General features: G+C 40.6%; 1 protein-coding gene and 1 long non-coding RNA gene across 3 annotated transcripts; one reads left to right on the top strand and one right to left on the bottom strand.

Moving 5' to 3' along the window:
• Window positions 1-25,216: 25,216 nt before the first annotated feature.
• PIM3 (Pim-3 proto-oncogene, serine/threonine kinase) lies at window positions 25,217-30,282 on the bottom strand. The gene is made up of 6 exons (XM_075081262.1): window positions 29,702-30,282; window positions 29,280-29,389; window positions 29,104-29,154; window positions 28,425-28,788; window positions 26,989-27,165; window positions 25,217-26,817 (listed from the first exon to the last, which is right to left on the bottom strand). Exons 1-6 carry the CDS (start codon window positions 29,784-29,786, stop codon window positions 26,633-26,635), a joined length of 972 nt encoding a protein of 323 aa, XP_074937363.1. The 5' UTR covers window positions 29,787-30,282; the 3' UTR covers window positions 25,217-26,632.
• A 1,081-nt stretch (window positions 30,283-31,363) lies between these two features.
• Window positions 31,364-51,967, top strand: LOC142051770 (uncharacterized). Of its 2 annotated transcripts, none has more exons than XR_012658626.1 (4): window positions 31,364-31,616; window positions 47,004-47,151; window positions 47,299-47,394; window positions 50,959-51,967. It is a non-coding gene; the product is annotated as an uncharacterized LOC142051770 (long non-coding RNA). The 2 variants fall into 2 exon arrangements; XR_012658627.1 differs by lacking the exon at window positions 31,364-31,616 and adding an exon at window positions 46,390-46,829 and having other exon boundaries at window positions 50,959-51,965.
• The last annotated feature ends 20,122 nt before the right edge of the window (window positions 51,968-72,089 follow it).

The following is a 72,089-nucleotide window of genomic DNA, read 5'->3' as shown; positions in this document are numbered from 1 at the left end:
TAGCAATCTGTTGAACAGATTAGGTAAAATGCCTGTGCAAAATACACTGCAGAGACTGAAGCTGTAAATTCTTGCTTGAGTTCTCTTAAATAGCTCTATATAAGTCTGTTATACCTCTGTAAGAATGGCCATAGCAAAAGATACACGGTGGCAGACAGCTGCCTTTCACCCTCACATCTAGACTTTCTGTTATTGACAGGTTAGCGTGTTTTGTTTGTTTGTGTGTTGAAAGTTTTATCTTTTTTAAGGAAACTGATCTCTTTCCTTTCCAGAATCAGAACACACACTCTCTCACGCACATCTGCACACTCACGTGTACACATATTCCTTGGGAACAGAGACTGCATTGACTGCATATGCCACAGAATATAAAACTTGGATGATAAGCTAGGAAAAGTCATATTCTGGATGTGTTTTACAGGTGTAAATGTTACTACAGTAAGATTTGGGTTATTTTTCATGTTCACATAATAAAAGCGTTAATTTCAAAGTTTCTGTAGAAAAGAATCGCTTTAACGCTAGGCTAGAACATGCAAAATTTCAGGCTCCAAACCATTTGCCTGAAGCATGTGTAGTTTACGACAGGCAAGGGCAGATGCAGAAGGATAATAGCAGGAAGCACAACTCTGCCTCAGTGCACTACTTTCTCTTTGGGAATGGCACGATGGCCACTCTGAAATGTCAACGTGCTTGGAGATCTCTCAAGAGATCTCTGTCCAGTTTCAACAGACCTATATATAAACACATATTAGGACCCTAATGTTGTTTGGGAGATCTTTGTGTATTACCTTGTAGTTACTGGTTTTTCTTTTACTTAATAAAACCAAAGTAGGCCAACTGCATGTGATGCTTAAAGTAGAAGTATGGTATTCAATACTGTAAAAAGGAAAAGTTGCACAGACTGGAAAATGTGGGAATGAGGCAAAAGGAAGCCTTTTACAATTTCATTGCATTTGTAACTTGACAGCTGTATTATCAGAGATAGTAAATATCTCTTCGATGGCAGTAGGACAAGTTAATGTTAGAGTTCAACAGAATTCAAGCTCTTTTTCCAACACACACTCAAGTTAGAGTAACTTAAAACATGCACCTAAATGTTACAGCTAAACCAATGTAAAATAGAGAATCCGTAAGTTGAAAACAAAAAATAGAACTTCAGGACTTGTACTGCGAAACTGAAACCATGTTAGCCAAATGACACAGAATGCTGGTGTGGAATAAATTTGTCCTGGCTGTTTGAATTTGTCTTAAAGTGTTGACAGATTATTGTTTTTCTAACAAGCTTTGTGCTGGATCAGGTATCATCTGTCCATGGCACTTCAGCTCTGTCCTGGCTGACTGGCTCACTGTTTTGTGAGCATGAAATGTAAAGCCTACACAAACTACAGTGGTTTTGCTAGTTCTAATTCATATTGTTGAGCAATCCTACACCTAAACTGGCTGTGAGTTTTAATTAAACTGAAAGCTACTCTGTTTAAGACATTTTTCCATTTAATGATTAGCATTGGTGTAATGAAAGCTCTTTAACAAAACTGGTATCTTTATAGAAACAGAGTTTATGTATAGTTCAGTCTAAATAGACAGGGTGTCTCCTTCTGTAGACTCTTCTAGATAGCAGTGTAGTGTCTCTTTCATCTGACCGATCCTAACACAGCTGATCTTCATCTGCCACACCTGGGTAAATCTCAGAAGCAGTTGCTGTGTTCAGTGAGACAAAGATGTCAACTGGAAAGTAATCTTATGGTCTGTGACTGGAGTGGAAAAAATAATAAAATTTTGCATTGAAAAATGCTTTTTATTTTTGCTTTTTCAATATATTCATAAGGAGGTTGAGAAACTTTAATTTTATGGTTTTTAATTATTTGAAAAGTATTCCAAAACTAATCCATCAACATTCTGTTGTGAATATCAATACTCCTGTTTCACAGTTTCTATGTTGTCTGTTATTTACAGAACACACATGCTAATGCTTCTTTCCTGATGTATTGATCTGTATAATCAAGCATCAGAAATCAAGGTGTAGACATGAATAGAAATAATAAATATGTTTCAGCAAACATTTTAGCTTAAATTTATCTTTTTTCCCTCAAATATGTTGTCTTAGAAAGCTTAATCCCTTGAATTTTTTTTTTAATTAACATGAAAGTATGTGAACAGAGCTGAAGTGATATTTTCCTGACTCAGTACTCACAGGACACAGAGGAGAACACTCACAGAAGAACTGATGATGCTGTGGATGACTCTGCCAGCAAAAGACATTTCATTGTCTTCTCAAAAGCTATATGCTCATTTTGACAAGACAGTCCCCTTTACAGTGGGCTAAATTCACAGTACGGAAATGTGCCTTATGAATTCACATTAGCTAGGGAAGAATGTTATTATTTCAACAACGTGAAAAAAAAAACATATTAAAACACCTTGGCTTATAGGCCAGGCTGGGTTAGACATGAAGGTATGCTTAGAATTTATAAAACACCCCTAAAAATCATAGCACACTGAGGTGAAAGCAAAACCATGCCATAAGCCAGAGAACAGTCCACTAGCTTCATTGCCGCTATGGGGTGTGCAATACTCCTGTACTGCAGTTTCTTTCAACATGAGAACAGGTACCATCTCACTAATTGCTCCCACCTGGAAGTCTAATATACCTAGAGTCTTGCAGCTTTGTACATTACTCAGTGGATATGCCCCAGGTGAGGCAGGCTTAAGGAAGACTAAGTGCTGACTTAGACTCTGCTTGTTCTGAGTTGTGTATCTCTTGAAGATGCCACTCAGAAACTTGCTCCCTCACTTTTTGTCACCTCTTTCAAAAAATTTACAACTTGGATGCTTTATTAATGATTCTATGATTCTATGATTTCTTGAATTATGTTCTGAATGTTTTTATATTATATTATTTCAGAAAGAAATTGTAGGGGGTATGTTGATACACTACTATGTACTGCTTGATTAAATTCTGGAGCTGAATCTAATTTGCAGCTCTGTATCACCATTGAAAATATTTTCTGTTCATTCTCATTTGTGCTCTGAGTATGTGGTTACACAGGTTTCCTGTGCTTTTGATGAATACTGTACAAGTGTCAGAGCTGCTTCATTTCCTGCTCAACTGTAGGACTGGGAACTACAGACACAAAATATAAGTCTTATTCTGTAGTGGCACCAAGAATCTTGAGCTTGAAAACTCTGTTCTTCACTCTTTCTAAAAGATAATATGCATTTTTCTGCAAAGAACGTACAGAAAATTTCAAAAGTAAGTAGGACCAGAACTTAACTAAACTGTGTTTATTTTACTTCAACATTATAGCCCACTGACATGACTAAATTTTTACTGGACACTCAAGACTATAAAGAACACAGAATTTCATGCGTCACTGGCTTTAGCTTGGAGTGAAGCTCGGTATTAACTGGAGACTCTTGTCATGATCCTCCACACAGGGAGAAAAAATATTTTGTGGTAATTCAGTCAGAGACAGATGGATCAAAACAGCAATAAATATAGAAACTAAAGAAAGTCTAGAAAAAATTACTCTGCTGCCTCAATAAGGAAATGTATTTGCTTCCTTCTGTTCTTGTTGGGGGGAAAAAAAAAGCATTTGATTTACAAATATTTTTGTTGTTTGAAGCCACGGGTGGTTTGTAAGGTATACAGAATTTGTGATGTCTGAGATACTGACACAGGTTCTTCCAAGTATTAATTTCTGGGATTAGAAATAAGCCTCATTATGTACCATTTATGCTGTTTTACATAATGAGCAGCATAGACTGTTGTTACCAGATATATCGTGGAATACACACTCTGAGTTTAAAGGGCTGATCACTAGTTAGTAACCTTTTTCATCGTGGCATGAGAGTTATTTGGGGTGATACGGTTTGCTAGATGCACTTAGGGAAAATCCAGGAAGCACGAGTCCAGATGTCAGTAAGATATCAAACAGTAGATATTGAAGCTATATGAATCCTTTTGGTTTCCTCAGGTGACTTCTAGATGTCTGAGCTGATCTTGCATGGTGTCCAGCTGCTCATTATGAACAAAAATATAAATGCTGGCTAGACACAATTTTGTCATCGTCTCCCAAAGGAGGATGATTATGAAGATGTCAAGAAAGCCTTGACGATGCAGTTAAAATTCCCTACCAGTTCTTGGTCCAAGACAAGAGGCAGCTTCCAGAACTATAGGAAAAAGATTATGCATCAGACCGGTTATATTCATCAGTGGGTCAAGAATCTAAGATAAGCAGGTGACCATCATGAAGCTAATGCTGAGTTCCCTCCATATCTAACAAAGCAAGCAACAACTTGCCACCTGCCATTGACCGTAGAAAAGAGGATGGTGACTAAACCCCCTCTGTCATCAATTTGTAGCCAGTCTATTTGGATTTGGAAGATCTATAGCTGGATCTGTTTTTTGAGAGTTCAGTGTTGTAAGAAATTTTTCACACCATGCTACCCATAGGCTACACAATTCATAAGTCATTGCTGGCTTTGTACAAATAGGTTGGCTTGGCACTTATGGGACTCTCCACTTATATCAGGGCTTCTCAGACCATACATATCCCCATATGTATGGAGACATGTTGAGGTGATACATCAGTAAGAAAAGATTTTTCTCTGCAATTCTGTACACATTGCATACCACAAGGACCACTTACCCTCCCTCAGCTGTACCTCACCAGGTCAAACGTACAACTCGCGGATTTTCTACAGCTCCTCTGTAGATGCAGAAAGGGAAGTATACACATTTCTAGCTTTTTCCTATGCAGATAAATAGCTTGCTGTTCTTATCAAGATCTGGTGAACTGTTCTTTCCCTTAAGGCGCATGAAGCCAACTGAGAGAAGTTATCCATATGCCAGCTGAACAGCTGCAGCAGTATCGTGATGGAATGTGTATCTGGGTGGCAGTAATCTAACTAGCAACTTGTGTGTCACATCCAAAAAACACACTTTTTCAACCTTATCATATTGTTCTTGTTATATAGTGTCTGCAAGAGCCCATTGCTTCTGTGTATGAGTATCAGGTGATAAAAAGATGATACTAAGGCTGTAAGCCTCATTTGGATAGCAAGGTTATCAGGGGCACTGTGAAAAGCTAACTTGAATCTCAGGTGGAGAAATCTCACCTGCATGTTCTCCATCTCCCTTCTCTGCCTGAACACAGTCCAGAGCACCTATCCTCTCCCCAGAAATGTACACATGGATCCAGCTCAAAGTGTTGCACTCCTGAGATTTGTGTTTCCTAAAATCCTAAAAGGACAGAAATAAAGAACACCTTCCAAACTCAATGCTCTTGAAATCTACACCTAAAGTTCATCAACTGCTTTGGATAGTGGTTCGTATTTTCAGAAGTGGTAGAAAAGAAGGATGCTTGTGAGACTGCAGCCTTGGATTTTGGCCCAGTGACAATTAGGTTGCTAACAAAAGCTGATTACTGAATCTGCTGAAGCTATTACATTAGATAAAACGATATGGATGAACATAAGTGGCCAAGAAGTTGCATGGCTCACAGAAGCCTGAGACCTGGACCAAAAAGGAACAGAAACAAGTTAATAGCAAATGGGGTAGGTAATAAAAATAGAGGTATCACCGTATGGCAGGAATCGACTGACTTAATCTTTGAGCAGTTACATATAAGCAAGTAAAAACACACAACCATTAAAAAAGCATCACTTGTTATCTATTTCCTTCTAGCCTATTAATTCACCCAGACCCAGCAGAAGTGGACAAACCTTTCACAATGGTAGAACCCTAAACTTCAGGGCTTAGAAGGCTGAGCAGACCCTGACCTCAATGAGGATGTGAAATAGAGTTTCTGACAGTAATAGATCTGAATTGCTTTCCTCTGGCAAAAGTCTGGGAAAAGAGCTAGAAGTCTGTGTCCATATGGATAATGGCATTCAACTCATCAACGTAATGTTAGAATGGCCATATTATGTTTTACACAGTTGTAAGAATCTTCATCTTATCCCTTAAACAATCCAGTTTCTGAATATGGCTACCTACCTTCATTCAATACAAGGTTATTTTCACCTGAAAATAACAAAAAAAAAAAGCTCCAGTTAAGTTCACAGTGGATTTACAACATGTTCCATCTTCTGATTTATGGCCTGTTCCTAGCTTTGATTGTTTAATTTTTTGTTATACTGGAGTCACAAAATGGTCACAAAAATGGTTGTAAGGCCAAATAATGACTGGAGAGCTGGGAGTGAGTGTTCAAGAACCTGGTATTCCTAAGAAAATCAGGGAGTAACACCTTAGGCGTTTGTTAATGAGGTCAGTCATTGTCCACTGACAGGTCAAACTCCCAGCACCCACACATAGAGGTAGCTGTGGGATAAAAAAGAACAGTAGCATTCTTCTCCAGTTCCTGGAAAACCCTAACTATTCAGCAGAACTACATGCAAGCCTCCTGAGAACACTGATAGAAGGGAATATGAAAATTAGCACAAAGGTAATAATGAGTCTAAATTATATGGTACAAGTAGACAGAAGCAAATATACCAAAAACTAACAGTCACTCTGATTTCACCTTGCTGTTACATTGGGTCAAGGAGCCAAATTTATGGTGGCTGCATAGTCTATGTCAAGTCCCAGTGACCATTTTTGGATGATTTTATTTGGAAAAATAGTAATTCTTGCAAACCAAGTAACAGACTACATTTAGAACTATTGATCACATTTTGGAAGAAGAGATGCAATTAAATCTTTTGTTGCTATATATAATGAAAAGGCAGGTAAGCAGTAATATTAAGCTGTGGGCATTGTTCCTTGACAACATCTAAAAGAAAAGGAACATTAGTGGCTTGGGCTGAAGCTAAATGTGACTAATAGACCAAGTTCTGCTTTTAATAGACCAAGTTCTGCTTTTAGAGATGACAATCATCTCATAAGGAGGATTTTATTGTAATTATAGACTGAATAACCCAAACCAAAGATTTTTAGAGGTTTTGACATTTTTTTACTCAGAGGTGTCCGTGCAAATGGATCAAGGAGCAAAATCAACAACATTCTGTAATTCTCTAATACCCAAAGATTAGTCTGTGATTTGGACAATTTTTCTGCTCTATCTACTGTCTATATCAGGTCTGAAACTTCAGCTCTTTTGTTGACAAAGGCTTTGCTTTGCACATACTAGCACTTGCACATACATTTTGAAATACTTTAATCTATAGTTCTGAGTGAAAGATTATTCTAGTTATTAAGTCTGGGTATGAAATTCTAGTTATTAAGTCTGGGTATGAAATTCTAGTACAAACAAGTCTGCATATGTTATTTTGGATGCAGGAGCAAAAACATAAAAAATTGGGTAAACATTTTATTTCTACATATGACTGAGAGTTAAGCAAGTAAGCTTTTCCATTTGTGAAGAAATTTAAGCTTCATGTCAATCACAGAAAAATTTATCTTTGAGTACTATAATCACATGTATTGGCTAGATGATTGACCTGTAAGGGTAATGCTAATCAGTGCACACCTCTTACATTTTTAATTTCAACTTTCTTTTCCTGAACAGTCCCTAGTTACCCAGGGAAGCTATTCAGGCTACATACAAGTAGTTGCCTTCTCCCTTCGTGCAGAAATATCAGGGAGGGAGCAGAGGAGTGCTCTGCATCATAATGCTCCCTCACTAGATGGTGTTTCATTCAGGCTTGAAAATGCAGTAAAAACATGAGCACCATGACTGCTGAGACTCTCACAAGTAGCTCATTTTTTGAAAGTAGATATTTATGATTATACCTTGAGAATCAGCATAACATCAGTTTCTTCTTACAGAAGACAATAATCTGTGTTTTCCATCAAACATTGTGCTTTGGGAAAAAAGAAGGTTAAGGTGGTTCAGTGGAAGGTGTGGAAGATAGAAGATGTCCAGCCTTTGGGTATCATCAGGTTTGGAAAGATCACACAATGAACTATGATGATGGTATGGGGAAAGTGAAAGAAAAGTAACAGTATTTTTTTCACAGAATCACAGAATCCCAGGTTGGAGGGGACCTCAGGGATCGTCTAGTCCAACCTTTCTAGGAAGAGCACAGTCTTAATTAGTCAAAGAGTTACCTCTATATTACCTTGGAGACACATTTCAAAGCAGTATGCTTTCTCTGCCCACTGAGCTTCAAAACATTAGAATAAAAAATGTTTGTTTTCCTGGTGGGTATGTCAAAGAAATTCGTGCACAAAATGTGGAGGTTTGCTGTGGCAACTGCTTTCAGTGCTGGAGTACCATAGACCATTAGTCATCATAACCCTCTGAGTACGTGGTACTTGGCAGCTTTACCCAAGAATGAGGTTTATACCTAGGAATTGCAAGGAAGAAATTATCTTTGTCTTGGAGTCTGTCTTGAACCAAATGTGGCATAAAATAGTTAAACTATTTTCCACTTTCTGTATTGATGAAAACATTTAGATATATCATATTTTGTAGTATATTATATTTTTATTCTGGTTTTTAAATTACTTTCTTTTGATTTATATTATTTTTTTATTCTGAACCTGCTAAAAAAGGGAATAAAAACCTTTAAGAATCCTACCATGCACTCTTTGTACCTATTAAATAAGAGGCAAACACAAGCTTATTTTTAACAATCTCTTGCAAATCACCTTTAACAGTATTTGACTTCCTTATTTTATACTCTTTCCTTTCAGTTACTCTTATGATAGCCATTTTTATATGTGCATCTAGCAAAATATGTGCTAACAGAAGCCATAAATGCCTACCTTAACGCAGACATGTGGCAAAGCAAAAAAACCACTGTCTTTACTCCTGCCTGATAAATGCCACCATAATGTTGTTATTTATTCTCAAAGAAGATTGTCTCCTGCATGATTTTTCTTTTCCACTCATGAGCCACTTGTAGGTTTCATGGAACATCACAATTTTGGTCTTCCAAGGACTTTGACAACAACTTTAATCAAGGAAAAAAAAAAAGAGGAACTGATATTTCTCACATAAAAAAATAGAATAAGCTTTCTTCAGCCATTTTAATGTGCCTTATGAAGGAACAGTTGATAATACAAAAATGTATTTTATTTGTGCTTTATATAATTCACTGTTATATTACATCTCTTGCTAAGGTGAAGGGTAATTAAACTGGGCTCAAACAAAATCTTTACTAAAGGTCAGACTATCCGGGCTGTCACTGCTGGTCACTGGTGTCTACATCACAAAATCATGGGGCCAACTGAGGAAACATGCAAGGATGAGGAAATGTTTATCATGCACAAGCCTTTTTAATATATAGAGGTTAAAAAGACACTGTTTTAGAAAGGTCATCTGTGTTCCTCTGAAATATTTGCCTTACACATATAAAAGGTGGTCTAGTATCAGGTTTGTTGGGAGTGGAAGTAATAAGTAGGTTAGATGGCTAACCTAATTAATGGGTTTTTAAAATGTCTTTTCTTCTAAAAAGTCTCATTTTGATTCTGCTTCCATCTCTCTGTAGTAATTCTACTATTACATAAATAAAAATAAAGTGTTTGGACTTAATTATTTCTCATATTCACTGTTTAAATGAGCAGGATGTGTTTTAAATAAAGAGTTTTAAACAAGAAGAGCAGCATGTGATTTAATTTACCCATAAAATATTATTTGTTGTTTCTGGTATAAATCTCAGTTTGCTTTAGGGCAGAATCATGGATTATTCAAAGTGCATCTTGACTTGGAGAAAAACCTAAATTAACACAAGGAAAAGCAATTCTGTATAAAGATACTAACAGAAAAATAATTTTTTTTCTTTTATTGTGACACTTCTCTTCAGCAAAAAAAAAACCCTCACACACCTAAGATTCTGGGAATTCATATATTTTTAATTGTCTTGCAGATCAAAAACATGGCTAGACTTAGCTATTGAAGTCTCATTTAGTGCCGGGTGCTTACGCACTGTCACTGTCTAGACAAAGCTCTTGCGGGGAGATGGGAGTCACCTCCCTAAAGAGAGCTGCGTGTGGCAATGCTGCTGCCACTCAGGAGCCACGACCTTGCTTCCTTTCTAAACGCTCTGCGATCTCTCAGCCTAATTGTACTTGAAGCAGTGAAACTGATGTGTTCCATGTGACATGTGCAGGGAACTAATTGAATTTTTAAAATGAAATTTCTATAAGTACTGAACAGATATACAGGGATTTATTTTCTTCCTTTCTTTCTTTTTAACATTTAATAGCATGTAATCATAGGTCATTTTTCCTGGCTTTGAGTATCTAATGATCAAATTCCACTGCGGCTATTTGGCTAACAGTTAAAAAGTCTAAAATAAATGTGTGACCTTGACATTCAGAAATCTACTGCAAATGCAGGTGAAAGGGCTGGAAGGCTATAACCCCAACCTTTTTTTTTTTTTTTTTTAAATAATACAGAGAAGATTTCTATTGACTGGGAGTCAGAAAGAGATGACATTTTTCCTTTCCAGGTTTCTACAATAACTTTAAGTATGTAAAGGCAGCAACGGTATCAAGTGCTATAGTATTAAGAGGAGGCCAAAGGACATTGTTTTTCCACTACGTTTTTGCTAAAAATGTGGCCGGTGGCTTTTGAAATGAGGAAGAAAAGTAGGCTGACACATGTTATACATATGACTGAGCAAGACAAAACCTCAAGCTTTGAATGAATGCTTTTACAATAGAAATGGGGAAAATAACCTGTATAAAACCATTAATATAAATTTAGGGTCTTAAATTAGTGACAACTAATATAATTTGGAAACACTACTATTAGGATTGCCACAAGCAGCGTGGAACCAATGGTAGGCACTGATGTTATTGCTCTTATTCCAATGACACAACAGTCCCAAGATACATAGATAATATTCCAGTAAATGAGCTTTCAGACTTTCCAGACACATAGTTTCTTGGTGCTTGATCTTTGCCAGCAGCAGGGGGCACATCCTGAGATACAGTTAGCTGCAAACACGCATCAGATTAAAACACTAAACATTTAAAAATCATCACTTCTTGATGGTGTTAGCTGTGGTCTGAATAATTTTGCAGACAAGCTAGCAGCCACCGATGGCACTTCAACTACTCTGTAATTTCAGGTAGCCACAGTGATAAAAATACTAATTTGCGTGACTTTAGCATTGAAACTGCCTGGTGGTGGCCCACAGGCAATCCCAGGACAGACAAAGCATAGTTTGGTCATGGATTATATTCTCTGCCTAGGAGAAAGGAAAAGCACATCTTCCCCTGGCCCTCTTCAGTGGCAAGGAGCAGATATAATTTTTTTTGTTCTCACTGACTGGAGCATTCATCCTTTAAGCTGTTCCTGAGCCAATTGAGCCATCAGCTACCATAGACAGTGGAATTACTACTAAAAGAAGATAGCCTAATGACAGTAGCTTAATGAGAGCCTAAATAATGAACCCAGTATCACAGATTCATTGAGTGACTGGGGAAAACATGACTTTCTTGCTATTTTAACAGTAAAGTAGGATGGTAGGCTATGAAGTTGCCAGTGACTGAGACCACTCAAGTCATGCCAATGTGATGAGAAGGGCAGAAATTGTGAGTATCTTGTTGAAATCAGCCCCCCCCCCGCTAGTACTATGCTTTTTGGCAAACACCATAACTGCTTGCCAACTGTTTCAACACAGTCAAAAAATACAGCTCAAATAGTACTCAAACTATTTTGAAAAATTAAAAAAGAACTAGGTGTGGATGTATTTGCTGGGGGCAAGCAGTAGAGGACAACAGACAGAGACTGAGAGAGAATAGATATCTGGGTAGGGTTGTCCCAGATTTTCCCAAGCAGGGTAGACGAGTTCAGGAGGGAAAGGGATGCAACAGGATGAGGGGAGGATGGCATGGAAAAGGGACATACCTTCAAGGCCAAATGCATGCTAGAAATGAAATGGGGTGGGGAGGATGGGAGGACAAGATTGGGACACAGGACAGATGACAACAGATGACAGATGTACCCCCTCATGAAAACAAGGGTGATAAAGGTCCCTGTCTCTCCAACCATCTCCTGGATTCTCTGCATACTTCCCCAAGGAAACTGGATCAGACTTCTTGGATCCCTTTCCTCTTTTGGAAACAAGATCTAATGGATCCCTCTGCCACTGAGGGCATCCAAAGTCCTTGCCCGTTTCCCTGCCTGACCTCAGAGGGTTCAGTGGCTTTTACTCTCTCTTCAGGCAGAGGCAGGTGGGGAAGGGGAGGATGAGGGAATGGGAGGACTGTACCTTTCCACTGCCCCTTGCATGTTCTCTGGGGCTGGGAGCTGAGGCTGTAGTGACTGGGGTCTCTGGTACACTAGAATTGCCTAAGTCCTTCTCTCTGTCACCATGGTAATCACATCTATGAACTAGGTATATGATGTAAACAACCACCAAGCCTTGCTGTGCTAGTTGCTAACAACAGACCTGATGGGATCACAGATCGTAAGCCCCTGGCCCCAGGCAGGGAGGATGAGGACCCACCAAGGTGAATGGAGCCGTTTACACCTCTCAGAGATGCATTGTTTCCTCCCACTACTCATCACCAAGGGGTGTTTTCATTTATGAGAAACTCCTGCTGAGAAGATTGGAGCACTTAACACCTACTGGAGAAGTTTTCTTTAAGCCTTGATTTCTTCCAGTCTTGCTGGATGCTCTGCAGTAGTACATAAGTACTTTGATTGCCTTAAAATTGGTATGACTTCTTGCGGTGCTAGAGGGAAGAGTGCGTTACTGAAACTTCCTCCCTGTCATTTTCACGCGTTGGAGCCTTGTTTATCTTAACGGTCTGGAAAGGCTCAAGATCCAACGATGTAAATGAAATCTATGTTAACAAAATCTTTTGCCATTGAGCACTCAAGATAAAAAGAGACCTTGTACTAATCTTTGGCTTTAACAGTTTAACAGGTAGTGAATCCTTTTGAGGAAAAAATACAGCTTTGTTGTTGGTGTTGTTAAGGACCAAGCACTTCTTTTCATGTGTCTTCACATTTTTACCTGAACAGTTTACTGAATTAATGATATGCTAATGAACCCTATTTCATTAATATCACAAGAAAAAAAAATCGAGACACTTTATTTAATCTCCCTGAAACCTGTCTAATCTAGGACAAACTGTCCTCGGTCTCCAAGTCTGGACAGAACTTTAGATAGTGACATTATGTACTGTTAGTGTTTAAAATCTTTGCAATGCTGATCCCTAAACTTGTGATGAAAGGACTTTTTCCAAGGCATCATCTTTGCGCATTGTCACTCCATCAATATTCCTCACCCTGTGTTTACTACTTGATCGCCTGTAGCATGAGATCATGTGATTCTCACTAACCTTCTGGGCTTTTCTGCTGCTGGTCAGTCTTTCCTTTCCTTAAGAGAACAATGGGAGTCAGATATATAATCTTTCTTTCTAAATATCACAGGGCAGAAAGGTTCCAGTCAAATCTCAGGTCTCACCCCAGCCCAAACGGCTCATGAAGCTAACACAGTTAAGGCAGTTCTATACTTGTGTCTTTGCTTCTGCATCTATCCACTTAGTATTTTTCTAACAGTACATCCCATAGGCTGTCCCAAGACCTCTGGAGATATTCCAAGGTAGGTCTGTGAAGCCTCTTGCTCTGATGCGCTTGTGATGTATACAATACTCATTCTCACATTCCCTGGACTTAATTGATTCCAGGCTAAAGGGATGTAACTACCTGCCTCCAGCTCACTGATTTTTCTGAAAGCCATGTTTGCTTTCAATATGTTAACACTTCCCTTGATTAACTTCTAATTAATTTCTAAAGTCAAGACGAGATCCTCTCTGTCTCTTCAGCTTGGCAACCCAACTGCTGGCAAAGTGAAGACATATTGGCAACAGGGACAACAGCAATGGGTAAGGAGTTGGAGGGGGAACTTGACAGTGTGGTATGGCTCAATTTTCTTTTTGAAAAGTGCAGATATAGAGAAAAAGAACCCAGAATTCATGTGCCTGAAAAGTAGTAGTTTTTAGAAGACATTTGCATCAATAATTAACTCTTAGTTCCAACAAGAACATGTAGGTTTTGTAGGCACCTATATATGTGGTAGACTAGAGATTTTGCTGCATATGATACTAATGTAACAAAGCTAGGAGCATTAAGTTAGGCAGTGAAAGATCTCCTCCAGCAGCTCCATTCTGCCAGGGCAGTCGTTATACAGCTTGAAACAAAGGCCAAACTTATACACCTACTTTTATCACTGTTTTCTGTTTCTGTGTCTTCCGTTTTAGCAGACCAACAGTGACTTGTACAGTTTCCTGTTAGAAATTATACGGTTGCTCTGACTAGATTTCTTTTGGTTGATGAAGAGGAGATGAGATCAGCTACCATCTATGACCAGGTCTCGTAGCTGTCAAGGGATAAAAATAATGTGTGCATGGCTAACACGTAGAAATAAGGTGCCTTTGTACATGGCAAAGATGGGCTGGTTCCATTGGCTGCTCTCATCCAAGGTTATCCTATCTTATAAACTGATGTAGATGGTTATTGAACAGATTAGGGCCACCTAGCAACACCAATCCCTCTGTTCACCTAACAATGTCAGAACAAGGAGGCAGTTGCCTCTAAAAGCCACTTACATATTAATCCACTCAACAGTTTTCTGCTTGTACATCTGGGGATGAGGCAGGATCAGACTCTAGCCATGACCTCACATCATCCTCCTTCTGTAGTGACACCCTTGCATAACACAGAAGAATATTTGTGGCATAAGGGTCATATGTCACAGCAGCACAGGGAGTCACAAGTGCCATGACTGTGTCAAGGAGTTTTTAAACAAGTGTGACTGGCATGGAGCCTTACACGGCTGTCATATGGCCTCATAAGAGACAGATTTGGGAAGTCCTAAGCAAGGCTGTTCCAGATGTAAGGTCACCATCACACAACAATGATGTCCCTGTGAGGTGCTCCAACAGACAATCATCACATTTGACCATTAGTGGATGTTATAACAACATAGTGTTGAGTTTGAAAGGAAATTATTTTCATATCTGAGCCAAGAAAAATTTTCGAGTAACAGCAGGAAGATTCAACTTGGATGCCTACAAACTATTGCGAGTTAATAATGGCTAGGCAGAGGGCCAGTAGAAATAGATGGTATTTGTTTTAAAAAATATATTAATCCCTTTCCCTTTAGACTTTGCCTGCTGTTTCTCTTCCTGGACTGCAAGTGCTTAAGAGCAAAGCTGTGTTTATTGCTTGGGATCAGTCATATTACTTACTTAATCAATGGTTGCTGATGATAAATAGTAATAATATAAAACATTAACACCTTTTTACCCACATCTGCATCTGTCTCTTGGTGAAGTACTGCACTTGTTACTGCTGCATCTGATCATATGTTCACGCTGGAATCCCTTTAATGTCATCACAGCAGCAATGCACCTGGGACATGAAAGCTGTAGCAAATCCCTGGGGTCAGGGCCAGAGGCAAGAGACAGAAACTGAGACAGACAAGAGATACACCAAGCTAAAGAGCATGGTGCAAAAATTGCAAAGGGACTGGTGAAAAGCCAAGAAATCCACATAGCCAAAGGTGAACCCTTGGCCAAGGAACAGGCAGGGACAGAGCAAAACCTAGATAACAGAGAGATCTAGGTGAGAGCCTAGATAATGGCAAGCTAGATAATGACAAGATCCTACAACACACAACAAGCAACAGACATAACGATGAGATTCTCTTATCGCCGATTGGTCTAACAAGCCAACTCTTAATCTCAGCTTTGGCCAAATGGCTGACTGCAGCTCAGTCCTCTTGATGGATACAGCAGCCGCCTATTGCACTCTGGCAAGAACTTGGGGCCCATATGACATTCTGCCCAGGAGAAAGTAATGAGATAAAGCCCTCTCACATGTTCCTACATAATGATGATGCAGCAGGACATTGATATATGTAAGGACCCACTGAAAAGAGGCGATGTTTTGCAAGTCTTTGCACCTCACTGTAATAATAAACAGTAATCAGTCATTGTCATTTTTCTGCATTTTTCTTTCTGACTCTTTAGAGGAATGTTACACCAGAGCAATCTGGTTTCATTAGCTTTGAATAAGCTGCTGTAGTCTCTTCCCTAGAAACGGCAAATATACATGAAATCACTTTTTTTTTTACGAGTATTGTAATAAAGATTCAAGGAGGAATGATTGTACAAAATTCTAGTGCCCGTATCATTCACAAGACCAGACTACCACAATGAATCCCAAAATCTGCAAAGCAATCTTTTTCCCCTCACTACTCTTCACTTCCTAGTTTTAAGCCCATTCAATTTCATTAGTATTCCTTCACTGTGTTGTCAGTCTGTATTATGGTGGGGTTTTGGAAGGCCTTCAATAAAAGAATACTTGACTGTGCTACAGCCCTCACCCTTTGTACCTTCGTTTAGAGCCCAACAGAATGAATTTCTAAATGCATGCATGTTGCAGGAAACATGAATTCCTAATGAATCTTAGGATACAAGTCTAAACAGATGACAGTACTTTCCAATCTGCTACGGAAACAATATGTTTTAATTAAGTATAAGGTTTAATAAAATTTTCACTCCTTGTACAAAAATGAATGGTGATTAACAGACGGCTCACAAGCCAACTCTAATAATTTCTGATTAAATGCTTTTGTTTAGTGTTTTCAGTCACTCTCTACAGGGAATTAATTACTGGAAACGAAAAAAAAAAGGTTCATGCCAGTTAATATCCTTGAAAAAGTGGAAGGTAATCAACTGTGTAAATTACAGTGGCATATGCAGGCCAGCTTGTGGTCAAAATTTGTACAACATATCCCACCCAGTTTTTAAGTTGGTTAGATTGAAAAGTGTGTGTGTGTGTGTGTGTAAAATCTGTCTCAGGTAGCTACTCCATAGTTTTAAGTAAGCAGTGAGCAGCTGAATTCAGAACAAGATGCCATTGTGACTTTTCTTCAGTCTATGATTTTTTTTAATGACATTTACTGTGGCCACTACTAATGTAGGTTCAAAGCATCCGTTTACATGATGCTTTCAAGCTGCAAATTCCTCTTTAAATATGCATATCAGTTTCTAAGGACAAATCGACATGGAAATATGCATGAGGAGAACCATCCATCAGTGATTTAATGTGAAGGATGTGAGTAGACGGGCAGGGAGTGCTGTCACCCTGCTCCAAGGAGCTGCTTGCTGCAGTAGGCAGTCACCTACCCACCCAGACCAAGGCTTCATCCAGCCCTGCTGAGGCCATTCCAGATGAATTGGTATAACAGGTACTCCCATAAACGTCCCCAAACAGGTTTTGTATAAAACTAATTAAAAAGAAGAAAAGGAACCATTTTTTTGTTATCCATTGTTCTCAAAGAGGTGTTAGTTTGAAAATTTACCTGGGAAAGTTTACTTGGCAATAATTTTGAGTAGGCAATCCCTTAGCTGAAGTCTGTGAATCTGGACTTTTTGCTCCTCTGGGTTGATCGCCAATTAACTTCAGTTAGTTAACAACTTTGTAAACGTTAATCTAGATATTTCATGACCAATTGAACATAAACGTTTGTGTTTTTCTCCAGGTCTAAGCCAATTGGCAATCAATTAACTTGAAATTTAGCAGCCCGCAAGTGCAGTACTCACACACCCTCTGTGCAAATCAAAGGCTGATCTTTCCCTGCAGAAAACTAGTACTGAGTCATTTGATGTCTTATCACTCTGCTATTAGAAGTATCTTCCATTCCATTTTTTCTCCAGTGCCACATAAGCGTTGTACTGGCCATCTGCAAGACCTGAGAGAGAAGTCTAAGGATAAGAACTATGTGCACCTCTCATAATCTTGTATTTGTCCAGGGGTTCTTTAAGACTTTCTAATATTGCCCTGATAATCACCATTTACGGTGTTTAGTTGTCAGTGACCTTCAGCTGAACTAACTTGTTCGCTGTAGAATACTTACTATAGCATCCTGAAATATTAGTAAATTACATAGTCATATATACAAACTTGTATCATTAAAAATTTCCATTAAATAAATCCAAAGGTTTCCAGAGGAACTGAAAAACCAATCAGAAAGGGCAAATTACTTCAGGTACTTTGGGGTCACTACTGATATTTTTACGGCATCACTACCTACAGCCAGAGGTAAGAAAATGTAATTAAATAATGAAGTCATCCATGCTGGAGATTCTAATCTAAATAGAATAGAATCTAAATTTCTATTCACTTTTTTAACCCTTCTCCAGTAGAATTCACTGGGAACTGGAATAGCAGAGGCCTAAGAAATATGGATTAGAATAAAGTGCAGAGACTTATTTCTTAGAGTTCTCTATTTATTTTGTATTTTATATTATACAACATATAATAATTAATAATTATATTTTTAATTAATTATATAATAAATATAATAAACATATTTATTCCCTTTTAGAGGTCTGGAAGATAAAAGGAACTTTCTTAATAACTTGGCTAAATGCTCAGTGCTGTCAACTATATTACTTTGCTCTGGAATTGAGAAAGGTTTCCTGTAAGGTGGCAGTAAGGTGCACGCAAAAGGTTGTTCTCATATATATATTCACAATAAGCCCATTAAGTTTCTAAAGTGCTATGAAAGCTATGTGGGTGAAAAACACCATTGGCATCGGTACAGTTTTTGCCACTGTGGTTGTTAGTTTTTAAAATAATATTAATTAATAAGAACATAACTTAGTAAATAATATGAAAGCGTCTATTATCTGTTCTGCAAGTGTGACTCACATGTTTGCCTCATCACCTATGTAAGTAGGAGTTTGTCACATCATAAAAGGAGTCAGATCGTGCCCTTTGTGGCATGAAAAGTCTGTTCAGCAGAGGAAGAGGAAAAGAGGTATCAATTATTATCAACATTGTTATGAACACTTTCTCACACTAACAGGCAGTTACATGGGAAAAAAGACTTCTAGTGAGTAACTGCTCTTTGTGGTATCAACAAAAATACCACCGAGGCCTCAGGTTTTGAGACACTTTTTATATTCTACTTTTCTTTCAAGTTACCTTGCCCCTACTTTCCAAATAACTCATTTGTTATCTTACAGAGACATGCACCTCTGACGTCCGAAAGACAGAAGGGCTCCCTTTCTCCTCTCTACTGCTTTTCAGCATTGCAGTAGAGGCTTTTCTTTGCAACGTCAGGCTCTCTTACTTGTTTTCTCTCTAGGGCAGCCCTTCTTTTGTCACAAGTTAAGAGATAATCCTGGAGTCATTACGCAGGCAACATTCCCCTTGAAATGATGGGAATTTTTCGAGAAGAACTGCAGAACTGGGTCCCATGCCACCAAGAGCAATTTGGTTAGGAGTTGTCAGGGAAACGATGATACTCAGCTATTAAAGCTACTTGAATGGATCCCCACCACAAGCACTAGACTGGGGAACAGTGTGTCTTTAAAATGCACTAAAAATTCATGCTTTACATAGGGACTGACCAAGATTTCCAAGAGCAATTGCTGAAGTTTTCCTTTTAGTATATTGGAATACTGTATATTAAATTATGAGTATCAGTAGAAAAATCCTAGAGATGGCGATGGAGCTCATGCCTGCTATGGAGACTCAAAATGACAGAGAAATAGGGAAGTCATAGACTGAGATAAAACAATAAATGTAGTTATGATCTCTCAACTCATTTGTGTTACCTCTTCCCACTGCAACTTTTTTTTCTCCATGTGTAGCTGTAAAGTGTCATTATTTATTAGCTATTCTGAAATGTTTCACGTATTTTCTTATTTGCAAATGTACCTGTAAAGCTGGTTAAAAAGTAGGGCATACTGTTGAGATGTGTAAAAATATTCATTAATTAAGTTCTAATCTTTGTAAGATTCCCAGCGATCTGAGTTCTTCCACTTCATCAGGAGCTGAGGTACTGTCTACCTTTCAAGCAAGTACTCAGCACCTGATTTGAAAAAAAGCCACCTGAATTAATTTGCATGCAAGGTTAAAAATAGCAGGATTTGTCAACATTCCTTGGAAATTCTTTGTTGAGAAGGTATAAAATAGAAACTAGTGGGTCTGTTTGATGTTACAGACTAGAGAAAATTGTTTGTTATTACACATATTCTTTCTTCAGCAGAAATGTCTCTGTTCCCCCACACGCCAGTCCCAAGTGGTTGTGCATATTCCCTCACTTATGCTGGGTCGTTATCAGAGAGATCAGTCTATTGATTGGAGTATCAGTGCACCAGCAAAAGGAAGGGATAGTGTGAAGGAGGACCCGTTTAGCTGATGCTGGCTTTGAGAAAAGGTCAGTAGCCCCATAGCCTCACCATCATGAGGAAGTCTGTCACTATTTCTATTTATTAGATTCTATTGATTAATCTGCATTAAAAACTGTTTTGCCAGTAGCAAAAGGGGCACTGTCAATAAATTTTATATTGGTTCAACAAGCAGAATGAATGTTGTGGGCTGAAATCTCTTTTTGTGAAGTCATGAGCATTAGGCTGATAAAATCCAAAGCATTTTTAAATCAGCTGTAATTTCTAGATGATTTGTGAAAAATGCTTCTTTCTAAAAATGGTGATTTGATATACTCTAGAATCAGTTTACTCTAGTGTTCAGCTATCCTTACAGATATAAAGCTCTTCCTTACCACATCTTAATCTGCCTTCCTGGGGATTAAGTTTGTTATCTATATACCTCTGCTTGGACAATAGGCAAGTCACCTCTGGAAAGCTGAGCTTTGTTACACTTTTCTATGCTGATGCAAATCTGTATGTTGTAAGAATTTTGCTATTACATAGGCATTTAAAAAAACCCTTGCATGGAGCTTGAACATGGGAGCATTTTCCCCCCAATTAATGGACATCTTCCTGTAGGATGATCTTGAAAGAGACTGTTCCCTTTCATGACACTATTAGGTTTGGAAGCTTTTGGCAAAAATAAAACCACCTAGGGGATCCCCACTCCAACCTTTTATAGCGTATGCTTGTTAACATATTCATATATTTTAACTGTAATGGACAGATGCTTGATGCTTACGTTTTCCTGCCCTGAAACAAGGGAAGCAGGAAAGTGGAAAGACAAACTTCAACCCTGAAACCAGACCATTCATAATTACCAAAATAGGTGTTGCAAGCAAAACTCTTTTACTTCAACAAAACAGCATTTTTTCAGTAGAACATACATTAAAAAAAAATTCCAACCAGCTATTACACAGAAAATGGTTCACAGAATGATAAAGCATTTTTTCAGAATCCTGCACAGAATGGAGCACAATACCCTTCAGTTTTTAGTATGATTTTCTGTAATCTGTCATTACTCCTGATTGGAGAGTTAAAGTGACTGCTGAGTCATTAATAGTAAACAAAGCAGCATATTGATCCACAAGACGCTCTGTTGCCTATGACTGAATTGTAATTTCAAGGTTTAACACAGACTTACCTGAGAAAGAATGCAAGTTAAAGTAGGTGTCTCACTAATTCTCTTACTGGACTGGTATAAGCAGCTTTTTACATAATGGCTTGTGTAGTCAATTAGCAGAGTGTTATCTATAACAGATAACATTCTTACTGAGACCATATTAATTAAGGCTTAAACACTGCTAATGTGAGACCTATATTGAATTTATATTATTATGTAAGCATAATGCCTCCGTAGGCAGGTAATTTCCTTCATGGCATTTTTAAGGAAAAGGAAACCCTAGCATCTGAGATATAAATATGCAAATTTTAACACCTATTTGGAAACCACAGAACGTTTCTTAAAACTTGACTGTGTCAGACCATGTTACAAATAATAGTAAGATTATGAACCACAAAGGACACAGAAGATTGAATACCTTTTAAATTTGTTGGAACAGATGGGGTGGGACTGCTAGCTAAGAAAATCTCCACAAGAATTTCATGGATTTTTGTTACTGCTCCTCATCTTACCTTGTGTTAGACCCCAGTTCTGGGGTTCTCCTGTGTAAACTCTCTTCAGCAAAAATAAAGCCTGGCCTCCCCCTATACCCACATTTTTTATTCATCCACATGAATCCATCAGTTTTAAGACAAAGATTCTCTGAAATTAATTAGGAATCCTGCCTAAGTACAGTTTTAAATTTATTTTTAGTTGCATGGGTCTGTGGCCTCCTTGTCACTTTGTTCAGCAGTTCTGCAATATAACCAAAGCTTAATATGTCTCTGGTAATACCTGAAGGAGCCCTTTAGGCAAAAACATATTAAATGTTTAAATCACAGATAACCATGAAACTAAGCAACTGCAAATTTACAAGCATAGCAAACTTCAGTACAATATCAGAAAAACTGTGGATTGCAATGAAATAAAATGCCACCATCTTGACTTCTGCCACCAACAGTAGCATCACTGCTGTTAGTAGAAAAAATCCACTAATAATAAACTGATAGGGCCACAATGTTCTGTTACGTTATCTAGTTACGCTGCTGAGAATTATTGCCCACCTTTATGCCAGAAGACAAGTGCTTCTCATCGTGACTGAAATGAAGTGGAAGAATGCGAGCTAGAAAGCTCGTAAATGCTCATGCCAAGAGTCATGTAAGTGACTGGGGGCTCGCTAGGCAGGTTACATTTGTAACTTCAGGTGCAGAGCTGACAACCGTTTGAACTCATACTCCCCTCTCCCATTTTTATTGAAAAGCTATTTTCATATTTGCAGTACCTTAATTTTTCTTCTTCTTTTTGTAATGGTAGCCTTTTAAACATTGTGAGGCATTTAAGTATTAGCCATACTCTTCCATGTCTAAAAATATCAGCCAGCAGTGTTTTAAAATCTCTCTTCCCAATTTATGCACCATTATTTTCGGAACACATACTTTAATTTCACCAACAGAGGTCAGTAAACCACTGAAAGAGAACTGTAAGTGTTTGGCGAGAACACACCCTCGTCAATCTTTCTAACATCCATCTGGTAGTTTTGTTCAAAGGGCTCTTGTTCAGTTGCTTCAGTAAATACAAGCTTAGTTAGCCAAAAAAAAAAAGCAGCAAATGTATGCTTATGCACACAGGAGAAGGAGTTTTATTAAGGAGATGAATTACATAAAATACTATATCGTTAGAGACCTTTCGGCACTATAATATATTTGAAATACCTGTTTTGAAGCCAGTAGCATACATACATGCGTAGGTATGATCGTTGCTGAATCAATTTGTCAAGGTTAAAACAGGTTGTGATTTAAATGGTAGTACTTTGAATGATCTGCAGAATTCTTCTTTTCAAGCTTTGTGCTGTTGAAAACCAACCTGGTGTGGAGAGGGGACAAAGAGGAGGAGCCCAGAGAAGTAACATTTAATGATATTAAAATAACAGAAGCACAGAAGAAACGAAGAGCTGTCACCGACTTGCTCATTTTGACAGTAACAGCTAATGGAACTGTATTAACACATCATTTTCCAACTTTCAACTGTAATGAAAAGCTATTTTTACAAATCATTACTTTTGGTATATGGTGTTTCAGCCACGTGGCTTCTATTAGCGTGCAGGGGAGTTTCACAACTAAAGCTGCCTGTGCAGTACTGAAAGTGTACCTTTTATGTTGAGCTAATCCCAGAGGGGAGTCAGCACTCGCGCCCGTGTCCTTTTGACCTTCATCCTTTTAATGCATTTTGCCTCAGTAGCAAAAGGTGAAAACCTAGTTTTTATGTTGCAAAACAGATCGCTTCAACAGCATTTCTCTATGAAGCTAAGGAAAGTAACATACGCTCCTATGGAAATGTTGAAAGTCCCTAGCTCAGCAGTCAACAATAGCTTTACAAATGTATTTTTAGAATTGCTTTTCTGGTAGCTCTTTGAAGCTCACCCATACGGCCTCACTACCACCCCTCTCAACAGCCGCGAGCATGCGAAGCCGCTGGAGTGGAAGATGTTAATTATCATCAGCTACTGGAATTCCTCCAGGGACTACTTGTGGTTAGAAACGTGCTTCCCTAAAGAACTGCACTAGGTGCTGGGATCATCTCTCCTGTAGCTTATCCGAGTCTCTCCTCTTCAGCAAAAGAGATAATCAATCAAAACTCCCAATCTTCACTTTTAAGTGTTCTCTTAGGATGTGATTGTGTGATTTTCCTAAGCAAGCTGAACCATAAAATCCTTTATTTCTGTGAATAGAGTTCCAACAATAGGCATTTTCATGTGAGTTTCCCACGGACTAGGTTTAGTATACGTACAGATTTTGATTAAAAACTGGCAAAACAAGTTTAAAATGAAAAAGGAACAAAACCAGAAAACAGACAAATTGATGGACACAATCCTGTTTGTTGTTCCTCCCCCCCCCAGTCATTTGAACTTCCTTTTTATGGCCAAGAGAGAGCTACGAACCATGTGATCAAAAACCCACATGCACCAAAATGGTCTTTTCCCCTTCTGCTCTACCTCCTGCTATTCAGTGGCATTTTGAGTCTCAACTAGTTAGCATCAGGAGCTTGATGTGATGTCAGTGAGCGAGATATTCCCCACAGGGAACCAAAATAATAGTAGATGAGCTGGCAGAAAGATCCCCAGAAAGGGAAATAACGTAAAACCAACAGATTCTAAGCCTAGCCCTTTACCATGGTACTACGAAGCACCTTTAATGACTGAACACATCCTTAAATGTACCTTGTAGGTCTCTCTGTGGTAGTTAAACCTAGTAATCGCTACCACCCCCACAAAAAGATCAAGCCAGGTCAGTCCCTAGCTGCAGGGAAACTAGGATGAACTCAGTAATCTGCAGGAGTTGACTCCTAATGCACCGAGACAAACGCTGAGGACATTTCTCTTGCCCTTTGCTACGGATGAGAACAGCACGTGTTCCCCAGTCCGTTACAGAGTGACACACCAGTCTATTTTGATAATATAAGGGAGCCGAAGAAAAACTGGCACCCCCTCTCCAAGAATGCTGTCCCTTTCCTGTAAGGTCACAGGAAACCCCTTTCCACCCTGGGGAGGAAGGGATATGCAGGAGGAAGGAAACTGAATGTAATGGAAAGTAAACATGTCAACTGTGAAACCACCAGTAACTACAGTGACTACAAAAATCCTTCCTTGTTATGCTTACGAACGAGTACGGTGGTATTTCAGTTAGTGTTCAGAGAGTTGGAAACACCACAATTACTGACCAATTCCTCTCTATGTAGGCCATTAGTGCTGTTGTATGGTACACCTTCTCCAGGTCTGCATCAAATGAGAGTAGATACAATCAAGATGAGGGATTGCTTAATTCCTCCAAAATAGGTCTAGGCCATTAAGCAGTGATCATTAACGCCAGGTCAGGTGCCATAGCCCTCGACAAGCTAGAGATGGTAACAGAACACACGCTCCCCTGCTGTCATCAAGAGTAATGGTGAAGATTAGAAGTGAGCACACACACAGAGAACTGTTATATACAAAAAAAGTTTAATTGAAATACCTGTATAAAAAATATGATCTCCATACATTTCACACTGTTAAACAGAAGAAAAAAAAAATCCAAATCCAAGCTGCATAAATGCAACCAGATCACAGAAACACAGCTATTAAAATAAATTAAGGTTTATGACTCTGCCACTCTACCTTCCAGAGCCAATGCACGGAGACTGTACAATGTCAATAATTTAAAACCCTTCCAAACAGCATTACTTTACATCTCTGGTATGATAATACCAGACAAAGGCATACTGACTAACTTTAAAAAGTCATTCCATTTCCCTTAAATTAGACTTTGTACAACAATTTTCCATCTTCCAACAAAAATTTATAAGGTCAGAAAATTCTTTTTTTTGTTGTTGTTTTTTGTTTTTTAAACAAAAGTTAACAGGAATGCAGAAAAAAAAGTGCCATGGGCAAACCACTAGAATTCCCATGGGGAGAAGGAGGGGAAAAGCACAGTGTTGAATAACTAACCAAATAAATTAACCAAATAAATAGCCACAGCTGAAACCTGTGGGAGGTCTTCTAAACTCCAAACAATAAATAACTGTATAGTACATGGGAAAAACCAAGTTTACATAAACACATTATACAGGTATGGAAAAAAAGTAAAGTCCTTGAATATTGCATTGATTGTGCATTCAACATGCCCATACATACTTTAAGACTCGCAGGGTGACAAAAGGCCGGGGGGAGTTGAGAAAGGGGCTTCTCATGCCCAATGGTAGAGATGATAAAAGGAAACATGAATAAGTGTTTCTGATACAAAAGCTGATATACCTGTTCATATTTCTGTGCAGGCTATAGGAAATATTTTGAGCAGCAGAAGTGGGTTGGATTTGGAAAGGGGCCGGGGGGGGGCAGGAGTGAAATGTCTGTGTTCAAGTATTCCATCACCAGTGGATGGGACTACTTCATTCAATCACCGAACATGTTCTCCAATGCATCATAGGAGCTGCTTCCTCCAGTACTGAGTCTAAAGGGAGCAAATTCCTATAATGAACTGGATCTTCTTTGGACATACACAGCTCAAAAAAGAAAGTCCCACTGAAGCAGCTTTCAAAAAGGCACTCAAAAGCAAATAAAATCTAGTCCAGGCTCTATGAGAGCAAAAAAGTTTACCATGTATTCAAGAGGTCACTGCTTTCTTAGTAAGGTCAGTCTTTGACTAAGTACTGGCCTGCAACTCCCAAACATCAGCGTTTCCAAAGGAAATCTCTCATCCCAAAGCAGAAACCAGCAAAGGGGGAAAATAAAATCAAGTCCCTCAGACAAAGATTCAACTACAGAATAATGAATGCATTTTTCTAGCCCCTCCTACGTATTGGCAGCAGCACTGTGGTCTTTCTGCTTGTAGCTCCCCTCCCAGTGCGAGGTCCTTAGTAATTCACAGACTCTCATTACTTGAGCTTGTGCTAGATACATCAGTATCAAGGGTCCGTAGCCTTATGTCACAGTCCTCAGACTTCACTACTTCAGATTTGTGCATCCATTGATGGTCAAAAATTTGCTCAAGTGTTGGTCTGTCTGAAGGCCTCAGTGAAAGGCACCATTTGATCAGCTGTTGACATTCTGTAACAGGCGAACAACAAGAAAAAAACAGCAATTTTAGACTAAGAACATAAAAAGACAATCCTGAACAAAAAATCCACCCGTACAAGCTCAAACATACAGGCCTATTTGAAATAATACTACTACTAAAAAAAAGCCCCTATGTCCCCCCTTGACCCCTATACAACTCACCAGGTGAAATTCTTCTCCTGAAGTATAGTCGTCCCCTCAAGATTTCTTCATCTTGCTCAAAAGGGATGTCTCCACAAACCATATCATACAGCAGAACTCCCAGAGACCATACTGTTGCTGATCTCCCATGGTATCTGTGGTATCTGATCCACTCTGGAGGGCTGTATACTCTTGTTCCTACAGGAAAGGAAAAAAAAAAAATTCAAGCAAAAGGTTTAGAGTATTTCCCCATTATTCAGCTCTTTCTAGCAGAGCTAAATTAAATTCATAAACTTGTCATTTGGGAGTTAAAGCTTTAAATTTCTTATGGGCCAAAGCCACTAGCGGTGTAACCTCAGGTCACCCGCAGGGTTACACCATCGGCCTTGGCCCCTCCGGTTGCGCTATGCTGTCGGGAGGCACACCACAGCCCCATCAGCTGACTGTTTACCGAGGCAAGCTCCCTTTCACTGACCACGTGGCGTCTGCAGCATCACACCAAAAATAGACACAAAAGGACAAAGGGGGCTGGCGGGGAGGAGACGAGAGAGGGCGGCAAGAAGGTGAAACCCAGGTCTACCCGCATTACACCGGGCTAATCTGCTTTATCCAATTCCGCAGGGCGTAAACAAAATAGGGCCGCTTGCGATTTCAATGTTTTTAACCTTCCCCCCCGCCCTCCCCCCCCCCCCCCGCGCTTTTCTGCGGCAGCTTTTCCCAACCCGCCCCCGGGTGCCCGCGGGCTCCTTGGATACCAAACAAAACCGGGAATTCGTGATGCTGAGGGTCACGTGCGGCGGGGCTTCGTGTTTCACAACAAACAGATGTGAGTGCGGCAGCTGGGGGGAGGGAGAGTCCCCATTACATCCGTCGCACTCAAAGGACGGGGGAAAATACTCCCTTCCGTCATACAAGGGGCGATTTTCACCTTTCCCATCGCTATCGCGCCGAGCCCGGCCCTGGAGCCATTACCGAGTCATTTCGTGTTTATCCCCATCGCTTTTAAAAAATCTGCAATGCGGGATTTCCAGGACACCGGCGGAAAGGGAGGCGGGGGAGCTACCGCTTGAAGTTAAAAAAAGCACCACATATAAAAACTGCATATCCACACATGGAAACATCCGACACTGGCGAAGCCTCCGTGTAAACAGATCGCCCTCTAGGAAAAAAAAAAAACCCTGCTTTTTCCAAGACAGGGAAATATAAACTGCTGCGTCACTGCCTGGAATCGCCTCTTTCCTACACAACTGAACACCCCATAGCTGCTTCGGGTCCAAGGGTTTCCATTACCGACAGACCCGAAAGGAACCCCCGGGCCACAGGCACGGCTCGCTACTGCCAGGCGCCAGATCTGGGATTAGCTGCGGCGGGAGGGGGGGCATCGCCCGGGAGGGGCACGGGGACTCCAGCCAAACCCGCCGCAGCCGGGCTGCCCCGGGCGTGGGGAGGGCACGTACCGTCGAAATCGGTATAGACCGTGTCCTTGAGGAGGGCCCCCGAGCCGAAGTCGATCAGCTTCAGCTCGCCTGTCCTGAGGTCAACCAGCAGGTTCTCGTCCTTGATGTCCCGGTGCACCACGCCGCAGCTGTAGCAGTGGCGCACCGCCTCCAGCACCTGCCGGAAGAACCCGCGGGCCGTCTCCTCGTCCAGGGCGCCCTTCTCCGTGATGAAGTCAAAGAGGTCCTTCACCAGCTCGGGCCGCTCCATGATGATCAGGTAGCCGTCGGGGCGCTCGTACCAGTCCAGCAGCTTGATGACCCCTCTGAAGCCGGAGCCCACCTTCTTCAGGAGGACGATCTCCAGGGGCACCATGACGCCGTTCTGGGCAGAGAGGGGGGCGCGGGTCAGCAGGGGGGGAGGGGGCGGCCCGGGGCGCCCCCGCGCTGAGGGGCGGAGCGGAGGGGCGGGGCGGGCGGGGCGGAGGGCGCGGCCGGCGGGCCCCCGCCGCCGCTGCCGCAGTCCGAGGGGCGGGCGCGGCGCTGCGGCGGCGAACCCCCGCCAAATTCCCCCCCCCCCCCCCCGATGCAGAGGCCGCGCCAGCGGGGCGGGCCCCGCCGCCCACACAATAGCCCCGCCGCGGCGAAGCCCCGCGGTCGCGCAGCGCCACCCCCCCCCCCTCCCCACCCTGGTACTTACAATCGTGCCCCACTCGGTCACCCTCTCCTTCACCACATGCTTCACGGCGACCTGCGGAGCGGGGAGGAAAGGAGGCGCCGTGAGCGGCGGGGCGGGCACAGCCTGCGCCCCGCCGCGGAGGGCCGGGCCGCACCGCGCCCGCAGCCTCCCGCCCGGCCGGCCGCCCCGCGCCTCACCGGCAAGCCGTCGGCGATCCTGCTCCCCGCGTAGACGGTGCCGAAGCCCCCGCTGCCCAGCACGGAGCCCACCTGGTAGACTTTATCGAACGGCTCCTTCTCCACTTTCACTGGGGAAACGAGAGGGAAACACACCGCGTTAGCGTCCGCAGCCGCGCCTCGCCAAAAATCCAAAAAAATAATAAAATATAATAAAAGCCCCAAAATGTTCTGCCCAAAGGACGTATATTGTGTGCGCTGCCCTAATTCCGCCCAAGGCTTTTTTTTTTAATATTAAATTGTCTTCTTCAGTTAAAAAAAAGGAAGCGGAGCGCAGCGCGGCGCTGCGGGGCTCCGAAGCGCCGTCCCCGCGCACCCCGGGGCCGGTCCGCGCCCCTCCCGGCGCCCCGCGATGGCGGGGGGACACCCCGGCCCCGCCGTACCTGGCTGCAGGATCTTCACGGGCAAGTGGTCCATGCTGGTGGGGCTGCAGATGTGAGCCAGCGAGCCGAACTTGGAGAGCAACATCTTCCGAGGGCGGCGGGCGGCGAGTCCCCCGCGGCGGCACCGCCGGCGTCCTCCCGGCTGAGCGACCGGCGGCGCGGCGCGGCGCTCCGCTCTCCGGGGCCGGCTGGGGACGGCGGGCCGCCGAAACCTTCCCCGCGGTTCCTTCCTCGTCCGGCACCGGGCACCGACGGAGTCCTCGGGGGTCCCCGCCGGCTCAGATCCGCACGGCGACGGCACCAAGTCCTCAGGCGAAAGGCGTTCGGCGCGGGCGCAGCTCCCGCTCTCCTCCCTCTCCCAACCGGCGAGAGCCGCTCGGGGCGCTGGGACGCGCGGGCAGGACCGGAGCCGTCGGCGGAGGCAGCGAGGACCGGGGGCTGCGGAGCCCGCCCCTGCGGGGGCCGCGGCGGCGGGGAGCGGGCTGGGCGCCGCAATGGGGCCGTGGCGGGCGCCGGAGCCGCGCCGCCGCCCTGCCTGCCCGCGCGCTTCTGAGCCGGCGGCGCCGCCGAGCCGCCTCTTAACTCCCAATATTTTGGTGCGGGCAGAGCGCGGCGAGCGCGCCGAGGATATCCCTCCGCGGGGGAGGGGGAAACACCTCTCCCCGCCGGCCCGGCAGCCCCCTCCCCTCCGCGCCGGGGCGCCCGCGGTGCGGAGGGCGGGACTGCAGCCTCCCGCCCCCACTCCGTCCTGCGGACGGGCGGGGGGAGAGGCGGGGGGCTGGGAACTACTTATTTGTAGTAACTGGCGCGCAGAGTTACAGACTGTCTGAAGCACGCATCACACATTAGAGGCGGAAAAAAAAATCCGCGGGGGGGGGGGGGGAGATTCTCTATTTGCGTTAACGCTTCCACGCGGCCAATCGAGAGGCACCTTTTGAAAGGGCTACCGGTTTGGCCAATGAGGAGAGGCCTCATTTGCATGCGGCGCCGCGGAGCCGGGCAGCAGGGCGGGAATGCCGCCGCGCGCCGGACTCGGCCCCGCCCCGCGGCTGCGGAAGGTCGTCCCGCCCCGGCCCAGGCGCTGCCTCTGGGGCCGGGCGGGGGCGGAGCGCCGCCACCGCCCGGGCACGCCGGGCGGCGGCTTTGGCGAGGGGTACGGGCAGCCCCCGGTGCGGCGCGTCAAAGCCCGCTTATTCGGAAAGCCGGTGCTCGCCGCTTCCCCCCCACCGCCCCCGCTCGCCGCGGCGGGCTCTCCTTATCCCTGTCGCTGCCCCCCGCCGCGGGGGGACGCCGGCCGTCCTGCCCTCCGCGCCTGCCTCTGTCAGTCAGCTTCCCCGTGTGGAAGCCCCGCGGGGCCGGTGCGGCGGTACGGCGGTCGCCGGTGTCCCGGCGGGGCGGCTCCGGGGAGCTGAGGGCTTCCCTCCCCTCCCCCGCCCCGCTCGGGCGCCGCGCCGGGAAAGGGCACGCGGCTGCTCCACTTCGCCGGCCCCACCGTTGCCGGGCCCGCGGCGCCTCGGCCGCCCGGCAGCCCCGCCCCGCCCCGCAGGGGGCGCTGCATCAACAGGAATCGGGGCGCGGCGGCGGCCGGGGGGCTGCTTCCCCTCCCCTCTCCGGCCGGCTCCAAGGCAGCCTTTAAGTGTCCTCCGCCGGCGGGGCTCTCGCGGCGGCGTCCTGTGAGGCGCCTCCTCCCGTGAGGCTTCGCCCTCCGCGCCCGCAGCCGTCCCGGTGGGCCGTTAACGGTCCGTGGGGCGCTGCCGCCGCGAGGCCCCCGGCACCGGCCGAGCCTGAGGAGAGCCCGAGGCGGCTGGGAGAGCCCGGGGGGGAGGAGAGCCCCAGGGCGTTCGGGGGATCTTGCCGAGTTTTTGTCCAGCAAAAGCTGTGGGCCGCTGGCAGAAATCAATTGGCGCAGCCCCGGGTGGGTAACAATATCTTAATAACTGTTCCAGTAGCTACTTAGGCTATTACACGGATGCGTGCAAGTGGAGAAATGGCGTGCAAATATGCAAGGCTGAGGCTCAACCGGGGAGTACCGAGACGTTTGCAGACAGCTGAAGCGCTCAGCACCCCCACATTCCCGGCACTGCCACCCTTTTTACACCCGCCGGAGTCCCAGGTGCCTCACGGGAGTGTCTCGCATCCCTGTTTTCACTATGTTGAAAATAGTGAAACTGGAGACACCGGTACTGCACGGGGATCCCTAACGTGAGGGTATTTTTGGACAGCCACTTGGAGAGCTGGCAGTCCTTCCCACCCTGGGCACTGGGAGAGCCTTGCAGTTGGCATTGTCTGATAATAGCCGTGCTGTAATCTCAGGCAGTCATGCCCATAAACAAAGCAAGGGCTTCTAGGGAGAGGTAATATCTTTTATTAGATTAGACCAGCTGATGTAAAGGTCAAGTTTTCAGGTGCAGTTTCAACCCTTCATATCCCAGAATGTGTTTTTTGAAGCTAGATCAGTTGGACTATAAAAGTTACCACCTCTCGTACAGACCATGATATTTGCAGAGGAATCAAACTAAACCATTTGGTTTATTGAGCAGCTGAAGAATTCCGGAGGTTTCATGTTCACAGATTTTTTTTTTCTTAAATCTAATAATTTGTATTTATCAGATAAAGCAATAGAAAGCTAATTTTGTGTGTGTGTGTGTGTGTGAGAGAGTGTTAAATATTCTGCCTTTTGGCTATCTCTAATCACACGAAATAAGTTTTTAGCAAGTTTCTCCAGATAATGGCATATACATGCTGTACTCTATGTTTATTGGTGCTGAAATATAAACAAAGCATAGGAAGATATCATGATCTCACTATACGTGTTCCAGGTTTATTTTAAAGAATTTAGCTGTATCTGCCTTCTGCTGTAATCCTTGTCAGTGGCTTGCTAGGAGTATTGTTTTAAATGGAGAGGAAGTGTTTCTCACTTCCAACATGAGATCCCTGGTTATCAAAATAGCAAATATTTCTGAAGAGGGAGAACTGGTATTAAATTTTTATATGCATAAGTGCTAATCATTTAGGGAATTAACACGGCAAGTAGTTATTAATTCCTGTTTTTTCACATGGCTAAGCATGAAAAATCATGCACCACTAGTCTGCAAAGGTAAGAACATCAGGCCTTTTCATTCCAACTGCATTGGCAATTTCTTACATCCATCTCTGTCTTGCCAATCTGTGGTAAATCAGTGATATAGTTGCCTTGAACCTATTAAAGAAAAAAATACAGAGTTTCCTCAAAATCCTGTTGAGTTTAAGCTACATCTGCTTCAGCTGTATCAGCTGTAATACTTTGAGTGAAGAGAGTATTGCATACCTTTACACCTCTACGTTTGAAGCGAAACGGTAATCTAAAAAAGACCACGATCAATGTCTGGTATTGATATCACTCCCAATCTGATTTGTATTTTCACAACTGTGTAAAAGGAAGGGCATTTTATATTTAACATTAAAGAAAACAAGGTAGTTACTGTAAAAATGTGATAAGGGGGTATTTGTTCTTCATTCACTTAATTTTGGCAGACAGACATTTAATTTGTATACAGCTACAAGGACTCTTGGTTTGACAGAATTACAGATGGATCCCAGACATGGAATTTACCCTGTCTTTACACATAAGCCTTTCATGGGTTTGTGGTGCTCCTTTTGATCTGGCTTGGAACATGCAGTTCAGTGGTCCTAAACAATTATAGCTGCAGAAATATTTTATAAACTAGTTTTGGCCTCTTTAGCAGTGGCTTTGCAGCTATAAATGGCAAGTCACTCATGGGTAGGATGCCAGTTTGTTCTTTGATGTACAAATCATTTTTCTGTGCAATGGTCCCTGAGCAAGCGTGAGTTTGTCAGGCACAGAAATACGGAAGATCCATGGGAGTTTCTGCTTGCAGCACAGAGACATTTTCACCTTCAGGCTACTTTTTAATGTCTGTGTGGCACCCAGTTCAAAGGTTGTTGTGGTACATCATCAGGTACTGCGCTAGTGCCATTAATGTGCTCTAATATATGCCTGTAGCCATTGTAGGTCTTCTGGATGGTGCTACCAAAATGCATCTGTTCGCATAATGTGACCGTAAGGAGTGCTGCTAAGAATGCTCTAGCAGTATAAATCCATTAAAGTTGATGAGAATATTGGTGTTCTCAAGCCTCTCAACCTCCTGTATGTCAAAGCTGCTAGCCATCTTAATGACTTTTTACTCGACTCTCTTCAGTCTCTTACTTGGTGAGAGAACAAACTGAACACAGTGCTCCAGATGTGGCTTTGTATGTGCTGAATAGAAGGCAACAATCGTGTCCCTTGGCCTGCTGGCTATGGTCTTGCTAATGCAGTCCAAGATGTGGTTAGTCTTCATTACCGCAAGGACACACTGCTGACTTTGTTCAGTTTGTGGTCTGCTGAGTCCTCTCTTGTAGAACCGTTAGTCCCAGCCTGCACTCCTCCGTAAGTATATCCTGGCCCAGATGCAGGACCTTGTATTTATCTTTTTGGAGCTTCAAAACAGATGTATCTGTTATACACTTGTTCAGCTTGCTGAGGTCTCCCTGAATGGCTGTTATACCCTCCAGTATACCAACAGCCCCCCTTGACTTGGCATCACCTTGTACTTCCTAGGGTCTCATGCAGATCATGGATGAAAACATTTGATAATATCAGCCCTTGTATTGATCCCAGGGAATACCACTTGGGATCACCTGCTAATTGGACTTCAAACAATTGTTACCTACCCTTTGAGGCCAATGATCTGGTCAGTTTTTAACCCACCTTGTAGTCCACCTATATCTCTCCAGTTTGGCTGAAAGGACACTAGGAAACTATCAAAGACCTTGCTAAGGACAACAAGAACACCACCTACCACTCTAATTCACCCAGAGAGCCTGTAGTGTAGTTGGGGGAGGCAATCAGAGTGACTAAACACAGCTTGCCCGTGGGAAATTCAAGATGGCTGTTCTCAATAGCATTCTTGTGATTGTGTGAATGGAAATGGTTTGCATGAGCACTTGCTCCATGATTTTCCCTGTGACAGAGAGAAGGTCGGTCAGCCTGTCATCACCCAGATCCTCCTTCTTGCAATTTTCTAAGACGGATGTTAACATTTTTGTAGTTGTCAGAAACCTCCTCTGATCACTGTGACCTTTCACAAGGGATGGAGAGTGCCCTTCCCATAACATCTGCTGGTAGTCTTAGTATTCTCAGATGTATCCTGTCTGATCCCATGGACTTGAATTACATTTCCAGGTTGTTTAAACAGACCCTAACTTGATCCTGGCTACTTGACATGGAGGACTGGGAGGCCTGAGAGCAGACCCTGACAGTATAAACTGTCAAACAATCTCCTTTCAGACAAAGGAGACATTGAGTACCTGTGTGCTGCGTCACAAGGTCACCTGCTGTATTCAGCAGCAGGCCTAGATTTTACTCAGTCTCCCATTTTGCTGCAAAAGCATCATTACCCTTGACATCCTTCATCAGTTTTAACTGTATGCAAGCATTTGCCCTCTAATTCCATCCCTGCATGCCTGGGCAATGCTGCTGTATTCCTCCTCATCGTGTCCCCACTTCCACCTCCCATATGCTTCCTTTTTGTTGTTGAGGTCAGTCATATATTCACTCTGCTGCTAAGGCAGGCCCCAGCTATACCTACCTGCTTACCCACAGCTTAGGAGGGATAACAGATATGTCTGACTCTGCCATGTCTTGCAGACAGGTTGTTAGGGCACTTTTTCAGCAACTTCACTGCTTTCCTTTTGACCAGTGTGTCTTATGAAGCCACAACCTCCCTTTATTTATTTGCATTTAAAGAACGTGTTGTTGGAATTATGAGTGATTAGAGAAAGCTGTTGACAACTCCATCAGTAATGGAGCTTACATTTCCAGATATGGTACATTCTTTCTGCTTTATCACTCAAACTACTGAGTGAATTCAGTCAAATAAAGATGACTCCTACCACTAAGAGATTAAACTTCTGTTTTAGTTCATGTTTCTACATTAATAAACAGGATTTTTCTTGCATCCTTTGTAGGTAGTATATACCTAGTTTTTAATCTCCTGCTTCCGCTCCTAGACACACAGGTACACAGTTTTGGTTGTACTTATATTGTCATTGTTGATACATATGTACCAGCAGAGATTATCTATTTGCCATCTGCCATTGGGAACATTGCTAGAAGATTAATCTGTCTAATATAACTACAGTTACTGTTTGTCAGATCAGGCTGTATTCAGATCAGGATGTATTTCCGCATTCATGGAGAATGGCAGGTGAAATCACAAACATATAGTTAATAGCTTGTGTTTAATGTCAGGATTCATCTGCCCAGCCATATACTTTGTTATTTGCAAAATGTGTTCAGCTCAAGCTGAAAGGGTGGAAGAAGAGGGGAGCAATCCAAAGATACCTCTGAGTTAAAGACCATCTTCTTATTTGGTGTGTAGAACAGTAGTAGTATCTGATCTATGGTGGAGGCTCTCCCATGGTAAAAGAAACATAAAAGAAATGAGAAATAGCCTTTGCGTTTAAAAGATCATGGAGGAATGTGGTAATGATGGACAAGGCTGAGAGACACTTGTAGAAATAACCACCTGTCTGGTGAAGACACTTGTAAGCTAAGGGGGTGAACACTGACCTTTTATCAGAGGAGTATTAATTTAAGAGTAGGCAAAGAATGTAACCCCTTTGATACAGCATTAGTGAGACAGTGAGACCAATACTGGGGTACTGTTAAAAGAAAGTTGAAAAATGGGAAAGGCTTTCAAGGAGAATACAAGGTCTAGGGCCAGTGTCTTAAAACATGAAGTTTTAGTAGCTCTATCTATTTTGTTGATACGGAAGAAAGTTAAAAGGTAACCTCTTACTACCACAGTCTAGTGGTATCTACAATTCTCCCGCCCCCCACCTGGTATTTGATAGCTCTAAGTCTCACACAGGAAGAGTTTCCCAGCCTGGGAACTGAAAGAAAACAAAAAACTCTAGAAGTAACAGAGTAACAGGCGGGTAACAGAGGATAACTGTGGATGTAGTTCTCTGTTAACTGAAGACCTCATATTGAAACTGGATTTAAAGTAAGGCTCGTGTGTAAAAAGAACTTACAGATTTGATGCAGAATTTACATTAGATACCATGACACTGTGTCAAGGCAAAGTCTCTGCAGCATTCATATTTATGACTCAAGAGCATGGCTTTCCACAGAACTTTCTCAGGACCTCATCTTCCACTGTTATGGAGGTGGCACACTGTGTTCAGCAGAGAGATTGCGCAATTTCCCTATTTCAAAAAAATGTATTGGAGAACCAAAGTGGGATCAAGGAAGGGTAAGAGAACGAGTGAGGATATGAAAAACCCTATTTTGAAAGTTTAGGCCTTCTTTCACTTTAGAGAGAAGATTAAGGAAGAGGATGCAGTAAAATAATGGTCTAGGTACAGTAGATTAGATGACCGTGTTCTCTGTCATCTAACATGAACACAGGAACATAGAAGAAAATTAAAAGGTAACATTCAAAACTGATAAAAGAAACCCCAACCTGTAATTACCTCTACTTATAATTAGACCATGGAACTCACTGCCAAGTCACAAAGGCCAAGAATGTAACAAGATTAAAAAGAGTATTGTATTTTTAGGGATAACAAGAATATTCAGACTTATAATTGGAGGATAAAAATAATGGAAGGGCTATTGAATCTCAAGTCTGAAGGTGGAAAACAACTTTCTGTCTTGTAGAGTGAGTTGATACTGACATTGGCAAATCAATGAATCAGGAATGTAAGTAAGGAGGAGGTGGTCCACGTCTGCCTGCTCTGGGGTCTTTGTATAGAGTGAGCCAAAGTGCTGGACTAGTCTGTGTAATGAGGCAATTCTTTATGAAGTCCTGTATTTGGCTGGTTTAATTCTGTTTGTTTCAGTACTGTTATACTTACACCACTGCAATGATGTGTAAAATTGATCCCAGTGTTTTGTTCAACGGGGTAGACTGGATGAGTACTTTTCAACCTATAATCTATGTGCTGGTGGAAATAGTAAGACATGAATGAATGTCTTACTCATATGACTTTTATGTTTGCCCATGTGAAACCAAACAAAATTGAGGGGGGTGGGGGGGGAAGAAGAGTAATAAAAAAAAGTCAAGGTTTACTGTTTTTTGTTACTTGTTGTCATGGTTTAACCCCAGCCAGCAACTAAGCACCACACAGACACTTGGTCACTCCCACTGGGTGGGATGAGGGAGAGAATCAGAAGAGTAAAAGTGAGAAAACTTGTGGGTTGAGATAAAGACAGTTTAATAGGTAAAGCAAAAGTCATGCATGCAAGCAAAGCAAGGAATTCACTCCTTCCCATGGGCAGGCAGGTGTTCAGCTGTCCCCAGGAAAGCAGGGCTCCATCACATGTAACAGTTATTTGGGGAGACAAACACCATCACTCCAAACATCCCCCCCTTCCTCCTTCTTCCCCCAGCTTTATATGCTGAGCATGACTCCATATGGTACGGAATATCCCTTTGGTCAGTTGGGGTCAGCCGTCCCAGCTGTGTCCCCTCCCAGCTGCTTGTGCACCTGGCAGAGCATGGGGAGCTGAAAAAGTCCTTGACTAGTGTAAGCACTACTTAGCAGCAACTAAAACATCTCCACATTATCAACACTTTATCACAAATCCAAAACAGAGCTCCAAACTAGCTACAGTGAAGAAAATTAACTCTATCCCAGCCAAAACCAGGATACTTGGTAAAAAATAGCAAGTTGTAAAAGTAGATCAATAAGTAAGCCTTCAGTTAAAATTAGAGAAACACTGGAACACATGATCTCTTAAGATTTTGTGTGGAAATAATGTATTTAGAGGGACATATACTGTATGGGATGAAGTAAAAAAGTATTGTTCTTGTATCTGTGTTTGAGTTTTAAAGAAAAGTTAGAATGCAGACTTTACTGGATTCTGTTGTACCTTCCCTTTTCAAAATTCTTGTATGAAAATTTTGGAATGTGGAGGATAAATATATGAAAGCAGTATCTGAGTTGTGACCATCAGAGCTATAAAATTTAGATCATTCAACTTGGATCTTTGACCTGATCCAAAAGGCCCATCGCTGTGCTCCCAAGAAAATAATTCAGTAATTTGTTAATCATACATTCATTCCAAAAGTCAGTGGCAGTAATGTGTCTTTCTATACTTGAGAACAGATAGAAAAATTTAATTGGTTTTCAAGTATTACAATTATAATAATAACGATCATAATGAATAATAGAATCACTGAAGACTTGCAAAAAGAGACAATATACAGAACTGTCAGCTCTTCACTTGATCTGTCTTGAACCTTGACACTAAATTTAAAACCAAACTTAGAATACCAACATTGTGAAACAAAATGTTATATGTGTATCTGGTCCTATGCTACTAATTTCTACTATACACAGAGTTATATTTCTAACCTTAAAAGAAAGAGGAGTAATTTAAAAGAGATTGAAAGGGCAGTTGGTGGTGATGGAGTTAAATCGTGAATTGTTAAAATAATATTGTAGCTGTAATATGGACATGATGGAATAAGTTCACATTTTTAAGTGCAGTAGGTGGATCCCCTTTGGAAAAGCAGTTTAAATTTTAACTAGTTTTATGGCTATGTAAGCTCCTAGTTAAGGCTTCATGAGCCAAAATTGAACAGTATAAAAGCATTCAAAGCTCTCCTACTGCCTTACCATCACTTCCTGTGTGTCTCCATCTCCACTTTCTCCACTTTAGCTTCTCAACCACTCTGTAATGAGAAAACTACTGTAAAGTTACCATAATCACAGAAATAAGATCTGTCCTTTGAACCACATACAGGAGGGAACCACGAGGCTACTTTTAATGGGTGTGCCCCAGATTTCTGACTGGCAAACTGCCAGCATTCCTGATGTTTGCTAAGCTAAAGGAATGTAATTATTAACCAGCAAAAACTCCAGTCCTGCATGCGCATCCCACGTGTAGTCTTTTGCAGAACTGTCACTAGTCACTGCTGCTTTCGTTAGTGGCAGACACAGACAGTATCACAAGCAAGCTGAACTGGTGCGTGTGCCTTTGTACAAAAGATCCTCAGTACTGTACTATCGTATGTAACTGGCAACAGAAGTTCACATGGAGGAGAAGGTTATGTATTGAATACATTTTTCTGCAAGTGTAGTTATTCTTGTCAGCATAGGCCACACTTTTTAGTTTTCGAGGTCAGATCAAGTCTATGAGCAGAACAATTCCATTTAGCATAATCAGGAAGTAGATACCTGGTTTGTTAATGTACTAGCAAACTTAAAAAAAGGATGGGAAGGAATGAGTATCATTAAATGATCTTTGATCAAGTCTCAGCTGAATGCACTCCAACATTTATACTGTAATTAAAAACATAGTGGCTGTCCTTGCACAACGTTTCATTCACAGATAACTCAGGTGTGTACCATGAACAGCATATGACTGTGATCAAAGGACACTTTACTGTGTGTCTTATCAGTAGTAGCATACTAACTTTATGATAATAATATTTCCTTTTCTGTTCTGTTTCCATGGACTTCATAAAGATTATTGTAGTTTATGTTTGTTATTCAGTATCCTACTGAGTTTGGGTTTTAATTGCTTCCTAAATGTTAAAATCTAACAATGAATATGCAACAATTTAACTATTATGCTTTCTGAAAGGATGATTTTACTCATATTTCAAGCTAGTAAGTCTCTTATACCTGATCTAAAAATGTGTCCACAGAAAAGCAAGAAAAGATTAACAAAATTGGACAGCAAAAGCTGGTATATACAAGACAATAGGTCCATATTGAATATTTTAGCTTTTATTCCTTTCCTACCTACATGTTTTTGAGACCAGATGTGAGACTTTCTGACTTTGAATTTATATGGAGAGCCTTCCAAAGGGTCTGATTTTGAGGAGGTGGGGGTCTTAGTATTCTGTTAATATTTATGCACAGTTAGGAAGTAATTCAAGTATGTAAAAAGGTGCCATTTTAGATGGCAAGGATATCCTGTTTGGCCTCCTACTGCTGCTCAATAATGATACGACTGTTGTGCAGGTGCTCTGTCACCTGCTGTCATCTGCTTTGTCATTTTCTGATGTGGAAGCCTCAGATATGTTCAGGCATCTAATAGTTTAGACACCTGAATAATTCTTTCTGTTGCTATTCAGTAGCTGTATTCCTGTATGATGTTATGTGTGTTCTTGATTTACTATAGATTTTCAGATGCTCCATGAATGCACAACCAGAATCTTAACCAGATCAGTGTGGATATAGCACGTGGGACAGCCGTAACTACCTAACTCGTGCTTTTGTCTACACAGAAAGTACAGATGTAGCTTGAGGTCATACTCAAGTCTCTTTATGTCAGTGACCCAGTATAAGCCCTTACACTCAAGTCTTCATAATGGTTTAGTTCTGCTGCACTTCCAGTAGTGATATTCACCTGAAAACTCTGTCCTTCAGCCCTTCCCTTTCTGCAGTGTGTTAGAAACTGTGATCATATCCTGCTAAAGACTGCTGCTGGTAGACTTATTAATTCCCTGTTCCTAATTATATCTTTTCCCCCTTTCCATATAACTTTCACTGTCTGTTAGCAGTAATGAATCTGAGACAAGAAAGAGATGGTTGTGCCACAGACCAAAGACTCTGCCTTCCAAATCCAAAGCATGAGGTGTACAGCTTTCATCCTGGCTGCCCACCCTGGCATTGAAGAAGAGGAGCATGTATTACTCAAGTTATTTTGACAATTGCATTTGACCAGCCATCAGTACTCGTGTGGATGTTCATCACACAGAAGGCATGAAGAGACAGCTTACTCAGAGTCTGGCAGAGAGCAACAACATCCGCTCAGGAATGAAACATCGTCCTGTGGTGAGAGTACTAAAATACTCCAGTGGTTAGGGCCTTACAAAAGAAGGGAAGAACTGTGTTCTAGACTCTTGGCATTGAGAAAAGGCACAGCTGTAGCTTCCTAAGAAGGTCTTCTAGTTACCAGGCTAATGGTACTCTGGGTGCATCCACCCTCTGATGAGGAGCATGGAGTTTTGAGCACAAAATTCCATGGCCACCAAAACGGAGTTCTCTCATAACTTGTATTGATCTTAGGCATGTTCAATAGTAAAGTGCTTCTTGAGGGTAGGCAGTGTGAATTATTCTTGAGCCTTGAGAATTTAAATTCAAAATGAAGTCACAATTGAAGCATTCTGAGCGTGTCCCTCCTGGTTAGGGTAACCTTGTGTGAAGCAGGAATACTGGCCTCTAAATCCTGGTCTGGAGGTCATTTCTGTATTTATTGTAGGAATTGACACTGTTATACTAGGATATAAAATGTATATTTCATGTGAGGTGAAAAGGAACAAAGTTATCTGCATTTAAGACTGATGCAGGAAAAAAAATATATTGAAAGAGCTGGTAGCAGTGTTGAATATACTGCTAAAAATGTGTTTTAGCTGGTACTGAAGCGGAAGCTATAGCGAATTGCTAGGTTGTTGGAGATGGAAACTGAAAAAGACTGGGTGGCTTGGACTGCAAAAAGTGAGTAGAAAAGCCAAAGGTGTATCCGGCACTGCTTAGTCTAGAGAATGATGACTAGGACTTCTTTCTGGATGACACCTGAGAAGGAAAATGATGACAAGCACCACTCACTCTGCTTCCACAAATAGCAGGCAGGCAGCTAACAGTATTCTGCTGGTTGAGCTACTGAGCCTGACAATATTTAGTAGTTTGGAATCTATATTTAAAATCCATGTGAGAAAGCCTGTGTTGACAGTTCCAACCAAGGCCAGAGGCCGAGGTATCTAGCACTTTCTCTAAGAACCAGGGCCTCTGTTACTATGTAGAGTTTGGGTTAACTCCTCACATGGGCAACCTCCGTGTCCTTCACTCTTATTGTTCTCCCTTCACCCAGAAGTGCCAATATATTCTTTTAGTTGGGTGAGCTAGCAGTGAAGTACATAATTTTGAGTAAACTGTTCAAGGCAAATGCAGTCATCTTTCCATAATGCTTCAATGAGGTTTCAACCATGCTTCCAGAGTGACAACCAACAGCAATGTGCACAATTGTACACTGCCCTCATATAAATTTAGGCCATATAAATAGGAATGGAATTGATATTTGATGGCATAAAATAATAGATATTAACAGTTGTGACTGTGCTGTTACTTTGCCTTGGATTATAACGTTTCTCTCTTTGAAGCACTGACAAAGAAAATTCCAAAAGGCAAGATGAAAAGCCAGTTCTGAGTCTTCAAAATATGTCGAAACTCTCAAGGATCCAGATGACTCCTAATTATATTAGAATTCTTGGGAGAAAGTTACCCAGGCCTGCTTATTCTGCAGTGTTTATTTTTAATTGCTTTTCTTTAACATCATCCTTAGCTAATCTTGGAAAACTAAATAGTTCACCATTATTTTATGATACAAAGACATACACGCTTAGCTTTGTTCTAAATACAGAACAGAAACATGCTGAACACCTCTGCCTTTTCCTGCATGATTAATAGTTTTGTCATCTGCCTCGCTAATGTAATTGATATTCTTGCCACCTCTTCATAGCAACATTCACAAAAACTAGGATTTCTTTTACTCCTGATTTTTTTTAAAAATCTTTTGTTGCCATTAGTCCTATTGAACATGGAATTTTTCTGTCTGTAATTCTAATTTCCCTTGTTACCTGGTTTTCTTCACCTGTGTTTTACATTTCTTGATTCTATATTTAATTACTGTTCTTTGCCATCTGTCTGCGGGGAAATTGGGTATATCTGTATTATTGATACTTTAAAAAAAGGCAAATGTGAGAAACTTAATAATAAATTCCTACATTTTGAACATGTGTGAAATACATGGGCTGAAGATAGTGTCTTTGTAGTTTAAATCTAAACCTTCATAATTTCTGATCTGTCGTGTAGTCAAAAAGAAGAGAATGAGTCAATGTTGTATTGCTTTCCACACAACTGCTTTTCATTCCATTTTATAGAAGATGAAATATCTGGTGAAATAGAAGATTTAAAGGCATGACATGAATGTTGAAGTCCATTTTTAGGTGTGTAAAAAGTACCTGTCTGAGGACACTTACAGATGAGGCACTAGATTAAAGTCTAATGTTTGTTAATTCCTTCAGTTCTGTGCCTTGCCCTGAGAAGACCACTGCCACCCTTGGGGTGAAGACGCACTTGTTGATGCGTCTGCTACTGTTTTTAGGTCAGATCATTAAGATAAAGTGATCTCAAGGCAGAATCATTTTTGCTGAGATTTCCCATAAGAATAATAAGTCTTATGTTATAAAAGTATATTTCAGTTATAGTTTCTTTAAGTTCTGTGCAAGTAAAAGGAGGCAAAGTATGGTGGTATCAATTCTGCCAGCCCTCCTCTAATAATTTACGAAAGAGAAGCTGTTATGTCTGCTGCCACTTGCTGTCATGTTATGGGACACTGTTGAGTTTGTTCCCACAGTGCTTCAAAAGGATTTCAGGCCCCGTTCTAATTTCTCATGCGCTGGATTTTTTCTACTGAATTCAAAAGGATTTATACTGCCATAGCAGATTTAAATAAGACCATTGCAGACAAATCTATGCAGTTGAGGCCTTACTGTCCTATTACTTTTTATGGTTCCCATTCCATACTTTATTTTTCTGGGGCAAATGGGCCTTTTTTCTCATCTTTGTATATCCAGGACAAAGAGGTAACAGAACAAGGACTTATCAGCCTCGAAGGTCCTATTTCTGAAAAATAGACTTAAATAGTAGAGTCAAATATCTTGTGCTTGGTTTAATTTTTAATTTCATTCTTCAGGTTATATTGGGTAGCTTGCATATCTTTTTTTTGTGTGTGTGTGTTCGTCCATGATTATCAATATTGCTGAACTTTGCACTTTGATAGGAAATAATCATTGAAAGGATTATATAACGAACAAATGCAATTCATTGCCTGTTCTGATTTCAGGATTACGCATTGCAGATAGCAGAATGTCATGACACATTGGGATCTGCTGCATAACATCATACAAAGTGGCACGATGTGCTTTAAGAGCATGATAAGGAATCATAGAATGCATTAGAAGTTATTGGAAAAGCTTCCCTCTTAGACTAGTTGTCACAGTAATGAGTTTGTTCTTCAAACTTCTAAATGCCATAGTAATAGTGTTGGTAACAATGAGTGCCATACCAAGTCCAATAGCAAAACAGTTTTCATCATTTATGAAGATAGAAATCTCATTTTACAAGCAACGTCTGATACACTTGTGTATTAAACTGTATACATCTTACCACTTAGTGTGCAGAAACAGGCAAAATATTGATTACTGCTTCCTTCATACAGAAACAAGACAGCAGAACTCAAAACCCACTATATATGCCTTCAGTATATCTTCATACCATAACAGGATGAGTATTACATTCTAATGGACCAAGTGTCCACTACAGACTATACCTACTTCTTCAGGACTCTGTACTGCAAATGTAAAAAATTATTAAATTGCTTTTGATGCCAATGGTTTCTGGTGTGCCTGCTCTTCTACCAATGGTGAAGAGCTGCATCAGCAAATATGATACCTCTCCTCTAACCTCCCTGGAGATATCTGAGGGTGGAACAGTTGAACATGGTTTCCTCCTTGTTTTTGTGGTGACTTCTATTCTTCCCAAAGATGTGATATTGCATTGCAAGAGCAAAAAAGGATCTCCTAAAACATTTTGTACCCAAGGTAGGGTTGCCTTCCCCCAAAATTTTTGGCCTTATTGTAAGACTCATTGGCTCTGAAAAAGTAGTAATTTTACTCATTTTTCTTCTGTATGAAAGGGGAAGGACAAGAGAGAAATAGTGTACTAAAACCTTCCAGAATAGTCCTGCTTATAGATTCCTGGAAGTATGACTTGACCCAATGGTACTATATTATGAAAAAGAAGGTTGTGTGTCTTTCAGATGCTGTGGAGGTTTTGAAGAAATAGGAAATGCATAAAGGCCAAAAAGCATGGGCATGGTGTGAAGCCACAGTAGTACACAGACTTCTGGATATTAGCTGGCCTGAGCTCGCCAACTGCACCCTAAGATGTCTAGGCTGCATGTGAATTTGCTCTGAAGGTCTTGTGCTTTGGAAAATCAAGAGAGAATCCTCTTGGACCTAGGTGCTGAGGCAGTCAGGAGAGCTGGGAGTTGATAGCATGCATCACTGCTACAGGACATACAGTTAAAGTACATGAAGTGCTAGGATGGGTGAGATCTTTTTTTATCCATCTTTCTCTTAGTGTTTCTTCTATCTTCAAAATTAACACCCCTGCAGGAACTGTAGGTCTTTCCTTGAACATGGACCATAAGTTTTCCTATAAGAACACCTATATACCCAGTATGTCAAAGTATTCCTGACTGGTCTGTGATTGAGTGTTACTGTGGAAGAAGGTGCTCTTTTCCCCTTCCTGCCTACTTCTACGCGCACTATTCAGTTGTATGCTCCTACTGCTGTCTTGCATTGATGTTGGTGCCCAGTAGAACTGTGGCTGATTCATCCCTCTGCCATTACAGAGCTAGACTAGCAAAGAAATAACCAAATTCTCTGCACTCACACATACCTTGTCTGTCAAGCACCAAAGCTGATCAGGAATGCCAAGGTAAAGGCAGCACTGCAACAGCCAGTAATTACTTTTACTTAGCTTGCTGTAGAGCCACATTTTTGAGTGGTTAGTGGCAGCAAGAGATTATTTAAGTCAAAGCTACTGTGGTCCAGCCCTCCATTGTTGGCTGTATATTTTTACTTTCACCTTTGGGCTTGGCACTCATGCTTGTCTAACTCGGGGGTGATTTCAGAAATGCATCTTTTCACACTTTGTTGAAATCCCTTGAGTCATGAGAACAGCCACTGTTCCTTTAGCTCTTTCCTACCCATTTGTCTGTCTTCCATTCCTCATCAAGCCTTTTCTTTCTGGGAAACAAATTCTTCAATGACTTGGCCCATTGCTGATATGTGGAATATTATGCAGTTCTGGGACTCAGAAGTATAAGAAGGCTCAATTATTTAGGGGTTGCACTCCTTTATTTATTGCTACTGCTTCATAAGTGCTTGGTCAGTAGCCATACTAGAAGGTGTCCCACATGGGAAACATCACAAGGCTTCAAATACTTACTGTGTTGCAAAGTATTTCTTCTAGATTATCAAATGTGGAGGAATTTAAGGTAATATGGAAGAATTTTCTATGGAATCAGAAAGGTAGTATACCCCTTCCTTCACTGTGGAAGAGCTTTTCGTTCTTTTCTTCTGTGAGAGAACAACGTAAGCACCCATAAATTAGTAGGAGGAAATCTGTCCAAACGTCAAATTCTAACAACACTGCAACATTTGGTTCCCAGGTCTTGAAATTGTGCAGAAGCTAATGTACCTTACTGTGTAGATGGAAACCAATAAGCAGGAACTGGCAGAAGGAATCATTGAACATACAAACCCAATCCCCTGCACTGCCTGTCACCTCACTGGAGGAACTGGGACAGACTGTGCGTGGTAAGCCACAATGACTATTGGGGTAGTTATGACTAGCAGCCTGGGAGCAGGAATGTTTGGCTTAATACGAGCTTGGAGTGTGTGTGTGTGTGGGGGGCAGAATATATTTCTCTAAGTATGCTTAACTATGCTGTCTTTTTTTCTCAGTAACTCCATCAGTGATCAAAAACTTGTATTAACTGACTGTGCATTAAGTAAAAATCTCCAAGTTGTACTGGCCTGTCTATGACACCATGGTTGCAGGTAGGTGCATGCTCTGCAAATAACTGTTGCAACTGAAGGTATCTTACTATTGCTTCTAAGGTGCATACTATTGCGTTTTGTTATAGTTTATCCTATCCTAGAGTTCAGCTGGAAGTTTCCATGGGCACTTTCTACTGTCTTCTGACAAAATCAGCTAAGTTACTTCAAATAGTTTATTTAACAATATGAAGGGGTTTGGCTGATGTGGTTTGAAGCAAGCTAGGAAGCACTTCACCCAGTTTAGTGCAGAAGAATTGGTAAAGGAGTGCTGTCATGGAAAAGCATTAATCCTGTTCTGCCAGTGACACCTGCATTTTGTAAAGCAAACAAGGTTTCACTTTACCAACAGGAGACTGATTCTATCCATTGCTACAGCACTCCATTTTGCAGAACTGTACATGTGGTAATCTCCAGTGGCAGCATGATGATGGATAGCTGGGAATCACTGTATCTTTGGCTGGCACAGGGTATATCTATTCTCATTTCTGCCTCTATACTGCTGTGGATTGATAGCATCTGTCATGTTTACCTATGCGAGTTGAAAAACTTACTGCCTCTCTTCTGAATGCAATGAGCCTGTAGATCTGTGGGTATTCCCTAACCCATTTCAGGCAAAAGGGTTAGCAAGACCTACTATTTAAATCCATTAAGGCATATTACCTATTTTGACCGAAATGGGTTAGGGACTCCTTATGCATATAAATCTGGAAGTGGCAGCCTCTTGCTCTGTACAACTAGGTTACAAAGAAGGTTTAGACTGCTATCCTCTGTGGCTAGACTGCATCCAGTATGTAAAGCAAACTTCTTTAGAGTGACTTTTAATTTTGACCGATCTATAGATAAGTTTTCTTTCTTCCTTTCAAGTTAGTTGTGCTTCACTTAGCAGTATGTTCTCTGAGTCATATTTTATTCTTCATCTCCCTAGGCCTCTTTGGAGTTAGAAGACATGATCATGCAGGAAGTCTCTGAGTCACAGATTGCTGGAGGCTGGGAGAATGTATACTAGTTATATAGTCTATGTTTGCCCTGTTCATATGCTCTCCCCTAGGCATCTGCTAATAGCCATTGTTGAGAATCGGATACTGGGCTAAAGAGATCTTTGGTTTTACCTGTTATGGCTGTTCTTATGGTTTATTTCTATATGGCTCCAGGAAGAACAACAGCTACTCTGTGACTTTGCAGCTTGTTATTCAGTATGGAGATACTTTTCAGTTTTCTGGCCATGTGCAGTCAAGAAGGGGGAGAAGTTCAAGAAATTTATTAAAGTGTGAAGGAAAATATTAGGCCTTTCCATTTATAGAAGATACATAAATCATGCAAAACTGAAAGGAAGGACAGTGAAAACAAAGTACAATGAAGAGCTAGGGCAGGTGTTCTTCATTGATAGAGAAAGAGCAGAGAAACAAAGAATCTACTATTAAGTCAAGGCTTGAACTGAGGAAGACACTATATGAAAGGGAAGCAGTAAGCACTGTAGCAAATAATACAGTAAAAGCAATACAAAATGTTTACATAGCATTTTAAGAACAAATGGAGGTGGCAATTTCTGAAACATTTTTGAAACTTTTGAATTTTTTTGAAAAAAAAAAACATTAAAGGAACACATTTTGTAAATATTATGAGTTCTCATTAAAAGGGCAGTGTTTTTATTGATGCACTAATTCACCTGTTCAAAATGCTTCAGTCATCAAATGATGGAATTTAGAATTGCAGTGTTTGTGTGTATGTGTGTGTGCATGTGTGCATTTGTGGTTTGGGTGAAACTGGTATTTTTTCATTTGAATCAGACAAAGGTGGGGTCAGGGTGTTTTCTTTCAGGCATTTATTTATCATAGCTTACAGTTTGCTTTGTTGTTCAAATAGTATGTGACTCCACCCTTTCTCATTATTGCCAAGCAGGGATATAAGGCTGCTTTAGAGAGTTTCTAAGTTGACACTAATGAAGTCTGGTATCAAGTTGCTTTCTAATGCTTTTAGGAGCAAGACTTTGGAGGGGAAGTGGTAAGCATTGTATCATGACTGCAAAAATCTGTCACTCTGGAATGAAACAATGCTGAAAAAAAATTCTTATACTAACCTGTTCCTTATTTAATTGTAAATAAATTGTTGCCTTTCGCTCCTTTCCAAACTTCCTGCGTAGTTGCCAGTGCGAGTCCAGGATTGCAACTGCTGGGTTTAAGAACGTGTGGGTTTGATCTCCTGAAAGTATTTCAAAGAAATATGCAGACAGTAAATGTAAGCATACCTTCATCTCCCCCACAGGCAGGCTACCAGAAGTGGTTGCTCATGCTGGAAGGAAATAGTGCTTTATGCTAAGGGTGTCACAAATCACACCCAATGTCTCCAATGCAAATGTAGAGCTCCAGGAAGCAAACTGTTTCCTTCTACCCCAGTACTCCCTGCAGGGTGATGCAACTCTACTGCTTTAGAGTAGAACAGTAGCTGCAGCCAAGGGTTAGTTCCTGAAAATTATTGGTGAAAAGGAAAATCAACCCTGTTAACTACTTCTGTATATGAAGGTGGGTCATGAGCCCATACAAATTTGTTTTGCTTGGACCTTGTCCATTATAGCATTTCTTGATTTTCACAAGTCCTAAAATAGCAGGGAAGAGGGAGAGTGGCGTGGATGAAAATGAAGGTAAATTGTCAGTCTCCTTGGGAATGCTGTCAGTACGCTTCCTGCTACTGAAATGTGTTTCTTACTTAGTGGTAAACCTTAAAAAAAAAAAGTACCTTGTTTCAATGGTAGCTGCTGGAAATTAGTTTATTGCAGAATTTGGTTTTATTCCAGTGTAACACACAGAGAATGTCATCTGTGTCCTCTATTATGAACTTTTCCATCTCTCCTCAGTAGTGGTCACCTGTTCTTTTGCCAGATGTAGGTTTGTTCTCAGACTTAGCACAAATATTCCTCCAAATCTAGGTGTGTAGCACACTAGCAGACAGCACCATGTCCAAAAGCAGAAGGAGCAACTACGCAAGAGAGAGGATTCATCAGAGGTCAGGGAGGAACATTTCTCGTAGCTGACTAATAGTAAGGGATGGGCAAACTTTGTGTTGTTTTGAGGTTTTGTGAACCTTGTGAACTGTACTTTTGGTTTCACAGGGTTTGTGAACTGTTCCCTCTTCCACCTTGTCCTTATCCCCATGGTATTTTTCAGGATGGGAGTTTTGTTGATTTTTTTTTTTTTACTGTAAAAGAGATATGTCTTTCTGTATGTCTTAATGCTTGAACAATCTTTCCACTCTGGCAGGTTCTCAGCAAACTACTGGGTGTGAGCAGTTTCTGTCCATATAATCTCTTCTTTTTCTCTGTATTTGCATTTTAATGATGTTTTCCTTTCAGTGTTAAAGCACAATACAGGAAAGGAACCTTCTGGTTCAGTATCAAGAGGAACTACAACTTATTCTTTCAGTAGGTCTCTCTAGATCCAGTTTTAAATGAGTTAAGCTTTTTTCCTTTACTCTTCATTTAATCTAAATAATATGATTTTGTATAATTCTATAGTACATACTTTTAAACTATGTTTGTATAACAGTTGTCCTCTCTGCTCCCTTTTTCAGTCACTCAACTGATCGTTGAAAGCACAAGTCAGAATCAGGACCCTCCTGGTTTCATTAAGTGCTTGCACCACTGAGTCAGGTCCTTGGACTCCACAAAATTTAAGAGGATTTTAGAGTAGAAAACCATATTCCTTCTTCATTTTAATGTGTAGGAATGTCCTCAGACTGACTCTCAAAGAGATAGTTTTATATTACTACCCTCCCATTTAAGTCTCTGTTATACTGTGCATGTCTGTGGCATGTTTAAAACAGGTTGTTTTATTGTGTGCACTGCTATCACTTTGCATTTGATGAATTGTAAAGAGAGAAACTTCCTCAGACATTACATTGGGATGACCTGCAAGGTGACCTGAAAGGAAATAGTCAATAATTTGGGAACTTTGTTTAGTGAATTGTGGTTTGAATATCTTCATCTTATAAATGGAATAGAGGGGGTTTTTTGGGGGGGATAGTATTTTGGTAGATCATTGCTGTGTTCTAAATTTTACCTTTAGTGGATGCCAATTATGTTAATGAATTCTAGCTGGCCAATCAAAGAAGAGTCAAAGCTATTTTCTGTTTGCTAAGTATACTAATTGAGATTGCTATACACAGTTTAATTGTGCTGGTAAATACTCTAATGTTTCATTTCTAAACAGTTCCTCTTTTAATGGAGGGGGAGGAGTGGGGAATTTAGTAATTTACTAAAAATGAAGACATATTTTCTAATTACACAGATTATTCATTAGCATCAGTGCTTACAAAAAATCCCCTAAGGCACAAGTATATATATAACTTTTAAAAAAGGAAGTAAAGCTTTTATCTAAAATAGAACGTAAAACAGAAATTGAAGCCAAATTTGATGAAAACTTCACACATTTTAAGCTGACTGTAGGGTACATACAACAAATAGATGTGGAGTGTTGCAAAACTGAAATGTTAAAGCAACAGAGTCTGTATACTGCCAAGATATGAGAGAATTGTCCAAAAGCCCTTGGTGCAATTATAATAAATTAAATATGCAAACTATGCTGTGTAGTATTTCTGAACTGTTTACTATCCTGCCATAAAATGATTTCTCAATGGAGAAAATTATTTTTACACGAATTGTAGATTTGTAACAGAAACAGGCATCTTTCAGTATATAGCCTGAGAAAAAATGAGGCTTTTCAGTTGAATTCAGTTCTTTATGCAAGAATATCCTTTAATTTGCATTACTGCAACAAAATTAATATTAGGGCCACCGACAGAGATGTGATTTACTACAAGTAAAGGAATAGACTGGCAGATTTATACTCCCTAAGCACTTTCCCACAACAGCTCTTCTGATGACAAGCCAACATAGCAAGCTTTGGCTTGCAGTTTCGGTGGTTTGCAAACTGTTTCATTTTGAAAGTATGGGAGTTACTCAACACCGGGGGCCAAATGATGATCTGAATTGTGCTGGAGTTACACTCGTGCTTCTCTGGTTACTATTTTGGCACAACTGCTAATGCACACTACTGTTCAAATCACGAACCACTCCAGTTTCCTATACATTGTAGAAGGTGGTGGAAGAAAGAAAATTCAATTCATCTCATCTGTGGTAGACCTTTGAATGTGTCTGTCTTTTTTGCATTAAGTCTAGGGAAAGCCTAGGGCACATATTTTATACACCTACTGAACTGCCCTGTTAAGATGCATATCTCTGCACTGACTGTAGGAGCATTCTGGTTACCTAACTACCTCAGACCAAAATCTTAACCTTTATACAGCTAGAACAACACAAAAAGAGTCCCACTCTAGGAAAATTGACTGGAGAATGAGATTATGTATTCTTCATCAATGCCTTTGAAGGAAAATGGTCCTTTACATTAGCAATATTTTTCCTTGTAAAGGTGTTCATACCGGGTTTTTTATAGCCCAGGTTAATGATAAAATTTGCTAAACCTCAGAAGTTATTGTAATGTCATCCTGCAAAAGAAAATTTTAAAGAATGCTTTTTAGGAAAAATAAAGTGCAAAATCATGAAATCTAGTGAAAATATTGTCCTCTGCTTTATTCTTTCCAATCAAGAGCAATAATTGAGTTGCATCATGAAAACTACTTTTGTGGGTACCAAAAATTGAGAAGCTGGGTTTTTTTTCAGGTGATTGCAATTGATTGACTTTGTTTTTCATGGAAGTGTGAGCTCTGATTGAAACTTTTTCCACAAATGAAATATTTATAAAGCCTTTCTGCTGATCTTGATGTCTAACATGGAATGACTCCATGCTACCATCACTCAACCTTCAGTGAGGTTCAAACAAAGCCTGTTGGGTAAGTGAGGAAATGAAGAGCTACTGTAGAAAAAAGTGCAAAAGCATGTCAAATGTAGGCTGGCCAAAAAAGATCTAAGGAATGTTTCTTACGAAAATAGCAAGAGACTAATCCTGGTAGTGGGAAAGGAAAAGGGTGGTGATGTCCCAAAGTAAAAGTTAGTCATAACTCAGTTTAGACTGTGAATTTGAAAGTTTTCAAGAAAGAAATGATGCTCTGGTGCAGTCTTCTAGGGGAGAAATAAAAACCAAATACTGTTGAGGTGAGCTTGATCATTTTCAGAAAAAGGTTATATAAAGTTAGATAACAAGAGATAGCACTTGGTGACCCAAAAATAGTCTTTTGATAATAGATTTTGAAGGCTGCAGAACACAGAGCACTCCTGCACTCTCTGCTTCTAGTCAAAGCCATTAGTAAGTGTCAATGTATAACTTAGGACACTTTCCTTCATGATAAAAAAGTATCTGAAAATATTGGAAATTGCTGATAATCTCCTTGGAATTCTGTAAGTGAGGAAATGTTCTGTGGTTTGATGGAGAAAATAAAAAATTGATATTAAGGTCTTGTCTATAGTGGGAATAATTTGTTACATATTTTTTGACAGTTTTTCAACTGTAAGAGTAATATTGGTTACATAAATGATAGTTCACATAAAACTGAAATACCCCTCACTATTATACCCTCTAGCTCATAAAATGTTCCTGTTTATGTTTTGGTATTCAAAATGCCTCTTTGAACGTTCAGGTTACCTCATTACTATGGCATTGTTCTGGATCTGTGTTGTGAAGGACAGACATGGGATGGTGCTGAAAGGGTTTGAAATGGTTTTGCACAAGTAAAGGATTTGAGATATAACTGCAGGCTAAGCTGTAGTTTAAAATAATGCAAAATCTGGACTAGTATGAGGCACTTTAGCTTCTATTTATGTAGGAAGATTTGTGTACTTGTTCTAAAAATCACATGCATGCATGCACACACACCCAGAGATATGCTTTTAACCTATGAAAATATTATCAGTTAAGATTAAAAGTCAGACTTCAGTCTGCAGGTGCAAGGGCACTTTGAGGCTATAGCCTGTCCTTAATTCACCCTGTTAATAAGTGGCTTGATCTAAAACACATCCACATTTTCAGATAAGTCAAAATAGTGAACAGAGGTCGTGACAAAAGTCCTGTATATTTGAAATTGTTTCCATATATACATGTGTTCATACCACAAGATGTTATATATGTCCTTTGAAAGGAGACACCATACAATGACCACACTTAGAAGGATCGCTAGAATCCTTCTGCCAGAGATTGGGCTAGCAACATCTTAGCTAATTAGACTGTATAGCAAAGTCAGTCTAGTTTTGTTTTTATTTTTTCCCCATGCTACATGTTATTGCTAGCTCTATGAGATAATTAATGACTAGTGAAGCGTTATTTAACTATTCGTAAGCATACTGAAGGTTTGTATTTAAATGTGATAACCATGGCTGCCGTGGTTGTCCTTCTGCTTTAAACAGTGTCTCAATTGTGTGCACGCTGTTCTCTCTATGTTGATACCATTCTTGGATCAAATAGATGTGCTCTGTTGAAGCCTATTGTAACGGTTTAAACTGTTTTCCCCAGATGTCTGTACCTCCTCTCTGCCAGAAACTGTCCTCTTCAAAAAATCAACAGAAAAGATAGTTTGTCTACTCCAAGACACAATCCCACAGCACTGGTCAAACCTATGGTTATTAGAGACTTAAGATAAGAAGCCTGACTTTTTATTGGAGCTGGATTTATTCAGTGTCTTTTATTTACTTCTTCCAAGTCTTTTTCAAAGGCAGTAATCTCTCAGAAGGTGATAGGATAGTCAGTTTGGAGAGCAATGCCTAAAATTATTAAAGTAAGATTTAACATAAATTGTCCATTAAAGACCTTGAATGAAAAAGAGAAAATATTTTATGTCTACTCTTTATTATTTTATTAGTCTGTTATCTATTTTAAATCTATCAATATATGAGTGTTTGACATTTATGGATAAAAGCACTCTGAACGAAGGACTTTCAAAGATATGTGTGTAAGTATCTGAGGAAACCCACGTCTTAAATTTGTGGTATGTTCGTCTGACTGGAAAGGCAAAACAATTCCAAGATATTTATTTCATCCATTGCAACCAATGAACAGAATTAGCATTTTCAATAACTGGGTTAATTATGGCGTATCTCACGTTGGAAGGGGCCTCAGCAGTTCTGTAGTCCAACCTCCTGGTCAAAGCAAGGTTGACTTGAGGTTAGACCAGATAGTTCAGGGCTTTATCCAGTTGGGTCCTGAAAACCTCCAAGGGCAGACAGAGCCTGTACAGCATCTCTGGGAAGCTTGAGTGTCCTCATGGGGAAGCAGAGTCTCCTTATATATAGTTGGAACCTCTCTTGTTTCAACCGATGCTCATTGCTTGTCCTCCCGCCATGTGCCATTGTGGGGAGTCTGGCTCTGTCTTCTCAATAGCCTTCTTGTAGGTACTGACAGACCGCTATTAGCTCCCCCCAAAGCCATCTCTTGTCCAGACTGGACAAGCCCAGCTTCCTCACCCTTTCCTCACAGGGTAAGTGCTTCAGCTCCCAGACGTCTTCATGTCCCCCACTGAACTCACTTCAGTTTATCAATGTCTGTCTTGTACTAGAGAGACCAAAGCAAAGCACAGTACTCTCACTGTGGCATGATGAGTGCTGAGTAGAGTGGGATAATTCCTCTCCTTAAATTACTGGCTACTTCCTGTTAATACAGCCCAGAACGCTGCTGTTGTGCCTTTTTTTTTTTTTTGCCTTTTTTTTTTTTGCCTTTTTTTCCCTGCCGCTGCTAGGTCACACTGCTGGCTCACGCTCAGCTTGCTGTCTACTACTAAGATCCCTTTCCACAGAACAGCTCCCCAGCCAGCCAGTCCCCGGCCTGTATCATTGCAAAGGGCTTCTCCTTCCCTTGTGCTGGAATTTGCATTTGTCCATGTTGAATTTAGTAACATTTTTCTCAGTTTGTTCCTTCAGCAGGTCTAGGTCCCTCTGGATGACTGCCTTGCCTTCAAGCATATAAAGTGTTCCCCCCAACTTGGTGTCATCTGCAAACTTGACAGGAGTGCACTCCAGTGCATTAATCTTTCCCAGGATTAATTCTCCCACTCAAAAGCCCTAGCAGACTACAGTGACCAGGCGTAGCAGAACTGAGTATGGCATGGTATCATCTGCCAAAATTTAACTGTCCTTTAACTTCATATTTTTTTGGTTAATACAATAAAAACCTGAAATTTTATACAAGATGTGTGGATTTTATTAATATTTGTGTGACATGATCCTGGAATCATACACCAGCTTTAAAAATATAACATTTATCCATTTTGGGACTTTTCTGTGTTAGCCACATAATAGGTTACGCAGGATAACACAGGACAAGTGCAGGATTGATGATGTATGAGATTTTTTTTTTTGCCCTGTACTGTTGATTTGCAGCTATACAAACAAAGTAATATTCAGTACTTTCAATTATTAGGCTTAAATTTTCAGGTGATCCTGGGTACCAATAATTCTAAGTATTGTAATTTGGCAAAGGTCAGCTTCTGTCATGCTGAAAGACTTGTGAAACCACTGAACACTAGTCCGCTGAAAATCGGTTTATCTTATTGTGATCTCATGTATGTTCATCAATTAGTCTGACACGTTTGATAGGAACTCAGAAGAGAGAAGATGTCAGGAAAATAGCCTATCGACATGCAGTAGCATAGATACAATCAAGCAGGCTGGCCTAAATGATGCTTCCACAAACATCTCTCAAAATTATAGAGGTTTCACATAGGTCAGGATACAGAGAAACAGCAAATTAATTGCACATCCATCAACATGTGACCTGGCTCCTTTCTCATGAATGACTGGGGAAGCATAACAAACTTTCATTACAGATACAGTAAATCAGTTAAACAATCAGTGTTTTAATTAGTAATTTGATATTAAAGCCTGCACAAAATTATGGTTCACAGATTGGAAAGTGGGAATATGGAATAGTTTGTTAAATCTGTCCCAGGCTGTCTGTTGGTACCAAAAATTTCTGCAAAGCTTTGTTACCATCAGTGAGTATTTCTTATGTCTAAAATGTAAATCACTTCTTCCGACCCCTACAGTGTAGTTCCACGGTAGCACTGTGGGATGTACAGCTGGCTGGGTGAGAGAGAAAGTGAAATTGTAAGGTTCAACAAACCAGCCCCTTCTTCTGCCAGAAATCCCTGGTACTGGGTGTTGACTGACATTCTTTCATGGGTGTCAGGCATGAAGGCAGTCATGTAGAGACCAAACTTCAGTTTATGGTTGCCACAACCTTCACTGGGGTCTGAGCCATCTGAATTTACCAGAATTTACCCATGGAATTCACTAGAGAAGTATGGAAGCAATTTCTTTTAGCTTTTGACCTGTCTAATGTGTTCAGCTGGAACAGAAGATATAACTGCAGACTCACTTGTCATTTTTCTTACTTTTTGTCAGAATCTATGCTATTACAGCTGCTGCTGTTTATCTGTTCTCCACCCTAACAATTCCATTTCAGGCACAGCAGAACAGGTGGGGTGGTATTAGAGATGGACTCAGAACAGGATGATGTGAATTACAGCACTAATGTGTGATTCTGCAACACGTAGATGGGATGGAGAGTGTGTGTGTGTAAAAATGAGTATGCGTGGACTTCATGGGTGAGAAGGACTTGTGTAAGTTTGTTTAGGTGTCCTTTTTGAAATGCATACCAAAGAATGCTGCTTGATAATTAATGCTTTAAACCTGTGCTTTCCAGCAGAGTTTTAATATGGCTTTTGGATTTAGAAAAATTAAGACTATCATTAGACTAACTTTTTAAAGTGAAATGGGATAGAGGTTTTAAAGGGTTGTGTTGACAAGTTTAACCACTTGCACTTAAGGCTTTTCACTACCGTATTCTGTAACCAGTCTCCAAGATTAAACATTGACTGACAACAGAAAGGGTGATCTGGAGCTCACTGATGTTACCATCACCTCCAAGGGGCTTTTCTTCAGGCTCATTACGACAGACATTCTGAACAAGTGAGGTAGAATTTTCTTCTTAACCCTGAAGTTAAATGTTTCCCATTTAATCAACATTTTTCTTGTAGTGTAAGAAGATGGCTTAAAGCAAACAAAATCACCTCTGTTTTTTTTTTTCTTTAGAGCTTGAGCATTTTCTTAATTAGAGTGCTGTATTTCAGCAACAGCCCTGGAACATTGTCAGGGTTCCCTGCTGAGCTGCACATGAGGTGCATGTGATTTACAATAATCTCTTAGCAACAATTTTTCTATGAATTGATAAATTACTGCATATTTATTCTGTTTAAAAATTATGTCCTTTGACCATGCTCTGTAGGAAATGTGTCAGCAAAAAGCAGAAACACAGTCTTGAAAAAATGGAATATAGTTTCAAACCAAAGCAGAGCAATTTTTTCCATCTCAACGCTAAAGAGGTACGCTGTAGTAGATATTAAACCCTTTGTGAGCAGCACACATTAACCATTGCAACACCCAATTACTGTTATTGCTATGTCAGTGTAACACACCTACAGCAGTCAGTAGGGCCTACCTGGTGTACAGATCCTGTAGCTAGAACACCAAAAGGTATTAAAAATGGGCCAGAGTGATGCAAATAATAGAGCCTCTGATCCACATCTTTGATACTGTCAAGAAAAGTGACTGGAACAAAAGATGCTCTCATCTAACTCTTCATAGAGTTAGATAATTCTTCCTATGGACAACTCTAATTGTTCAGTAGCCCTAAAACCTCAAAAGTTCTAGAAAAATGGAAGTGGAGGTTAGGTGATTTCAGAGACACCAATGAATGTCAGTTAAAAGCTAACAGGCCCCCCTGCCCAAGTCCATCCCTGCTATGCAGTTATTGTGAGCAAGACGAGCTGTTTTGTCTGGTGAAGATACTGTTAGTTTGTCACTTTCATAAAGGTGCAAATAGTAGTTTTTAATTTTGGGGGAACCCATAGCTAGGATTTTAAAGTTGCTGGCAAATACTTGCATAAACTCCTAGATGGAAATTATCCTGGGTCTTAAAGCCGCTAAACAGAGGAACTTAGGGTTTGGTCTTCACAGCAGAGAAAAGGAGGAACTTAATCCTAGGAGACTATGGGATACAGGAGATCACACACCAAGTGACCCTGAAAAGGTAGCTGTGCTGGTACGCATAATAGCCCTTACCCCGTGGGGCCACCTTATGGGCTTTTGTTTTTAATAGCAGAATGAATCTTAACACATGGCATGAAGAAAGGGCCCTTCCACTTTTCAGCTGTGCCTTTTGCCACATGAGATGTATTTCACTCCCTCATCTGAAAAAAGAAATAGAGGCAAAAGGTAAGGAGTGAGTGAATTCCTTGAGATCAACCGTTTTAAGCCAATTGCAAAGACCAAAAAGCAAAGCCCAATCTTCTGACCTCCAGGCAGCTATCCTGTGCGTGATGCTGCCTGACATCATTCCTTCATTCTGCCTGTTTTCAAAGATCACTCTTTCAGCTTTGCCATGTAACAGGTTTTTAATAGATACTTGCTTTATGTATCAGTAGCTGAGGGCAGCATAAAGGCATAGTACTGAGACAGTTGGTCTGTTTATAAAACGTCAGAGCACAACACCTGGAGGGATAGTATGCATTGCAGATGCACTATCTAAAAAAGATAAAAAATGACTTACCAGAGATTTATCTGAGGCCTTCAGGGTAGTAATGTACCACTTGTGAAAATTCTTCTGCCCCAAAATCCCGTTTTAAATAGCCAAACTATCCATATGTCCCTGAGCTTGGTGATAGTACTCTTGGGTGCACTGACAATGATTGCTGAAGTCAGAAATGATCAACATATCCAATATGCCACTTAGAGCAGCAGCAGATGTTTCTGGCTTTCAAGTGGTAAGGGAATTACTGACTAGGAGACCTGGATTGTAGGTTGTTGTTTGTTTTTCCCCTTTTTCCCTATTCTGTAGTTGAGATTAAGGTGGTGGTGGTTTTTTTTCTCAGCTATTTATTGCTTCATATTTGATTTGATTTTACTACCTTAAACAAGTCTTTACAGTACATTATCACAGGGTTATTGGTTCCCCAAACAGGGATCTTGGTTGATCCAGAAGCAGAGCAGAGAGGAGAGGTAGTAAACTGTCCTCTTCAGTCTGTGATACAGGCCTGAGCCTTGTGATTCCCAGAGCTGGGGTTATGCTTGCATGGAGTCTCTTTTGCCGTACAAACATTTCCACTAATGGCGTGCAGGCTGAGACAATAAGACAGAATTCACCTTGGAATTATCCAAAATCTCTGGTACCATCTGAATGAGGTACTTTCCAATATACAGACAACACACAGTGAGCAGAAGTAGAAAGCATGACTCAGCCCACTGTTTTCCCTCGGTGTGAAAGATTACTGTAACGGCAATGGTGCCGTGGCTCTTGTGTGATGTCCTTTGCTGCATTTCCTGTATGCTGCTCTGTCTAAATGAGGTAGAAACTTGATACCTGAAATATACTTCCTAGTATTGGAGCACATGATATCCTTCTGTGGATTTGCTTATGGAAGCATGAGTATAGCAGGACTGAGAGGTACTTTACATGTGATGGCATTTCCCTCGCTTAGGATTTGTGGGAGGAAGAAGAGCATTCAGCGTGGCTTCACAAGGCTCAGGACAAGGTGGCACTAGGAAGTTGGAATATAATTTAAAAATTCGTTCCATAATTTACACAGAAGCCCCCATACATCTCTGTAGGTCTTCAACCTAATTACAGATATTTTTTTTTATGCCTTGTTCCTGAAAACTTGTAAAAAATTAACTCTTAAACAGTTTCCAGACTCCTACCAAATTAACTCCAACTCAGGATAAGGACCCCCCTGACACTGTTCAACTGATGACACTTTTGCTGAATGCAGAATTCATGTTTGATTGTCCTCTGCTGAGGATGAAAAGTAACTCCGCTGATGTCATCACAACATAAATACCATGTGAGAAAAAAGAGAATCATGCATAAAGATGTAATCAAATTTAAAAAATTGAACATTAACTTTTTTCTTTTCTTTTTTCTCTTTTCTTTTCTTTTCTTTTCTTTTCTTTTCTTTTCTTTTCTTTTCTTTTCTTTTCTTTTCTTTTCTTTTCTTTTCTTTTCTTTTCTTTTCTTTTCTTTTCTTTTCTTTTCTTTTCTTTTCTTTTCTTTTCTTTTCTTTTCTTTTCTTTTCTTTTCTTTTCTTTTCTTTTCTTTTCTTTTCTTTTCTTTTCTTTTCTTTTCTTTTCTTTTTTTCTTTTCTTTTCTTTTCTTTTCTTTTTTTTCTTTTCTTTTCTTTTCTTTTCTTTTTTTTCTTTTCTTTTCTTTTCCTTTCTTTTCTTGGCAGAGGAGTATGTAAGTACTGTCAGAAATATAAGTGTGCTAGTGAGTCAAATTCATTATTTTTTCCCAGGATTTGTTATTTGCATTAAGGTATAACACATTACTAATGCTACAAATGTCATTAGTTCAGTTTCTCCATTCAGATAAATCCCAAGAGATTAGAGTACAGTCTTGCAGCTGTCCATTAAACAGCAGGAAACATATGGTTACAGAAATGTAGATATATTTTGATAAGTTTCTGTTTTAAAGACACTGAAATTAAAATTATTCTATAGGATGTATTCCCATTTTATTTTCATATACTTTTACTTTGCTTGAAGTGCCTATACAGTAGAGTCTTCCTGCTATACCATCCTGGATTTTGTAAACAAAGTTGACGGTCAAGAAAATGACTATGTAATGACTAAGTAGCTTCCATCCATCCTGATTTATTTCTGAAACATGAGGAAAACATCACAGATGCATGCTACATCGTTCAGAGAAAATACATATACATTTAAGTCACTTACGTTATACAGTTTAGTGATGTAATTGTGAAATATGTTCTTTTTACATTCCTAATTATGGAGCAGAACAGATGGCAAAGACTTAGTTCAAAGTAATATATATCCATTAAAATAAACGATGTTGCCAACCATTCATCAGAGATAGAAGAGTTTACTGCTTCCCTGGAATATAATTAGGCACTACTCTGGACTGCAAAAAATGTAATTATTTCAAAGTTTATTTTCTGTAGTCATTTACAGTCAAAATTAGTTAGAAAACTATTTGAAAGCTTGCATTATCAGGTGCAACACATTTAACATGGGTATGTCATTTGACAGCATGAGATAGTTTGCAGGGAATGTAACCGTGAGCAAGGACTATGAGTGGCATTTATTTTGGCTCTGCGTGTGACATTGTGTTTACACCCTTTTAAGTTACTGAAAGCTAAATTCTTCCTTTGCGTCACAGGTTACAGGAAGGTTGCATACTGTGATGGACTCTCAGAAAAGGACCCTGAGCAATCCAGTTCCGAGGCGGTCCTAGGAAGGATCCCTGCTGTACCTGTTGGAAGGGCAGAGTTCCCAGTACTGGCAGGCTAGCGCGTGTTGCTAAGTGCTGGGGAGTGGTGTGCTGGACTACCAGTCTTCCAAGTCACAGTTTGTGTAGCATCACTGACTCTGACCAACATTTGCCATCCTTAAGAAAAGTGCCTTGTTGCTGTGGTTTTCCTATTTAAGACAGCAACAAGGAGCTCAGGTGACATGCAGTGCAGGGATGCCAAACCCTTTCTCCCTGTAGATGCAGTGGAAGTAAGTAGGTGCCTCTGAAAAGTGGTCCAGAAGCCTTGAGAAAAATGCCAATCACTTTAAACTAATTTTATAAACAGCTATGTTTTGGCAGTTCAGTAAAGATAATTTCATTCTTTCATTTCTTGACATTAGATGCTGTAGCAGGTATTTAAATTTAAGTGCCATACAGCTCCATGTTTTCTTAAAGTGCACAACATCAATGATTTTACTCAGCTCTCCCACTGGAGCAAAAGGCTAAAAGGAAGTCCCTAAGCCTGAGGCTACAGCCACACTAGTAAACTAAACAGTCCCATGGAATTTTCCCAGGCCCTAGAACTCAAATTTTCTACATCATTAAATTGCTAGTGCAGCCCCCAGCATGGTTTTGGCTGGAGCTAAATAACATTTTTCTGAGCAATTCCTGGGCACAGGGCAGAAATTTGCATGGGCCAGTCAGAGTGTCCGCAGCAGGCAGTTTGCATGTGGCCATCTTCCTGTGGGGGCTAAGAGTGGTTGTGGGTCTCTTGGCCATGGTCTGCCGGCTGCCTTCTGTGCCAAAGAAAGGTTTGTGTTTTTTTACTTTGCTTGTATAGGTAGCTAAATTAGATTAGTTAGCCATAGTTACCAAACTGCAGAGGACAAAAAAAAGATTTGAACTGTAGATAAGCAAGAAGATAATTTGTTTACATTTGTAATAGACAGTGATCTGCGAGAGCTCCTGTCAGAAGCTCCGTTCAGGAGCAGCACAGCAACCTACTGCTTCCCATTGTCTCCAAATGCACACAATAATCAGCTTGTACATGTTCATGGTGAAGCTACCTGTGGGCCTAGGGCCTTCACCACAAGTTGTAGTTTGTGCTCAGACCCTATATATTTGGTATAAACAGTGTTCACTTAAACACACGTCTGAAATAATCTGTGGATAGCAATTATTTTTCCAAGCTGGCTGCCCATATGCACGGCTGGAACTAATGAACAGGCTTGAATACAAGACTCTCTGTGACATGATTATAAACAGATCCTTCTGTATTTAAAGTACCACCTGAGTATAAATATCTTTTTTCTGTACTCTGGCAATGATTTAGACACTGTACATCACTTGCTCCCTGAACTTTGCATAATTACTGCTTTGTAGAATGACTTCTGGGATATATTCTTGAGCTATGGGATTTTTTCGTCACTCTGTGGTGATATTTGCTCTGCCTTAACAATATGAAGGCACCTTGTCTTTGCAAAAAGATGATTGCAGGAATTATAAATTTTCTGTGTGGTGGAACTTATTACTGAAATGAATCAAAGCCCTTTCTGCAAATGCAGTGCTACTGTAAATTCTCCATGAACTGTAATCAGGAAGAGTTTTGCCATGGATTTCAGTCCATGAAGGATCAAACCTTAAGTTAAAAACAATAATAATCCATGGTTTTCATTCTTCAATGGCTTATTAATTATAGACAAGAGGGGTAATAGACATGAGGCAAAGTCAATGGGTTTAATGTGACAGCTAGTCATTATTGAGAGACCTGTTCTTATTAGGTGTGTCCAGAATCCCACAGAAGCCCATGGAGAAAAAAAGTTCCCAGAGTTTTCAGGGTTCATTGTTCTTAATAAGCAAAAATAAATACAACACAATAGAATATAACTAAATGCAATGCAATACAATACAATGCAGTGCAATGCAATGCAATGCAATATTATCTGGTACAATACATTACAATGCAATACAGTACAATATGCCACATAAGTTTCTATTTGATTGCTGCTGGTATTGCTGAATGGGTGGGATTGTTTTCTATACCATCTTGGGTGTTTCTCTTGATTGAAACTGGCTTGAGAAATGCTTTTAAAAAAAAAAAACTCTGAAAAGTTTTTCTTAACATAGAAATTTAATGTCACACAGATGGGTAAGTCTCCCAGATCTGCATGTGAATCTTCCCCCTTTCATGTGTAAAACTGAACTCAACAGCCTCTAGAAAACCTCTTTTTTCCTTTCTTAGTGTCTGCAGATGTTTCCTGGAGAGCAGTATGACTCTTCTGTAGGCTGATGATCCATGTTATGCAGGCATATAATTGAGGTATATATAATTTCTTATGTGAGATACATATAATTTCTTATCCTGCCATCTAGGTTTGGGACAGAAAAGTTAACATCCTTCTCAGCAAAGCTGGTTGTTTTTTGTTCATTTCATCTTTCTGGATAGTTTGGCATTGGGGAAGCCTTGACAGATTGGTATTGTGAAAAGCTTGCACAGACCCAGCACTGCAGTTTGAGGAAAAACTCAGTAGTACTCAGTGCAGTACTCTGTGCTTGTGTGGCCTCACCTTGAGTACTGTGTGCGGTTCTGGGCACCACCATTAAATTAAGGATATAAAGCTACTAGAGAGTATCCAGAGGAGGGCCATGAAGTTGGTGAAGTGTTTAGAAGAGAAACTGTATGAGAAGCGGCTAAAGTCACTTGGGGTTTGTTCAGCCTAGAGAAGAGGAGACTGAGGGCAGACCTCATCGCGGTCTGCAGCTTCCTCACAAGGGGAAGAGGAGGGGCAGGTGCTGTTCTCTTCTGTCTGGTGACCAATGACAGGACCCGAGGGAATGGCAGGAAGATGTGCCAGGGGAGGTTTAGGTTGGATATTAGGAAAAGGTTCTTCAGCCAGAGCATGGTGGAGCACTGGAACAGCCCACCCCCCAAGGGAGGCAGTCACAGCACCAAGCCTGACAATATTCAAGAAGCACTTGGACAACGTCGTCAGAGACATGGTGTGAATTTGGGACATGGTGTGCATGGTGTGCAGGGACAGGAGTTGGACTTGATGATCCTTGTGGGTCCCTTCCAACTCAGGACATTCTATGAATCTATGAAAAAGTGTCTACTCCCACAAAGGCATAAGCCCTATTCCCACCAAAAATGCTGTGGGAACAAAAAAATGAGGTCAACGGGAGCATTTTCATGACAGAGTCTTTCTTTGACTCCCCTTCAACTGCATTTTTATTTAGGAAGGATGATGGAACGAAATTCAGTATAGATCATGCATCCCTGTGTTGTGTTGTATATCCAGAAAGTCTCTTTACCAGGTCTCTTTAATACTTGACATAAATATGTATCACACACCCCACAGCCAGTGATTATGCTTCACCTCTGGAAGAGTTACTGGCTTTGATTAGGTGCATCTGTTCATTTCTTCTTTGCCTTTTGTACTTTTTTCTACACTTCAGAAATGCCAAAGAACTTTGGCTACTTTGATCACTCTCTTCTCAGAGGAGTGTGCTCAGTGAAAGGCAGACTTATCATTCATAAGGGCCAGAATTTTATTGAAAGGTGGAAGGAGGAAATTTATAGTATTACCTGCATCACAACAATCACTGTTTTGAGCAATACTTTCTCAGAAAACTCTTTGGAAGAAGAATTGCAGAAATGCTAGACAAAAAGTTTCAAAACTTTATTAACTTTATTCAACTTTTCTGTTTTTTCAACTTTGCTGTTCTGTATTATCTGTTGTGTCTAACAAACGGCACAGAATGCTCCTGAACTGTGTGCATGGATTCTCAATGGACAGCCCTCATGCAGATGGCAAACGCCGCCTACCTTGCTTGCAGCTTGTGTGATTTGTTATGGTGTTCATCTTTATGCTTTGTGTCATGATACCTACATACAAAGGGGGAGATCTTAGCGTTCAAAGTTAACTGTGGTTCCCAGAAATACAGTTTGTACTGTGATTTTTATCAAGCCAGTCAGAAAAGTCAGATGGCGGTGGCTTAAAAAGAAGTAAAACATGCAGAGACATCATTAAAAATCCACCATGGCAAGTAGTGTCACCAAGAAATTAGTTACAGCTTATTGATTTTAATGGCAGAAGAACATGTTGACTATCAAACAGAAGGAGAACATTGTCCTGCAACACATAGTTCAGATATTACTGTGAAATACAACAAGGTAAAGAAAATACTGGCTTAACTTTGGTGTCCCCTTACATTCAGACTGTGCAATTCAAACTACAAGACAGAGACCTACAAAACAGAGATACCAGATGGTTCACTATGTCAGTAAAGGACAACAGCGACTTTTATTCCTAGGCTCTGAGAGGAGTATTCAAGGTGCTGCCACTGAAGAGTTCTTCAACTCTGGTATCAGTTGGTGATTTCAGGAGGTTTCTTTCGGAAAAGTTCTTATATGTGACCAGTCTTACCATAACTGCACTTGACAAGTAAGATGTTTCAGGTGTGTTAAAATAAAACTAACCCTCTCGCCCAAAAAAGAGTCTTTCCTGAAAACCATCTTTTTTAGCCCCAAACTTTGTCCTCAGCAGAAGATTTTTACCACGATTTCTTCCATGCTTCCAGGAGAAGCTCAGCTTTTTAGAGACTGAGTCAAACTGTCTCTCAAAATTAATGAACCTGTCTTGTTTAAGTAGCTCACATTGCTGTTTCCAGTGTACCTTTATATGAAAGAGTGTTTGATTTCCTTGAACTGCAACAGCTGCATCTTCTTAAGCATTATGTTATCTTAAAGAAGATGACAAGAAATATTATGAGCTTGTAGATATATTCTGTCATTGATAGGGCAATGAAAGATTAAAACTAACTGCAGTTAGTAAAATCATCTGAAGTCTGAAACCTGAAATTGTACATTTCATAGCATATAGTAAAGCATAATTTCCTTTAATGGTGGTATTACCGAGTTTTGGTTTTACCATGCAGACTTGTGTGCTAACATGATGTCACAGAATGGCTGAGGTTGGCCAGGACCTCTGGAGGTCATCTTGCCCAAACCCCCTGCTGAAGCATGGCCACTCAGAGTCGGTTGCCCAGTTCCTTGTCCAGACAGCTTCTGAATACCTGCAGGGAGGAAGGCTCCACAACCTCTCTAGACAACTTGTGACGTATATAGTAACAGTGACTGACATGTAGTGAGTATTCAACTAATTACTGCCTGGTTGTTTGTGAGCAAATGAGATGAGAACATAACATGCTGCTGTGAGAGAAGCCAAAGGAGCAGCAAGCTTAACGCCAGAAACTGGTACAAAAACCCCCAGCAAACCAACCAATCATATCTCTGTACGTAGGTATTATTTAGAGTTTTACACCTGTGCCATTTTGGTATTTATGACTTCCTCCTGATTTAGTGGTAGTTTTCTACATTCCCGATTTTTCTCCTCCCCTTTCTCCTTCTTCTCAGGCATGTATTTTGAAGGATGGTACCCTCTGAATCTTAATGTTCTGAAAAATTCTACCTCTCCTTTATGGTTATAATTCATGTACTTGGTGAGTGTGAGGGTCACTTATCCTTCATTTGTTCTTCTTATGTTGGCGTGGTCTATTATTCTCAGCATTTTGCAATTTCAGAGAAGGTAGTTTGCTCCCCTGCATAAAGGGAATGGAGCCGTTGGGCCAATGTTTGCTACCAACCATAAACTAAGCTGGATTACATGTTTTGCCCTCTTTGGTTTTGCAGGACAGGATACAATTACTATTTTGTTTAAGGTGGTATCAAAAATATTTTTTTCCTCTATGTTGAAACAGAAACTCTTATTGTTCTGTTTCTGTTTTTATTTTAATATTTTATCAGTATTTTACGTTCCTAAAAGGAAACATTTTATTTTACTCGTTATAAATTTATTTTTATTTTAGTATAATACCCAATTTTAGAAGTGTTTATGTCTATATTTTCAACATTCCTGTGATCTTTTAGAGCAGATCAAATACTGCACCTATGAAATATTTATTGAAATTGATGAGAATTTTAGATATTTTTTTTAAATGGCAGTTAAACTAACACTGTAAAGTGTTTCTGTATATCTCTAAGATCTGAGTATATATGCTGAGGAATCTCAGTGCCCTTTACATGGAATTGAACTCATTCCTTGCAAAACTGAGTTGTCATGCACAATGAACTATGCCACACATGGAAAACAGAGGTACTAAAATTCTCAGGCAAGTGTGATTGAACAAAGCTCAATAAAAAACCCAAAACAAAACAAAAAAACTCCACCCAAACTTTTTCCCCAAATGAAAAGAAGTTAAATCCATTAAAAATCGGGAAAGAAAATCTCTGTAGGTAAAGGGATTGCCTCTTTGTCTGTTGACTTTGTATGACTGATCATTAGTAGCACATACGTTTGATATTTTGTCAATTTAAAATCTAATAGAAAAAGAAGTAAAGAAAGTGACTTAAATAGCCCAGAAATGCCAAAAGACCTGATAACAACTATTTGGTTAAAAAAACCTCCAAAACACAAACCCAACCACAGTGTTTCTCTCCCACCCTGTTTTACACATACCTATAGATATCATCGACTGCTGATGCTATTAGACTTTGTGCTGACTATGTGTCTGCAGTAGGAATATTGGCAGGCAGCTCTGTATCAGCAGTCCGAAATTACATACAGACAACTATAAAAATGAATGCCTACTCTTAGGTGCAAGTTTATTTATATTGGAAAGCTGTAACATGAAGAGTACGTGACCTTATGGATAAATTTGATACAGTTTTGTAGTCTTTCACTATGTCAGCTTGCACTCTGTTTAAAAGGAAGATTGGAAGCAAGTTTGACAGTGCATGCTGATAATGATTCATCTTACATAAAACACGTGGTCCAACTCAGAGAAGACTAGTATTTACATTAATCTAGCATGAGAAGGGATCAAACTATCTCTTAGTATGTACAGTATTTAGCTAGGAATAAACAAAGCTAAAGGCTAGCAGGTTCTTAAGAGTTTCTTAATCTATTTAAACTACATAAAGACTACACTAAAGTGCCATGAATAATCTTAAACACCCAATGCCTAATCCAGAGCCTACTGAATTTAATGGAGATATATTATTTGCTGTCAGTGGGTTTGAAAACAGTTCCTTGAAATCATTAAGCCAAATCTGACTGTTTTATTCCCTCTGCTGTATGATGAGGCCAGGTTTCATATTCTTCTATATCTAACAATGTTATTAGAGAATCTGCTCATGCAAGTTCCAGTGCCTAACAAATGGAAACAAAAAGACAAATTCAGTCATGATATAAAAAGAACTGAGAGATAAGGGAAGGCAGAGATCAGAGCAACTACGTGAAAAGGAAGTTCACGTCATATCAGATGTTGCTGTGGAGGGATGATGGCCAAAGGATTTCCATGCCCCTCTGTGAATTTGTATTAAATGAAAAACACTGACCTTAAATATGCCTTGTGGGGGGAAAGAAGGGTCAGGACTCTCAGGACTAGGCCACTTTTCATGCACATAATTGGTTGTACTTTGGCTGCAGCTGGGGCTCAAGGGCTAAGTCTGCACTGCACTTGAACTAATCCCATGGGCTGGCTGGTCCCCCAGGTGTCCTAACATGTGATATGCAATCAAGATCTGGCAAAGCATATCAGTGTTTGTAAATCCCACATGTCTGAAAATGTGGAAACCCTTCCATTGGCCGCCTTGGCTGCACAGCATGATCAGAAGTCATCAGTTAGTTTGGCAATATGTGAAAGTGATATAAGCAGTATATAACTGCAGGAAAGAAGTTTCCCAGTTAATATCCCACATGCTGTAAACCCTGTCCAAAGAATATACCTGATAGATGCGATGAAAATGATCTAAAGTCTAGTCTTGAGCCTGCTGTTGAAATACAGAGCTAAACTTGAGACATCTTCCTTCTGGTGTAGTGAGTTGAGCCTATCTCATGATGCACTCTTCTAGGCTTCATGAACAGGAGAGTGGATCCATGCTAAAGGGCTGGAGATCATCAGTGCCTTGTGTCCCCATCTTGAGGGCCTGGAGTTCTCCAACTATGTCAGTCTGTAAGGAGAAGCTTAGATGTACCTCATATGAGCAATACACTACTTTGACTCAGGAGAAGGTTTGGAACACTGCTTGGACAAATTGTGAATTATTAATCAGATTTTGACAAAAATAGTTAAAGATTTGTAATAATGGATATACTTATTAATAAATACTTATTTAAAATGCATATTGGAGATAGTCTGGCAAAGGGCCACAAATATGATTACGGGACTGGAACATCTCTCCTATGAGGAAAGGCTGACAGACATGGGACTGTCTAGCCTGGAGAAGGCTCAGGGGGAAATCCTATCAACGTACGTAAATACCTGCAGGGATAGTATAAAGAAGATGGAGCCAGGCTCCTTTCAATGGTGCCTGGTGACCAAACAAGAGGCAATGGGCTCAAGCTGGAGCACAGGAGGCTCCATCTGAACATCAGAAACCACTTCTTTACTGTGAGGGTGGCCAAGCACTGGAACAAGTTACCCAGAGAGGCTGTGGACTCTCCATCCTTGGAGAAGTTCAAAAGCTGTCTGGACGTGGCTCTAGGTGGCCCCGCTTAAGCAGTGGGCTTGGACTAGATGACCTCCAGAGGGGCCTTCCAACCTCAACCATTCTGTGGAAGTGATTATGTTCATACTTATATTGCAATTTCATTATGGAAATAGAGAAGTGTGGATTCATAGTCATCTTCTCCGTAGTCTTCTCCTTTAAACACACATATTAGAATAAAAGATAAGGATGCATTATTTAAACAATGGTAGTTCCAAAATTTAAGTATTAGTTTCCAGTGAAATCAGAAAGGCAGAACTAAACTCATTATAAATGATTCAACTCAGTTACATTGTTCTCCATCTATATTCATGTTTTTGGAAGAATCTGTTTCTGCCATTGTTTCACTGTTTCATTGTTTCATTTATCTCATCTGTTCCTACCACATTTGGAAGCACAGTAAGAACAGCGGATTACTCTGTAGAATTGATTAGTTGACAATATGGATAAGGCTTGTCTTTTATTTACTCCAGGTGCATTTCTAAATTTTCACGTGCCTTGTCAGGTTTTTTTTTCTAAATTACATTTCTCAGGAAAATGTTCTACTAAAATGACTAAATTCCATGAGACAGTAAACTGAATGATTGAGCTGAATGAACAAAGAAGCAAATTATATAGTAGGTTAATAACACTCCCAAAAACTTGGGTGAAAAGCTAAAGCAGGAGTGGAATACTAATCAGAAGCTGCTCTCTAACCAAAAATTATATATGCCTATGAAAAATGCTACTTTTACATTACACTAAATCCTTTTTTTCAGTAATAGCAGCAATGAATTTTAACGTTTAATTCTTACTAAGCAAGAGAAATATTTAATCCATAATAAGCCATTACTGAGTGTGAAGAAACTAAATACAGAATGTATTTCATGCAGCAAGCACTACTGTATCTAAGAGCCTCTGAATAT

This window comes from Phalacrocorax aristotelis, chromosome 1 (assembly GCF_949628215.1).
Source record: "Phalacrocorax aristotelis chromosome 1, bGulAri2.1, whole genome shotgun sequence".
In the NCBI taxonomy this organism is placed as follows: domain Eukaryota; kingdom Metazoa; phylum Chordata; class Aves; order Suliformes; family Phalacrocoracidae; genus Phalacrocorax; species Phalacrocorax aristotelis.
Note: the sequence above shows the minus strand (reverse complement) of the source record. Positions and strands in the feature narration are given on the sequence as shown.

Bases quoted from the DNA above. Each gene is read 5' to 3' on its own strand.
- PIM3 (XM_075081262.1), bottom strand. From the start codon at position 29,786: ATGTTGCTCTCCAAGTTCGGCTCGCTGGCTCACATCTGCAGCCCCACC. The intron at 29,390-29,701 runs GTACGGCGGGGC...TCGTTTCCCCAG, and splicing joins CGTGAAGATCCTGCAGCCAG to TGAAAGTGGAGAAGGAGCCG. The intron at 28,789-29,103 runs GTAAGTACCAGG...CTCTCTGCCCAG, and splicing joins TGACCGAGTGGGGCACGATT to AACGGCGTCATGGTGCCCCT.